General features: G+C 34.9%; 4 protein-coding genes and 1 long non-coding RNA gene across 5 annotated transcripts in view; 2 read left to right on the top strand and 3 right to left on the bottom strand.

The window, feature by feature from the left end:
• LOC131646876 (uncharacterized) overlaps nt 1-1,683 on the bottom strand; it is a 2,154-nt gene extending 471 nt beyond the window's left edge. The window contains exon 1 of the long non-coding RNA XR_009297659.1: nt 1,244-1,683. This is a non-coding gene — a long non-coding RNA (uncharacterized LOC131646876). The remainder of the gene's footprint in view (nt 1-1,243) is intronic.
• Nucleotides 1,684-5,262: 3,579 nt separating this feature from the next.
• Nucleotides 5,263-6,259, top strand: LOC131646875 (transcription factor HEC1-like). Its single transcript, XM_058916819.1, has one exon. The coding sequence runs from the start codon at nt 5,457-5,459 to the stop codon at nt 6,195-6,197; it is 741 nt and encodes a 246-aa protein (XP_058772802.1). The 5' UTR covers nt 5,263-5,456; the 3' UTR covers nt 6,198-6,259.
• An 11,751-nt stretch (nt 6,260-18,010) lies between these two features.
• On the bottom strand, nt 18,011-19,136 carry LOC131650090 (uncharacterized). Its single transcript, XM_058919828.1, has 3 exons — nt 19,132-19,136; nt 18,482-19,007; nt 18,011-18,256 (listed from the first exon to the last, which is right to left on the bottom strand). Exons 1-3 carry the CDS (start codon nt 19,134-19,136, stop codon nt 18,011-18,013), a joined length of 777 nt encoding a protein of 258 aa, XP_058775811.1.
• A 15,877-nt stretch (nt 19,137-35,013) lies between these two features.
• On the bottom strand, nt 35,014-36,550 carry LOC131650087 (uncharacterized). The gene is made up of 3 exons (XM_058919827.1): nt 36,481-36,550; nt 36,202-36,395; nt 35,014-35,304 (listed from the first exon to the last, which is right to left on the bottom strand). The coding sequence occupies exons 1-3, from the start codon at nt 36,548-36,550 to the stop codon at nt 35,014-35,016; spliced, it is 555 nt and encodes a 184-aa protein (XP_058775810.1).
• Nucleotides 36,551-37,146: 596 nt separating this feature from the next.
• LOC131646874 (triacylglycerol lipase OBL1-like) lies at nt 37,147-40,357 on the top strand. The gene is made up of 5 exons (XM_058916818.1): nt 37,147-37,559; nt 38,563-38,753; nt 38,862-38,895; nt 39,097-39,710; nt 39,798-40,357. Exons 1-5 carry the CDS (start codon nt 37,244-37,246, stop codon nt 40,050-40,052), a joined length of 1,410 nt encoding a protein of 469 aa, XP_058772801.1. The 5' UTR covers nt 37,147-37,243; the 3' UTR covers nt 40,053-40,357.
• Nucleotides 40,358-72,089: the final 31,732 nt, after the last annotated feature.

Here is a 72,089-nt window from a genome sequence, read left to right as displayed (position 1 = left end):
GAAACCACATCAATTCGATACAACCGGTTCCATAACAGTTCATACACTTACCATACAAGACATTACCGTACTACAAAATAAGCATATCATCAGTCTAGCATACAGTCACGAGTCAAATAAAATGTTCAGCACCAGAGCACAAAGCCATTCGGTCCATTCTAATTCTGAGTGCAGCATGACGATCAAGTTATCGCAGATTGTGTTTACACATTCACTTTACATGTAAACCAAAACTCAGCATATCATACATTTCAAACATCCCTGCCCATAACCATATCACAGCCACGTAACAAACTAAACCCCACCCAAAATCCCTACTTGACTAACCTTCTAACTACTAATTTCCTAACTGTCCAAACTCTTAAAACTCCTAACACTAACTGTTACAGTTAACTCCACTTGGCCACATTGTTAACTCACTTCAGTTTCAATTTGTTTTTAACTAAATACCCAAACCCCAAACAGTTTGTAACTAATCCTAACAACCTAGTACAACCTCCTAACCTCCACATAACTAACTTTCAAACCCTATAACAGAATCAGTTGCACCACTCATAACTACCCTAACAGTTACTAACTAACTCCTAACTAACAGCCATAACAGAAAAAACAGTTCTAACAGAATTCACTATCCCTAAACAACTGACCATAACTAACTATGCCAGCTCAGCAAACTTCCAAAACAGAAAAAACTAACTTCCAAACCTCTAACTAATTCAGTTTCCTCCATTCCTAGTCAGCATCTCCCAACCTCACTCCAAACCTATCTAACTGAAACCGAACCTATCTCCAAGCCAAAAACTCTCCCGAACCTACACTCTCTATAAACTATCTCCCTCCACAATTCAAACTTCACGCATTCCATTCCCCACCTTCATTCATCACACACGCTTCATTCACCACAACTCACTCTTCATCATTCATCTTCCTCATTCAACCTCCATCTCTCCCTCTCACTCCAATCCACTCTCCCTCAATCTTCAATCACTCCCTGTAACTCTTCTCACACCTCAATTCTCTCCTTCCCTCTACTATACGCTCACGTTCAGAGGCCACCGGAGCTTCTCATCGGAGCTCCGATCGGTCGAGCTTAGCCTCACGTAACTCTCAACACCCCACTCTTAATCTCACGCATCGTCAGAAACAACAACGACACGCAACAACTCAAGAAATTCAAAAAAAGAAGAAGTTTCGAGGAGAAGAAGCAAGACGAAGAAGAATTCAATGTGCAAGAAACAAATACCTGGATCGGTGACGTGACCGCGTTTATTTCGCCAAGCCTCCATTTCGGTCGTTTGCGACCTTCACCACAGGTAAGTGCTAAGAATCCATCACTTCTTCGTCTCTCGCGTACTTCTTGTTACTGTCGTATGTAGTAGACGTCACTGAGTTTTTCCCCTAAGGTCTCGTGGCCTATAGCTTCGTCTTCACCATTTAATTCAGCTTCGGAAGTTTTAGGGTTTCACTATTAGGCTAGATGTGAGGAAATAGAGATGAGATTCGAAGAAGCGAAGCTGAGGTTTGAGATGAGAGATTAGAGGCGGAGGGGAGAGGTAGTCGGATTTGTTACGGCGGCGCTGTGAATTTTGGATCGGAGAAGAGGGGAAGGATTGGCGCGGCGCCGGTGAGAGAGAAAGTTTGAGATGAGAGATGAGGGAGTTTAAGTCCAACTGAAGCTGATACGTCGCTTTACCCTAAGTCCCCAAACGCACCGTTTTGCTGTTTTTGTTAATTGTTCTTTTTTAATTCAAATTGTCAATAAAAAAAATCTGAATGATAAAACAATGTGGATCTAAAATCAATGGATCAAAGCAACCATCTGCTTGGGCCACACGAATTGCCAGCACACCCCCCCTTTTGGCCCACACGCTCTTTTGTTTGGCTGGCAAGTTGTGACAAAAACAAATCTGGTGGGCCATATCTCTATGGGCCCAGCGCCAGGCTGCTATTCCTGACTACACCACTTTCAATTTGCACCCCCTAACTCACATGATTTTTGAATTAGAATTAGGTCTTTCTCTCTAGTTTTTCCTATATCTTTTTAGGTAATAAAAAATGGACATACATAATAGTCACCATTAAAATTTGTTAGACTTTTAGATCATTTTTAGGAATTAATCTTGGTCCCTTTAATTGATATTTTTCATATTAAAAAAAAATCATATAATAAGTAGATTTTTGACATCAATCTTTTGAATTCAAGTTCTTTCACAAAAAGGCCATATAAAAATAATAGTACTTTTAATTCACTTTTGTGCTATATTTTGACTTGTTCTATTTCATGCTCTTATGCTATTTTCATATACTCCTTTTTTTTGCTTTATCTTCCATATGTCTTTTATTCCTAACCTTAGGTAGAAACCATGATAACATTAGGTAGAAATTCCCTTCATGCTTAGGATAGTTTCTTTTTCTTTTACAATATAAAACATCTTAACAAAATATTCAAAACAAAATCCCTTTAAAAAATACAAAGAAAACACTTAAAACATTAATAAAAAAGCGAAAATCATTAAAAAGGTAATGGAAGCTTGGATCTCCCTTGCTTTAGGGAATCATTCGAGTGCCTGGATTTCCCTTGCTTTAGGGTTCCATTCGGGCGTAAGTTCCCAAATTCTAAAAGACACAAACCAAAGAGTAACTCGAGTTTCCCTTGCTTTAGGGATTTCCTCGAAACACTCAAACTCTCTCTCTTTCTCTCCTTTCTTAAGGGCATTGTTATCTCCGCTCTATTGCATCCTAGGTCGATCCCTTATGCAAGAGCGCGAGCGTTAACGCCGCCCAACTAAAAAACACAAAAACAAACAGAAATCTTTAGCCGAACTACGGCGCTCTGATTCCTGAAAAGGATACGTAGGCATCAAGTCGCGGGGCTTGAACGAGCGCATTTGTAAATAATTCCTTCTTTTCCCCGTATTTCTTTCGCATTCATTCGCATATAGACATAGACATAGTACACACCCTTTAGATAGAAACAAACATAGGTGGATACCATCGAGTACGATGGGCGCGAGGGGTGCTAATACCTTCCCCTTGCGTAACCGACTCCCGTACCTTGATTCTCTGGTCGAAAGACCTTGTTCCTTCCTTTGTTAGGTTTCCTGGTATTCCTTTCCCTTATGGGATAAATATATTGGTGGCGACTCTGTTCATTTTTCGCGAGCGTGCGACAACTGTCATTCTCTATTTTTCTCCCACCACTTTTACAAGCTCATTTTAACTGCATATCTTCTCTACACACCTCTGATTCTTTGTTCACAACCTTCTCAGGTATGAATTTCCTTTTCTCTCCCCTTTATTATGTAGTAAGGATTATAAATAAATGTTTAAAATAGGGTTTAGGTTAGTGTAGAGCTTTAGATTTTGAGGGTTATAGTCATCCCCTTTAACGATCATGATGGCGGGGGTGATTTATTTTTGTTCTTCTATTTTCCCAAGAACAAAAAGACAATGAATGCCCCTTATTTCATGCCTAAACATGCCGAAGAAATCGGGTCTTACCATACTTTTGGTAAAAAAATCCTCTCTTCCTGACAGAAGTGGGGGTTTCTTCCTCAGAAGATGAGGAGGTGACTATTATAGAGACTTGTTCATCGTCAAAGAGGGTGACGATGCTAGTCTCTTATGATTCTCCCTCCTCTTATTTCTACTTCTACCTCCCTCTCATTAAGGATATGGAGGTTCTTTTCCCCCTTTTCCCCTCTTGCCTTGGAGTTTTTGGGGATTCTCAATGTTTCACCCTTCCATTTATTCCTTGACAATTAAGGTTTTATTAGAGCCTTTGAGATGGTTTGTGAAGAGCTGGAGATTTTTCCCAATCAAAGACTTTTCTTCTCATTTGACGCTACCAGACTTGTGAAAGGCGGCTATGTATGTTTAAACGGTCTATTAGGAAAGACCAATTTTCACCCTACTCCAACCACTACAAAAATTGGCAAGACAAATTTGTTTGCGTGGAGGGACGAGAGGGCTCTCTCGAGGTGTTAAGGGCTGATGACGCCCCCTCTTTCCCTTTACATGGATAAATGATCCTTTGGAAATCACAAGATATGACAAGAAATGTCTTACCCTTGAGGAGGCGACGATTGCTCACCTGTTACTTTTACATGTATTTTCGAATAACATGTGTGACCAGTGTGCATTATTTTGTATATCAGATGGCGAGGATATCTATAGAGGAGAAGATGAGAAAATGGGAAAAACTCCAGGTTGCTCGTCAAGAGACTGACAATCCCCATAGTCACCCAAAGGGCTTTATCATCAAATGAATAAAAAAGCCAAGCTGAGGGGCAAGTTCCTGATTCATCCGATGTGAAGGCCCAAAAGTTGGAAGAGGGCCCTTATCAAGCTATTAGTGTCGTCTTGCCTGAGCACATCGAACCCACAACATCTTACTTATTCACTTTTAAAGGGTGAAATTTTAACCATTCAATTAGAGTTCGAACCTGCAACATCTCACTTATTCACCTTTAAATAGTAAAATTCTAATCGCTAAACTACTTGATCCAAAAATAATTTTTTTAATATAATTTTTTTTTTCAAATTTAAAAGATAATATTGATTATCCCGTTAAATTAACTCAGCTGATAGTTGTGCAGAAACAGTAAATAATCAAAACTCCAGACACTAAACTACTTGTTAAAAATATAAATATAAAGGATGGTATTGATTCATTAAATTTTTATGACTATTATATTATTATAAATATTGGGAGGGAATTTACCCCTAACAATTTTGGCTTTTCTTGTAGTATAAATTTGATAATTTTCCTCTCAGAATAAATAATTTAAATTTGAGATGTAATTAATAGCACAATAGTTACAATCATGGTTTTAAATTATGGTCCGCAACCGCAATTGCACCCGCAATATTGCGGATGCAGTTGCCTCCGCAACCGCATCGAATTGCAATTGCCATGTGATTTTAAAAATACGTCTTCAATTATCAGACAATTTCAATATGTTTCTTCAAGTATTTTTATCTACAATATGTTAGAATTCTAAAACTTAATCTGAAAAAACTTATGATTAAGTGTTTTTTTATCATTGTGTTTCAAACACTTCCCTATAAAAGTTCACACCGCAACGGCCGCAATGCTCATCGCTTCAACTGCAATGACCACAGTTACAACACCCGCATCCGCAGCCGCAACCACAATTTAAAACCATGGTTAGAATAACTCCTTTACTAACTTTATTTAAGAAGCAGTTGAAGGAAGCTATATAAGAAGGCTTTCCAAGACCCTGGTAGAATTGCCTACGTTGTTGTTGCTGTAGGTTACAAAGATATTACAAACCTGCACACTCTGCACTCTCTCCATCTCTTTACTGCATAGTGCATACATTCTACTTTCACACCTCTTCCCATACCCTGCTACTTTCACTTTTCTCATCTCAGCCTCTATTTTTCTGTACTTTCTATCCTGCTTCCATTCCTCTTTGTCTCTACAAACATTCATGGACGAGAACATTCTGAAAACCTTGGAAAGTGACGAAAGCAGCATGGACATGATGACAATGATGATGCAAATGGAAAAGTTTCCAGAATTCCATGAGCCTTTTTATAGCAACAACAACAATCTCAATCTCAATCTCAATAACACCGAAAATGAATTCCCTTATGGAAACTCAAACGTAACTTATCCTCAACCACCATTCTCTTATTCTCAACAAGGACAACCAATGACACAATCTCTTCAACATAACGGAGTTCATATGCCATCAGGAAGAATCAACAACGCTTCGTTCTCGTCGTACTCCGATAAGAAGAACTCAATGGCGGCCATGAGAGAGATGATATTCCATATGGCAGTTATGCAACCGATTAATATAGACCCAGAAACAATCAAACCACCAAAGAGAAAGAACGTGAAGATATCGAAAGATCCACAAAGTGTAGCAGCGAGACACAGAAGAGAGAGAATTAGCGAGAGAATAAGAATCTTGCAGAGATTAGTCCCTGGTGGAACAAAAATGGACACAGCTTCAATGTTAGATGAAGCAATACATTATGTGAAGTTCTTGAAGAAACAAGTTCAAACTTTGGAACAAGTTGGAGCAAATAGACCTATGAATGTTGTTGGATTCCCAGGAATGATTTCTAATGGAAATTTGAACTACTCTTCTTTTCTTAGAGGTTGCTCAACTTCATCACCTTATCAAATGGTGGGTCCCACATCCAAACAAATGCTTAGGTGATTTTTCTTGATATATGTCCAATATATATTGAAATACTTATGCATATTATTGTTGGATATTGTTTTGAGAGGTTAATGATGGAATATTGTAAGCAAGATTATCATCTAATAATGAATATGTTTTTGTTGTCCAATCATTTTTGCTTAAAATTTTGTTTTGTTTCATTACTTGTGTCTAATGAGAAAGAATGTCAGATAAATGTTTGAATAATTAACAACAAGCAAATCTTTTGAATAATTTAGACTCATACACGTTCATTGTAAAATCTTTTGAATGTTTTTTGTTTTCTAAATGTCTAATTGTAAGGAGCACATATAATAGTACTACTAGATTGCATTACACGAGTGGTATTGAAGTGATAATTTTAAATGCATTCCTTTAATTATAAGATTTGAGTTTGTGTCTCAAAGTAACCAGCAAATTATATCTCTTTTAAGGCAATATGAATTGAAGTCAAGTCATGGGCTAGAAAATTGTGATTGCAAAATACATTGCAAGTTTTGTCTATTTTTTTTTTTGGGTTAATACCTATTTTGCCCCCTGCCATATAGGGCGCATTTGAAAAACCCCCCTGCAAAAAAAAAAGTTGCAAGAATTCCCCTAACATTTCAAAATTCTCTCATTTTTTACCTTCATCCCATCCAGTCAGCAAAAAAGCTGACGTGGCTTGTATTTTTTTTATTTTTTATTTTTTTTTAATGATGTGGATGCCCAGGTGGCTTTTTATTTTATTTTATGATTATTTATAATGCCACGTATGCAATTAATATTATATTAATTTTTTGTTCATATGTCAAAACATTTCAAATAATCAAAATTTGTTGGAAGTGGGAGTTGAACCCACTCCCTTCCATTTGAAAGCCTAGCACCTAACCACTAAGCCAAGTGGTTTATCTTGTTCAATAATTACTTTTAATGGTATTAATAGCATACTGCATTTGAATGGTATTAACTAATACTGCATTTGTTTTGTTCAATATTTATATTTTATAATTAATACTATTTTAGTTTATATTTTACTGTTAACATTATTAATTAATATTTTTTATATTAATTTAAATTTTATTTTATATTTTCTAATTAATATTAGTTTAATTAAATTTAATGTTTATACGTAATTTAATTTAATTAATGTTACTTTACTTTTAACGTTATATTTAACTTAATAAATTTAATTTAAAGATTTTATATAAATGTTTATATCTAATTTAATTTATTTTAGTGTTAACATTATTAATTTAATTTAATTTAATTTATTTAATATTATTTTACTATTAACTTTATTGTTTAAATTAATATAAATTGTTTAAATTAAATTAATTAACTTAAATATAATGTTAATAGTAAAATAATATTAAATAAATTAAATAAATTAAATAAATTAAATAAATTAAATTAAACATAAACGTTAAATTAAATTAAACTAATATTAATTAGAAAATATAAACTAAATTAAATTAATATAAACAAATATTAATTAATATTGTTAACAGTAAAATAAAATAAATTAAATTAGATATAAACATTTATTTAAAATCTTTAAATTAAATTTATTAAGTTAAATATAACGTTATTAGTAAGTTAAATTTATTAAATAGTATATTATTTTTTATTAAAGTATAGTATTAAAAAAAGTTATGTAAATTAATATGCAGTATATAATATATATATTAAAAAAGTTACATTAAATCGTATATAATAGTTGTATATAATTATTAATTAAATACAAATAAGTAGATGGATACTATAAGAATAATTAAATGCAAACATATAACAAGTTGGATCTCTTAGCTTAGTGGGCAGGCGCTGTACCTTGTAGTGGAAGGGAGTGGGTTCAACTCCCACCTACAACATATTTTTAACATGTATTCTTATATTAACCTTATATTAATCAAAAATAAAAATAATATAAAATACATGTGGCATTAAAATTAACAAAAAAATAAAATAAAAAGCCACATGGGCATCCACGTCATTAAAAAAAATAAAAAATAAAAAAAATACAAGCCACGTCAGCTTTTTTTGCTGACTGGATGGGATGAAGGTAAAAAATGAGAGAATTTTGAAATGTTAGGGTAATTCTTGCAACTTTTTTTTTTGCAGGGGGGTTTTTCAAATGCGCCCTATATGGCAGGGGGCAAAATAGGTATTAACCCTTTTTTTTTTTATTATGGAAAATTATATGAACCACTCAAAATATTCTGTACGTAGTGGTACTACGGTTCTTCAATGTCCCCCACTTAAAATAGATTTGCTAATTCAACCAAAATAAATAAATAACTAGATTTACTTATAATATTTAATTTGTATTTCAAATATAAAATTTCATATTAGATTGTTTTCCCATACTCTTGTAGCTGGTTTTTAGGAAGAAAATAAAGGCGTCGGTGGCTGAGGGGAGAAGAAGTAGGCTGCTCCCATAGCAAAGTCGAATAATTTTGTTGTTCATGTATCAAGGATCATATCTTACCAATGTTTCATTTATTTCTTACACTATGAGACCTAATATTATTTAATGCTTTTTTTCATGCTTTAATAAATTCTATTATATTAAAAAAAGAAGAAAAACAAGGTGAGATGAATATGGAGAAAGTTTCTAGAGAATTCAGGCCATGTGAAATAGGGTCCCAATATAGGCAATGAGATAGGTTTTTTTATTAATTATTTAGGGGGGAAAAGTAAACAACTAATAGGATTCTGACCATTGCATATGCGTTATATTATATCTTCTTCACTTTGTAACCTTTCTATATTTGGTACATTGTATTGTATCTTCCTCTCTGACCCTCTCTCTGACACATTGATCCTCCTGTCATATTCATATTTCTATGTATTTTTCCATTTCATTTGGATTTATTTTTCGTATATATATATATATATATATATATATATATATATATATATATATATATATATATATATATATATATATATATAAAATAGACACTAGTAAATTGTTTTTATAATAATCTAAAATCTCTTCAAAGGGTTTCACAAATAAACTATAAAAATGAATTTGATTCATATTTTTTTACCTTAGATTACTTATGTTTGTGATGATGACTTCAAGCTTTTGAGTGCTTCTTCTTTAAAGAAGTGTGTATATTTATAGATAAGACTTAGATTTATAAGATATTACCAAGTATTGAGTGATCACACTTTGAGACTAAAGAATGATCCACTATTTATATTGTAGCCAAATTGATGTATATGTTCTATATATTATCTTGTTATAATTGATGAGATGATCATTTATTCAAATAAGTGTTACATATCATGTCTTATTTGAATAACCGCCGATGATGTTTGAATGGTATGTATTGGTCGAATTCAGAAGAAAAATTGAATAGATGGTGTGAGATTTTAGAAAATTTTTCGATTACTATACACTATTAGATGAATATAATATAAAAAAAATCTAAACAACAGACTTTAAACTCCCTCCGTTTTATATAATGATTCTTACTTTTCAATGTAAAAGTGATTGTTATTTTTACAATTGTGTCCTTTAATTATTATTATGGCATCAAGTGGTGGCCGGATACGCGGGGGGTGGGGGGTGGAACCTGGAAAGTTTCATAACAACTCTCAAAGGCAAGATAAGGAAGAGGAAAATTTGTCTAATTTTGTTGGCTACTATTTGGGTGATTTGGAATGCAAGAAACAAACTATGCTTTGAGAACGAGAACTGTGTGTTGGCGGATATGGTCACAAATGTTCAAGTGATTTCGTGGATTTGGCAAGAGGTTGGTTCGAACAATGAAAGGCGTTTTCCCTTTTACAATTGGCTTCATGCCCCGCTGAATTTTATTAATTTGTAATCTCTTTGATGGTGTAATGGTTTAGAGTACTTCCTGTACTCATATCTAATAAAATTAACTTTGCCTATAAAAAAAAAAGCTTAATTTGATAAAAGGATAATATTTTATGACAATATCTTTACATTTCTTAATCTGCATGCAAAAACTTTGAACGAAACTCATTTTGAAACAGATGGAATAATATGCTAATTGATTTTGACATGTCTCACAAACAACATCTAATTATTATTTACATTAGATGTCTCTTATTAAATTAAGCTTCTTAAATTTTGATATTAGTCACAAACTTTAATGCTTTAATCGTCTTTGACATAATCATTCTTCTTCGATCATTTACACCATGCATTTCATCTCTTGTTTTTAAGGCTGAATCATTTGATTTTATAAATTTTATTTATCATTACACGCCTAAAAGGACCGGCATCTCTTTTATTTATAGCCTTGTAACATTTTTATTAAAGACCGTGTCATAATAATTGTCGCTTAATTGATTTATGCGTGTGAATCTATGTGTTTATAGATATGTAATAGTTTGTTAACTATGATGGTTTTGATGATAATAACTTTCGGTAGTTCGTAAATTCAGTGGTGTAACTTTTCAACTAATTTGATGATAATGATCAACTTGAAGTTATCGCAAGCCTTGTTAGTAAGAAGATTCAAGGTTTTAGTTGAAGTGCTAAAAGATTGGGGTATTTAGTATAAAATTTGAAGTTTTAGAGTTGTGAAAGAGGGGAAGTGTGAAATGTCACATGGTCTTGTGCTTACCGTATATCTGAGTGACCAAAGTATTGTAAAAGTATTAGAGTAACTCTTAAGTTACCAAGAAAACTCACACATTCACCTAAAAATGTTTTAAACCACTCTGAATTTGATAAAACATCTTAAATATCTTGAAAACTCACACACTCAATAACCGACTCAACTTGCAACTCGATGCATATGCATGTGGTAACAACTCAACAATTGATTTCTCGTTTGAACTGGGTCCTACAGCGAACCCCGAGACCCACATTGAGCTCCAAGTCCCAACACAGGGCTTAGGACAAGTCACAAAATCCCGCACCAAACTTGTGAACACATCTCTTTCATAACAACAACGACATAAGATGCATGTCATACAAGTCAATGAAACTCAACGACAACAACAACGTCTAAGGTCCCCATAAACAATATGCATTGACAACCACATAATAATCCCGCATCGAATTATTATTCAATAACCACCAACAATCAACAAAAATAACATAATTATATCATAATCATCATCATTTATCATGTTCACACTGTAGCATATACTTATCACAACTTATAATCGTTCAGCACAAAATATTCTCAGTGTAACTCAAGCATACAATAATTCTCCTCAATTAAGTTATTATCTTATACATGCAACAACACAACAATCATAATCAATATACACAAACATCACGACATTATCACAACTCACAAATTATACTCAACATAACTCCAAAACTCTTATCAATCACCAATTATTCAATTAAAATGGTTATAATTAGTAATTCACATTACCTCAGCATAAATAGAGTCTAACAGTTCTCAAACAATCCACAAAAGTCAAAAAAATCGAATTTGGCACATCAATACAAGCAAATAGACCCATTTATGCACGTTTCATGTGCATAAAAGGTCACCTGTCACGGGCATGGCGCTCGCCACCAGCATTACAACACTAAAACTCCACACTTATCACTACCATGATGACCAACTCTACATTTGAGCGTAGGGTCAGTGGCAGACTACTTGCCATGGTCATGCCACCCGCCATGAACTTGCAAAAGGCATTTTTTTTTTTTGCGTGGAGTTCATTCCGAACTCTGGTTTTTTGTTCAAGGTCCTCAAATTCTACTCCAAAAAATATCATACATGTTATATAACACCCATATCAGATTAATTCAGCAGTTTAACATATTAACACTAATGATTTCACGATTTCACGTTATCCCCATAACCTTCAAAACATCAACAATAGCGAAGACATATTAACACAAAACAGACATTATTACTAAACAAATGCACGAATTTCTTGGAGTAAGGACTCCTCAATTCCATATTGAAGGTTAAGGACTCCTCAATTTTACCCCACAAGCATTATATCCATTATTAAATCAATTCTTCCCCTTACCTAGTTATCCTAGCAACAGTGCAAATTCTGATTTTTGACTCTCTTCTTCCTCCCAAGTCCTAAGCCTCTTGCCCCTAACTCTCTAAGTTTGCTTCCACGTACTAATAACCAAAAAAATATATATATATATATATATATCCATAAACCTAAATTACCTCTTAATATTTATACTTAGGGTAATTTATAATTACAATTATGGTCCAACCTCTATCTATCTTACTCCTTCCTCCCTCTTATTCCCTTTATTACCACTTTGACCTCAAACCTTTTATTTTCTCATTATAATTAAATAAATTTAATAAAATGCTATTATTTTAATTAGTCAAACAATCTCTACTAATTCTACTAATTTCTATTTACTCTCCACACTCCCACCACAAGGTCACACACCCATATCACCCAAATTTTATTTAATTGCATCCACATAATAATTAAATAAAATGAAAATAATTATAAATAATTCAAATAAAAGATAATAATTTAAATTGGGATGTTACATCTATCACCCATTAAAATCTCCATGTTAGTGTTATTTGTAGTTTTTCATGATTAGTGTTGTTGTAAAATTTGATGTAATATTCACTATCAATCAATGTAATCTTGTTATTATAGTTATGATGTTGTATTCATGTTGTTGTTCATGATTTAATCATAATGTTGTTGTTGTTCTTAAAGTATTCATGTGGTATTCATATTGTTGTTGTTGTTCATGACGTGTAGTGATAACAGGATTGTATTTATATTGTTGTTGTTCATAAAGTGTTCATGATGTTATTGTATTTATGTATTTTGATGTTAAGAATGCATGTGTTATTCATGAAAATAGATCAACGTTGATGTTGAATGTTTATGTCTTGTGTTGTTGTTGAATAAGTGAGAGCTAGGAAGAGAGTTGGTGTTGGTTTGAGTAAATAAAAATGCATGAAAAAAACAATAACTCTACCCCCTATTTTCAAACGTGCCCCTTATTTTTGGAAGAAAAAAAATTAGGCTCTAAGGCCTATTAATTAATTTAAAAAAAAGAAAAAAGAAAGAAGGTAAATTTTGGTAAAACCTAGCCTCTAAGCCCCTTTAGTTTTTTTATTTTAAAAAAAGATAAAGCCTGCATCACCTTTTTTCAAACACATCCATTTTTATTTTTATTTTTAAAAACTGAAACTCTATAGTATCCCCTATTTTTGTAAAAAAAGTAGGCTCTAAAGCCCATAAAATTATTTTTAAAAAAATGTTAAAACGACTCCCTTTCTTTTATAAACAACACCCCCTCCCCTTTTTACTAACTATCCACTTTTTTTTTTTTTTTGTTACTTTTGATTTTTGTGTTTATTGTATTTATTTCTCGTTTTCTAAATTTTTTAATTATCATTTATTTTTTTTGCATTTTTTTAACATCAAGGAAGTATTATATCTAGAAGTTTTAATTTCCCTAAAAAATGACAAATAAAGTATTTTTTCTTGGAATAAAAATTAGAGTAATTGGATGTATATCGCTTTACTCTTGATAGTTCGGGTGCAAGATGCACGTTTTGTCCATTATAATCATCATTTTTTTTCTCTGAATACCTTTTAGTCACTCTAAGCTTCCTTCGTCTTTTCTTAATAAATTAATAATTTAAGTGTAAAGAATAAAAATTGGTAAATATATAAACATCTATTTTAGCCGTCAAGTTAACAAGGTTCGAGTTCTACAACTTTGACGTCTTGATTCTCTGTTTTTTTTATTAAAACCAAAATGGATGAAAAAGGGAATAACATGATATACATCCTTTTATCCTCAAATAATCGAACCCAAGATGCACGTATTGTTTAAGCTCGAATATTCTACTTCCTCCTAAACACAACGACACCAACAAGCCATATTTTTCCGCCGTAGCGCGAGCAAATACTTTTTACAATTAGCGCGATCAACTTTTTTACTTAAAATCAACCAACGCACAAATTTTTGCTACAAAAAATTACGTAGCTTTGAATTTTCCATCATGCCTGAGGATCCGTAAGAGAAAGATCCAACATCTTATCAAGTACCCTAATAAAAAAAATAATTTTCTTTCTTTACCTTACCTGGAAATAATCCTAATAATTAGAAGAAGTTGAAAACCTTAAGATATTACTTTTATTCGCAAAACTAATCAAAGGTAATCGTTGGTTAAAACGATGTCGTAGAGTGCTAATACCTTTCCCGTGTATAATCGACTCCCGAACCTGAATTTCGTTGCAATGACCATATTTTTGTTCTTTTAGGGTTTTATCAAAGTTATCCCTTAAAAAAAACTTTGATGGTGACTTCATTGTCATTCGAGTGTTTTCTCGTTCGGGTATTTTTTGCACAGTAACATCTTTTCAAGCAGCGGGAACTACAACGATCACTGGTAGGAGGAAGAGGTTTTCATGTATTTCATGTTTCTGTTGAAGTATATCTTAAAACCTTTGTTGATAAAGATAAAGAAAACATGTTTCGAGATTCCCTCAAAAATCATAAAACTGAAAAGTAATCTGGTTCGAGCGATTTACGGATATCGGATTCGGTCGGTTCGTTCATTGATCCATTCATTAATGTTAGAATATTTTATATTAATTTAGAGATCATATAAATTAGGCTTAAATGCAGTTTTGGTCCCTCTATTTTGTTTTTTTTTAACTTTTAGTCCCTCTATTTTATTTCTCAGCTTTCTGGTCCTCCTATTAAACTTTGACTGGGTTTTTTTATTCCCTCCTCATTTTGGTCTATCTGGCTGTTGAGAAAGTTGATATGGCGCAAAATATTGCCTGCCACGTCACTTATTGAAATTAAAAACCATGAAAAAAACTAATATCAATTTTTAATAAGTTAAATATTAAAAAAGTATTTTAAAGCAAATTAAAACGTGTAAAAGAACTGAGAAACCCTATCATGTTCAGCATCTCATCCCTTCACCTTTGTGTTCTTCGCCGTACTCTTCACCTTCAAATTTCCACGAAGAAGTTTTTTTGGAAATTTCCCAGTTCTTACATCCCAGTATTAGCGTCTCAAATCCAACCATATTTCTCAAACAATCATGTCCCGATTTTTCCAAGGAAGCAATCGCAGCAAATCTCCATTCATCCGTGACGAATGTAGATGTGGGTTGGAGGCACCATTGATGACATCATGGGCCTATGCTAATGCGGGACATCGTTTCTATGGGTGTGGAATGTATAAGGTATTTAAGCTCTATAACTCACTTTATTCTACGGTTTAACTTTATTTCTGTTTGATTCGGTGCTCTTTTTTTCCTGCGTTCTTTGTAGAATCAGGGGCACAAAATGTGTATCCATTTTGTTTGGTACGATGAAGAGATGTCTCCAAGAGCAAAAGAGTTGATTTCTTCATTGAATGAACATTTAATTATAGAGAATAATAAAGCCAATGAATTCAAGCTGAAAGAGAATGAATTGACGATGAAGATGAAGTTTGTGAAAATGCAGTTGTAATTTACAATTGGGTTGAGCATTGTGTTGTTAATGGGACTAGTTGCAACAAGTGTAATGAAGTAGGGATTATCATTGTGGTTTAGGTTTTGAAACAACCATGTTGTCATGTTATTGTTTAGTTGCTTAGGTTTTGGAAACAACCATGTTGTGTTGTTGTTGTTTAGTTGCTTAGGTTTGTGAAACAACACTGATAAAAATCATGTACTGATAAATTATGAATGAAGAAAATATTACAATGCACATCATATTAATCTATTTCTGGTTACAATGCATACTTTGCCATTACAATAATGTTTCTATCATGGGTAGTTTCCATTACAAATCAAATAAGTTTGTTTATGGTTTTAATGCATACTTTACTAGTACCTATATTTTTATTCTTAGTGTAGTTGGATGATAATATATGATTATAACTTTACTAGTACCATATTTTCCACTTGGAAATTAGTAGAAACATTTGCCATCAAATCTAGTGACTATAACTTTACTAGTAGAAACAAAGTTATAAAGTTAACTTTATCTCTCGCTAGTGACTATAACTTTACTAGTACCATAACTTTACTAGTAGACTATGCTAATGCCTTATACCATATCTTAGGATTATTTAAAGTGAAGCATAGTTTATCAATTACCACTGAGATAATAATAAACCGTGAAAAATCTGCAGTGCATACTTTACATTACAATGAATTATTTGCCATTACAGTACCGTTTCTGTCATGGGTAGTTGCAGCAATTCTTGCAGAGTTGTTAAATACATAACATTACCCCATATTGTTGGCATTAAATTAGTTTGTAACATAAAAATAACATCTTTTCTAACATCAAAATAACAGCTTTTCCATTATCAAAATTGCATATCAGTTTCCATTACAGCTTTTGCATATCAGCTTTTGCGTTACAACATTTCAAAATAAGATCAAAATAAACAGTCATACTACGATTGCCATACTATTTTCATAATATCAAAATAACATCAAAATAACTATGGTTGAGATGGTTGTGTGCGCTGAGGTGCTTGTGACGAGTTTCCAACTTCTGATGCATTTGTTGATGTACTCTTCTTCTTCGTCTTTCCACACTTTGCCTTCTTATTATTTCCACCTTTTGGGATGGCTCTGTCAGCAGCCCTCTTTCCCTTACAAGTTCTCATATTGTGACCCATTGCTCCACACTTATGGCAAGTAACAGTTGGCAGCTTTCTTGGAAGAACATGTGGGTTTCTAGGCTCATCATTGACCTTGTTTCGCAACTTTTTGGTCATCAAGAGGCCACACTTTTGGCCCATTGGTAGGGAAGATTATGTGTGAGTATGTCTCCGTGAAAGTAGTCTTCCTACACAAAGAATGACAAGAAACATATACATATTATACATTGAATGACAAGAAATAGTGTTGAATACACATATCATATACATGATATACAAACCTGTAATAGCCAGACACATATTCTTCTAGTTTTTTTATTGTTTTGCAATATGCAAGTTATGGCATGACAACATGGGATTCTAGTTAAATACCATTTCCTACACGCACATGTCTCTTGTTTTAGATTGATAACATATGTTTCGCTTCCATTTGTCACACAAAAAATGGCCAAATCATCATCACCATGCCATGTCGGTGTCCAATTTTTTGCAACCTTCTTGTTCTTTTCGAGCACCAATTGTATTCTAGGGAAAATATTACCATTATACTTCCTTAATGCATCCTCCTGGCTAGTGATCCTCTTAGTCAAATAATGCTTAATCCCTTCTAACATAGTGATGATTGGTTTATCTCTATATTCTAAAATTGCCCTATTAAATGCCTCACACATGTTATTTACCTGTAGGTCACATTTAGAATAAGTCTTAAAGTGTGACATGCTCCAGTGTTGTGCAGGGATATCCTTCATTTCCTTCCAAGCATATTTATTCAAGCTTTTCATCCTTAGCATTGCCCTCTCCTACACTGCAACTGTTGTAGCCCTTGCTGCACTCCACATAATCTCTTTGAATTCCAACCCAGGATATTTCTTCTTCCAATTCCCTTATAGATGCTTCACACAAAGGTGTTACTCCACATGAGCACTCACACTTTGCATTGCTGGTACTAGGCCCTGACATATAGTGATACCATAATGTTATTACTATATTTTGTAAAACTTATATAGTGATAGCAAAAGATTTCAGGATTGTGAGGTTACCTTTTGTTGGTCTGAAATGAAGGCATAAGCCATATGGTTTAGGCTTTCCAGGTCTTCCATTAGAATATTGATGAACCACTCCCAAGAGTCTTTTGTCTCGACCTCCACAACAGCATAAGTAACAGGATATATTTTGTTATTTCCATCTCTCCCTACAACAGCCATCAACTGTCCACCGTAGTCGCCTTTCAAAAAACAAGCATCCAAACCTATGAGTGGCCTGCAATATTTTGCAAATCCATCTTGCAAGCTTTTAAGCATACATAAATCCTCTCGAACACAGGACCTTCATTAGAATCAGCACATTGCAACACAACATTACTATTAAGGTTTGACTTTAGTAACTCTTGTGCATAACGTCTTAAATGGGTGAATTGGTCCATACCAGCACCTTGGATCAACTCCATAGCCCTTCTTTTGGCTCTATATTCCTTATCACGAGACAATTTCACTCCCTATCTATCAACAGCTTCAGCAATCAATCCCACAGGTTTCATGCTAGGGTTATGTCTCAAAATATGTGCAAATTTCTTGGCAAGCCATGTTGTCTTTGCCTTCCTATTATGTGCAGTTTGATAGCATGTATGTTCATTAATCAGACTTACAAGTTGCTAAAATTGGTTCCCTATCCTTTTGGTAATTCTCATGTAGAACTTGCAACCATCCATGCATTTTACTACCATCCTCTTTCCATCATTTTTCTTCAGAGCAACTTTTTTATTCATCTTCATTGCATACTCCTTTAAAGCACACCTAACCATATCTTTGTTGTTAAAAATCATACCTGGTTGAAACTTGAATACCTCTCCACTTTTATAAGTAGGAAACTTTTCATGTTCCTCATCATCTTCACTAACAGGAGGTGTAAGCAACACATCAGAGTCATCATCAACAATAGAATTGTTCACCTTATCAAATAATTTCTCAGAAGGTAGGACTGTGGTCCAATCACAATCAACAATATTATCATTATGCTCATACTCAGTGTCACTGAAACTGTCCAATTCATCTTCACTTCCAACATAATCAGTATCATCATCGGCAACTACTTGCAGTTCACCCCCTAGTTGCACTTCATCCTCATTAATTTCAACTTCTATTTCCTCTTCATCAGAATTTGGAGCAAACGCGTCATTAAATTGTACTTCTTCATCATAATCATGTACTAATTCATCCTCGTCTACAATTTCAAGATTATGAGAAGGCCTAGAAAATATATTAAGAAATCACAATCATAAGAAAACACACAAACATCTAAACTACAATAATATCATAAACCATAAAATTGGATAAATCGTGAAAACTGTGAAAACCATAAAAATTTACATACCTCATCTTCCAAAACCGTGAAAATCGTTGCTTTCGATAAGGATTAAACGCGTAGAGAATGAAGGTGGAGAACGTGGTAAACAATATTTACGAACACAAAAGGTGAAAATGGGACGAAAACGGGGAGAGAACAAAGGCGGAAATGCGACGACACGTGAAGAGCGTATACGAAGATGAAAGGGTGCTATGGTTAACACGATAGGGTTTCTGGGCTTTTCTATATGTTTTAATTTGTTTTAAAATACTTTATTTAATATTTAACTTATTAAAAAAATTGATGTAATTGTTTTTTAAGGTTTTTAATTTCTATAAGTGACATGGCAAGAGTTATTATGTTCCACATCAGCTTTCTCAATTGCCAGATAGGTCAAAATGAGGAGGGACAAAAAAAATCCAGCCAAAGTTTAATAGGGGGACCAAAAAACTGAAAAATAAACTAGGGGGACTAAAAGTTCAAAAAACACAAAATAGGAAGACTAAAACTGCATTTAAGCCTATAAATTAACATAAAAAATATTATAAGATATTTATAATATTCTAAAAGATATTATAAGATATATATTTATAATATTCTATAAGATATAAATTTATAATATTTGAGAGATAGTATAATATTATAATAATATCTCTTATGTTGTTATAGTATGACAATCTTAGAGTTTAGAAACCTTTGGAGGGAAAACTTAGAAAGACAAATGTTTTTGGAAAAAATTTGGAGTTATCTAAGTGGATTGGGAAATACTTGTAAACACCTTGGGTTTGAGTGATTCTTATATTGAGAGTTGGAGAGATTGGGAAACACTTGGGTAGAATAGGGTTTGTTCTTTGGGAACTACGAAGGCTATTTTCTTGAAACTCATTGTAATATCTTGTAACAACTTTCCGAGTATAGTGAATTAGAGAGCTGCTCTTTTCCCCAGAGTAGATCGTTTGATCGAACTGGATAAATAAACATTTGTCTTTTTCTCGCCTTAATATGTTATATTATTTCTGTACGAATTATTATTATTGTAGACCATTTATTTTGGTTGCTACTACTCTTTGTCTCACAAATTGATATTGAATTTTGTCGTAATTCACAACAAGATTCACAACAGTTTCTATTATAAAAAAAAGTTAGATAAATATAATAAATATTCCCTTATATGATTATTTAAGAACACAAACTTTGAACCCAAATATTTTTCTACTCTTGCAATTCATCATAGAAAATTTTTCCAGCTTCAATAAGTTTCAATGTTTTCATGACAAATGCTTTCATCATCAATTTTTCATATTTAGAATGTATATGGCATGAGCCTTCTGAATGGATATCTTTTAGGTTTCACGCATATCACTAATGACAATGTCTTGAGCATTTATTTAAGTACTGTGAAGATTTGTTTAAGGACTGTGAAAAAAACTTAATAAACACATTTATTTTTCCTCTCGATTATGACTCAAATCTGGGGTAAAATGTTTTTTTTTTTGAATAAAAAAATACAATAAAATTCGGGCTTCGGCCCTCTTGTTTATAAAAAAAATAATACAATTAATTTAGAACTTTTAACACCGGTTTGTAAAAGAACCGAAGTAATAGATGACATTTATTACCCAAGAAAATAGTGAATGGAAAAATATTGAAGTAACATGTATTGTTTTATTTTTTTAAATTTTTTATTATTCACCAATATTTTTGTGTGTTGCAATATGATTAAGAATAAATTTCTCAATGTTATTAACCAAAAAAATCAATATATAAAGTTTTTTTATTAACAACATTGAAAAGTTATTCCATTAAACATTGGCAAGAGGTGGAAACAACAACAACAACAAGAACAACAACAGCAACAACAACAATAAAAACAACATCATTACCTAAGATAGATTGCAAGAACAGAAAAATGATTTGTTAAAGATTGGTGTAAGAAGAACAACAACACATAACCAAAAAAAAATGTGAGTTTAAGACATCCGAAAGAATGATGTTTAAGAGTATGGAGCGGCTAAACATGTGAGTTAAGTTTAGGATAAAACTTAGTGAAGAAATATTTTTATAGTAAAATTTGAGTATCATACCTCTCAATTATTTGAGAAACCGAGATAATAAAATAAAATCTTAAATAGTAAGAAATAGTCCCTTTAAAAGAAAAAACAAAAACTGCAGTTGCTGAAAGTCGAAGCGTATATTCTGAATTAGTTTATTCTTCAATTTTGTTTTTAAACTGAGCAAATAAATGATATTTTTTTAGAAAAAAAAAAAACATAATACGTTTTAGAATTTTTTTTCTCAATTTTTTATTAGATAAAATTAAAGTTTTCTCATAAATATAATATTTATATTTACCTTCATCTTAAAGATTTAAGATAGAAATAAGGCCAAAAGAAGTGGAATGCGTCATTCCATATGATAAATGAAAGTTGTTATTTGTATTTTTCCAAATGAATAACAATGAGACAATTAAAAAGAGTTACATTTTATTCAGTTTGCGTGGGAGATTGATTAGATTCAAAATCTCTATACTTTTGTGTTAAGGACATCAAGAGTTTTGTAATCTAATCATCCATTCTAAATAACCCTCGAAATATTTGGTTGAGGTGAACACAAATTAATATTATTTAAGAAATCATTAAAATATTTAAGTTTTTTTTTTAAATAACATTTTTGTTTTAAATTTAAAAGAAAAATAAATATGACTCTAATTATTATTAGGTTTAATACATCCTTTTGTCCCTTAATTTAATTTAAAGTTTCATGTTAGTCCCATATTTAACAAACGTTACGTATTGGTCCCTTAACAACAATTTTGTTATCCAACTTAATCCACTCCGTTAAATGTTGGGAGAAAACGTTAACTTTAGCGTATGTGGCAGTTTATGTGGCATTTTATTATGTGATCTGGCTTTTACAATATCTCTCTGTCTCAAAGCTGAAGACTATCCCTCACCATTACGGAACCCTAAATTCCTTTTCTTTCTTTCCATCTCTCACCTAACCCTAAATTCCTTTCAACAGTAACTCTAAAATTCCTAAACACAATCTTCATTTCCATGATTTTCTCACCATCGATTTCAAATGTAAACTCCAAACTTACCAGCAATCTCGTGTTTGTTGTTGTGGAAGGATAGTTAGCGATGGGAAGAGAACCTGCAAAGCCTTAGAGATGGGAAAATCGACCAATAAAAATCGTTAGAGATGGGAAGAGAACCAGAAAAGCCACAACAGCAAGGACATGAACTATTGCAATCCCGATATTTTCTAGATCTCAAAAACTCCATCAATGGACTCGAAAACTCTGTCATCTTCACCTCTAACATGTATCCGTCATTGTTAAAATTAATGTGTTATAACCACCACTATTAGTAAGCATTATGAAAGAAGTGTAACCATCACATTATAATGATTGTCTTTATGTTAGAGTTGTATCATTAAGATTGAGAGAACCAAAGAGTCCTCATCTTAATTATCATCTTATTGTCTTCTATGTCATTTTTTATTCAAGCCTATATAGAGGCTTTGTAATGCTAAGAAATATATAGCAGTGGGTGGTGAATTCAATAAAATTAGCCGTTTTTTCAATGTTCTTCCACCAGTAGAAGTATAAAGTGACTAAAACCAGTTTTCCTCTGCAGAATCCTGCAACATTATAATTTATCTCATACCACCTCTAGAATACCACCAACAGAGTGGTATCAGATCTGCAGATCCTTGCAGCTGCAGCAAAAACAACAAAAGTTATGGCTTCCACAAACAACCCTTCCGCAACTTACAGCAATGTCAAAGTTCCTCTATTTGAAGGAGAGAAATATGATTTTTGGCCTGTTAAAATGGAGACTCTATTCACATCTTTGGATGTTCTAGAGTATGTCAAAAACGGGTATGAAGAACCGGCACCAACAGAGGCTGAAAAATCAAAAGAAAAGGCTAAAGAATCAAGCCAACGGCTTGATGAGTTGAAGAAGAAGAAGAAGATCACAGATGCTGGAGTTCTTGGGATGATTCAAAGAGGAGTCTCTCTATCCATCTTCCCAAGGATTATGAGAGCTAAAACATTGAAAGAAGCCTGGAGTATCCTACAACAAGAGTTCGAAGGAGACTCAAAGGTGCGAACGGTGAAGCTTCAATCTCTTAAGATAGATTATGAAAATGAAAGGATGAAGGAGAACGAGAGCCTGAATGAGTACTTCAAGAGACTCTCCGAGTTGGTGAATCAGATGAAGTCGCATGGTGATACGATAGAAGATCGCAGAATTGTTGACAAAATTCTAATCAGTTTGACAGCAAGATTTGACCCAATGGTGGGTGTGATAGAAGAAACCAAGGATCTATCAACCTTGATTGTTCAAGGGTTGATGTGGTCTTTGAGATCCTACGAGAAAAGGATGTTACGACATTCTGAAAAATCAATTGAGAGTGCCTTTCAATCTAAACTCAACATTCAGCCCAACAATGGTGAAAATAAGCCCCAAATACAAACTAGAGGTGAGTCTTCTAGAGGTGGCAGATTTGGAAGAGGCAGAGGCAGGGGTCGAAACTCACGTGGCAGATATGGAAGAGGCGCAAATGGCGAAAGATGGAATGAAGCATCAAACAAATGGTGTAAAATTTGTAACAGCGGCACTCAAGACGAGAAGGAATGCTGGAACAAAGGCAAACCACAAGGCCACAATTGCAAGAGATTCGGGCACCTTCAAACGGATTGTCGTCTTGCAAATCAGCAACATGCTTCGTACGCAGAAGGAGAATCTGATGAAGGAAATTTGCTTTTTGCTTGTCAAAAAGCATTGCATGAAGGAGGTAAAAATGTTTGGTATTTGGATAGCGGCTATAGCAACCATATGACCGGACATAAGGAAGCATTTATAAACATTGATTCTTCATTTGGCTCAAAAGTTAAATTGGGCAATGGAAACATGTCGAAGTGAAAGGGAAAGGAAGCATTGGAGTCACCACAAAGCAAGGAAGCAAAGTCATACATGACACGCTTTATGTGCCAGAATTAGACGAAAATTTGCTTAGCATTGGACAACTTCTGGAGCACGGCTATTCTCCAAACTCTGAGAATAGAGAGTGCAGAATTTTTGACTCAGAAAGAAGAAGTGTTGCCGTTGTGAAAATGACTAGCAACAGGAGCTTTCCACTATCTTTTAACTATGAGAAAAATGTAAGCATGATGGCCAGAGAAGAGAATGACTCATGTTTATGGCACATAAGACTTGGACATTTGAATTACGAAAGTCTCAAGTTACTCTATCAAAAGAAGATGGTGTATGGGCTGCCAAGAATCGAAGAAAAATCTGGTGTGTGTGAAGGATGTGCCCTTGGCAAACACCATCGGTAACCATTTCCAAAGGAAGGTGCATGGAGAGCCAAACAAGTGTTGGAACTTGTACACACAGATGTGTGTGGCCCTATGAATACTTTGTCTCATGGCAAAAACAGGTACTTTATCTTGTTTATTGACGACTTTACCCGCATGACTTGGGTATATTTCATGAGACAGAAATTTGAAGCGTTTGTAATCTTTAAGAAATTTAAAGCATTAGTTGAAAAACAAAGTGGCAGATTTATAAAGATGCTGAGAAGTGATCGAGGAAAGGAGTACACCTCAAATGAATTTCACAAATTTTGTGAAGATGAAGGTGTTGAAAGATAGCTCACTATTGGATATACACCTCAACAAAATGGTGTATCTGAAAGAAAGAAAGAACCAAACTGTGATGGAGATGACGAAATCTATGCTACTTGAGAAAGGCTTGCCTAAAACCTTTTGGCCCGAGGCCGTTAACACTGCTGTGTATTTGATGAACAGGTGTCCAACAAAGGCCGTATGGAAAAAGACTCCATTTGAAGCTTGGAGTGGAAGAACACCGTCGGTGAACCATCTTAAATTTTTTTGGATGTGTTTGCTATGCTCAAATTCCTAAACAAAAGTGGACAAAGCTGGAAGAAACACGTGAAAGATGTGTCTTTATTGGCTATAGTTCCATGTCAAAGGGCTATAGACTTTACAACTTGAAGACAAACAAGGTGATCATTAGCCGGGATGTTGTATTTGATGAGAACGCTTCTTGAAATTGGGAAGAAGACAAAATGAAGGAGAAAACAGTCCTTGCAATCATATTACAACAACAAAATTCAGCAGTTGAGAATGAGCAACCAGCCCCATGTACACCAAGTTCCTCACCCTCTCCAAGTTCACCAAGTTCAAGTTCATCATCTCCCAGCTCAACTCCAATAAAATTGAGGGATTTGAGTGATATTTATGCAAGATATAACTATTGTGTTGTGGAACCAGAAAATTTTGATGAAGCAATCAAAGAAGATGTTTGGAGGAATGCGATGCAAGAAGAAATAAATGCCATTGAGAAAAACAAAACATGGCAGCTAGTTGAAAAGCCAAATGATATAGAAGCTATTGGAGTAAAGTGGGTGTACAAATTGAAGCATAATCCATATGGGTCAATTCAAAGAGCCAAGGCTAGATAGGTAGTGAAAGGCTATGCACAACAGCCTGGAATTGACTATAGTGAAACTTTTGCCCCAGTTGTAAGATTGGATATTGTACGAACAGTTATTGCATTAGCAGCCTGGAACCAACTTGATGTGAAGTCAGCTTTCCTGAATGGAGAATTAAAAGAAGAGGTATATGTGCAGCAAACTCAAGGCTTTGTGACTAAAGGCCAAGAAGAAAAATTTTACAAGTTGAAGAAAGCTCTCTATGGGTTAAAACAAGCCCCTAGAGCATGGTATAGTGAAATTGACAGCTACTTCATTCAACAAGGATTTCAAAGAAGTCAGAGTGAGCATACCTTGTATGTGAAGCATCAAGGTAAAGATGATATCCTTCTTGTTGCCCTTTATGTTGATGATCTGGTGTATACGGGTAACAACAAGAAAATGGTTGAAAATTTTAAAATAGAAATGATGAAAAAATATGAGATGAGTGATCTTGGCTTGCTGCATCATTTTCTTGGTATTGAAGTTTACCAAGATGAATATGGAGTTTTTTATTTGTCAAAGGAGATATCATGAAAATATTTTGAAAAAGTTTGGCATGAATGGCTGCAAACCCGTTGATATTCCTTTAGTGGTGAATGAAAAATTAAAAAAGGAAGATGGTGGAAGATTAGTAGATGCAAGCAAGTATAGAAGTTTGGTTGGAAGTTTGTTTTATCTAACAGCTACACGACCCGATTTAATGTTTGCTGCTAGTTTACTCTCAAGGTTCATGAGTAAACCAAGTCATTTACACCTTGGAGCAGCAAAAAGAGTTCTAAGGTATGTCATGGGAACCAAAGAGTCCTCCTTTTCTTCCTTTCCATCTCTCACCTAACTCTAAATTCCTTTCAACAGTAACTCTAAAATTCCTAAACACCATCTTCATTTCCATGATTTTCTCACCATCGATTTCAAAGGTAAACTCCAAACTTACCAGCAATCTCGTGTTTGTTGTTGTGGAAGGATAGTTAGCGATGGGAAGAGAACCTGCAAAGCCTTAGAGATGGGAAAATCGACCAATAAAAATCGTTAGAGATGGGAAGAGAACCAGAAAAGCCACAACAGCAAGGACATGAACTATTGCAATCCCGATATTTTCTAGATCTCGAAAACTCCGTCAATGGACTCGAAAACTCTGTCATCTTCGCCTCTAACATGTATCCGTCATTGTTAAAATTAATGTGTTATAACCACCACTATTAGTAAGCATTATGAAAGAAGTGTAACCATCACATTATAATGATTGTCTTAATGTTAGAGTTGTATCATTAAGATTGAGAGAACCAAAGAGTCCTCATCTTAATTATCATCTTATTGTCTTCTATGTCAGTTTTGATTCAAGCCTATATAGAGGCTTTGTAATGCTAAGAAATATATAGCAGTGGGTGGTGAATTCAATAAAATTAGCAGTTTTTTCGATGTTCTTCCACCAGTAGAAGTATAGTGCAAAAAGTGACTAAAACCAGTTTTCCTCTGCAGAATCCTGCAACATTATAATTTATCTCATACCACCTCTAGAATACCACCAACAGTCATCATCCACACACTAACTCAGATGTTAGTTATGATTTGGTTTAACCGATTTTTTTATTTGTTGTTCATGTTAAGATTCATAGATCTGTGAAGTTACACTCAAATCTGGTGCATTTCCACTTGATTTCGGTTCATTTTACTCCATATTTTCACTTGGTTTTATGATGTTACTGTTTATCTTTTGTTCATCTGTTTTTTATTTCTTACAGAGTTTTTTTTATGATGTTACTGATTTATCTGATTTTCTAATTATTTTGTGAAAATTGAAATGTTTTTCTTTAGATTGTATGTGTTTGAATTCAATGTGAAGTTTTTATGTGTTTGGATCAGTATTCAATTTTGTGGTTTAACTGTATTGATATGGTAGACGTGTTTTTATGTGAAAATTTAAATGTTTTTCTTTAGATTATATGTGTTTAGATCAGTATTGATTATGACTTCATTGATAGATTTTTTTTCTCATGTCAATTAACATGTTTTAGCATGTTTCAATTCATAATGGAACATATTTCATTAAGTAAGATATTAAATTTGAAATTGATAGTGTTAAATTATTGGAGTTATTGATTTGAAATTGGTAGATCTAGATACTCATGTATAGTGTATACAAATTTTAGTTGTGGTTAACAAAGACCCTAAAAAATCAAAATATTCTGATCTATTGGTAAATAATTACTGTGGAAAAAAAAGGGGTAAGAAGCCTAACATTAGCATTCCATTAATGGTGAATATAGAAGTAATAGTAATAGCTTACAGACACCCTCTATAAAATACTCCTTTTTAAAAATCTATTTTATAAATTAATTTTTAAAAACTGTATTGAAGAAATGAAATCAAATAAACATGTTTGTTAATATTATTTTGAAAAAAAATGGAAATAAAAATATTTGATAAATTTGATTTTAAAATATATTTTGAAAATTAAAAAAGAGGAAACTTGTTTTATATATTTTTTATTCATTTTTATAATAATTTTATTTTTATATTTGTGTGTTTTTTCTTATCTATAATATTTGAAAACAAGACTCTGGAAAAGATTAGATTTTTGTTTTCAAGAAATAAATCTGAAACGGCTTAATTACTATATATATATTAAGCAGCGAAAGATCAAATGCAAAGCATCATTATAAAATAATTAAAAATTGGTGATATCAATATAGGTTAACTCTAGGAACAAAATTAATCGATTTGTTTATTTTTATTAGAATATTAAAAAGGCTAAAGCTTGAAAACACCAATTGGAGATGGGTCATACAGAATAATTAATTCCTCTATTCAATCGCAACACTTAGAGCCAATTCCTAGCTAAAAGAAATTTAGAGTCGTTTGTTATAAATAAATATAAGAGGAAGAATTTTAATATAAAGTTTCATACAAATATAACTTAAACGTGAATAATTAAAAAATTAAACTACATGCAAACATACCTTAAACATGAATAATTTAAGAAAATAATAAACAAACACAATCCTCCTTTACCGTTGAGTTCAATGATTTTCATCACATAGGACCAAACCCAAATGAAAGAAACACTTCTAAAAAGACAGTAAACATGTTTATATTTAATTTAAAGTGGGGTCGATGAAAACTAGTTGCAATTGGAAATATTAAAATATATTTCCATTTTCCCATGTGGAGAGTGAGGGAACACGAGGTTTAATAAAATAATTTAGAGTAATATGGAATATTAGGTTAAATAATAAGTGGTTACATTTGTTACAAACCGGTCATGGTTCAATAAAATCGGTTTAATATGTGCACATCACAGGAGCATTCAGATATTATATAATAGGGTGGCTAAATATAAAAGAAAGTATGAATTAAATTAAATTGAAAAACTAGCAGTTTGAACTGGCGGTCAAAACTGATAAAAATCTAAAAAGCTGCTATTTTCAAAAACGGACGGTTTAAATGTTTACTTTTTTTTCTCAGACAAAATGACGTCGTATTGATAATTTTTTAAAAAAATTAAAATATAAATAGATTTTATGTAAAACTTATTTTGAACAATTTTTTCTCATTAAAATTAAATTAATTAGACATTTTTTAGTACGTTATTTTGTATTTGATATGAGGTCGTGTGTGATCACTATGTTTAAAATTTAAATTTAAAGAATAAATTTATAAATTATGATATTTTGAAATTTCTAAGATCTCGTGATTTTTTTAGAGATCAAATCATTTGGTTCGATCGATTTAATAACTATATAATTTTGTTATAGAGACTGCTTTATTTAACCGAGTTATCTAATTTAATTAGATTTAATCATGTAATTCAATCAATGACCTGGTAGTTCAACTAATGAATCAATGATACAATACCTTTGTCAATTCGATGACCAGATTAATTTTTATAATACTAATGATGATGAGGTTTAAGAAAGAGAAAAAAATGCGAAGTTGTGAGAGAGTATAGCTAAAAAATAAAAAATAGTTTAGTTATAATTTTATTTTTAATCAAAATATATTATATATATATATAAATAAAATATAAATAAATATTTAAAAATGTGTGTGGCTATAGCCACACCATGTCTCAACATGTGTCCGCCATGGACACCTATAAACGGTCATAGTTTGGGTATATTCTGGATTATTCCTTTGATTAAGAAAGGTCGAATAAAGATGTGTCGATTTCAAAGGGTCGGCCAAAAAAATATGAAACTGTTACATGTACTTATTGAATATGTTGCAAAAAGATTAAATAGGCGGTTACATTTATTATGGCCATTAAGCCTATTAAATCATGACTATTAAAGTTGGAGAAGGTTTGGCATTATAAAAAGGTCCTTGAGACCAAGGAAAAGGTGGAGAGAAGAAGTATGAATAACACAAAAAGGAATGGAAACAGGGAGATCAGAGAGTAGCCCAACAATGGCTACCACTGCTTGTATCTCTTAAGAAACATCTCAAATACCCTCTAAATACAATACGGTTGTGGTTTCTCCTGGTTAACTTCAGAGAGACTATCCAAAAGTATTTTTCAAGAACATTTGGCATCCACTATGGGGCCCAGTAAAACTAACATGGGCCTTAAGTTCTTACCAGAGTCAGAACCTACAAGGCAAAAGCCACACACTAGAAAGAAAATTGTTAGTGTATATAATTTTTCCCTGAGAGACCATGTAAGGTTATCATCAAAATCCTAAGGCCATATGTAGAACTAATCTTGTTCTTACAGGAGTTAAATTGGATGTGCTCTTCTCCCTGTCGTACCCATGCTTTGTCACTCTCCAAAAAGAGAAAAATGGGTTTCGAACCCTTATATGCCTAAGGACTTAAGCTACAGTCTGTACACACATGACGGACCTCTCGTCGGCGTCCCAACCATACACCATATGCCTAATAATTGAGCAAAACCCTCAACAACCATCATCAAATATGCTTGCTTCTCCTATGTGCAATTGGGTTCTTAGAACAGTTTATAGTGGAGACGTTATCAACCATGAGCATTACAACGTCACCCTCTTTGCTGCCAACTCCTTCAACAGATTCATTAACCACACGACTTGGCACACACACAACAAAGCGCCAATGTACTTGGCCTCACAAGAAGAGAGTGCTACTACCGATTCCTACTTCAAACATCAATATATTGGTGTTTCAACGAACATAAATATGTATCCAAATGTAGAATTTCTATCATCTTTATCTCTGCACCAATTTGGAATCGGTAAAGCCGAGCAAATTTCATTTTCTTCCCGTGTCCATGCAGGAAAAAGAATTCTGCAGCCAATTGGCCCTTTGATGTGTCTTAGGATCCTCCTGGCTACTACCAAGTAAGACACATTAGGTCTCTCCATGAATCTACTCATAATTTCGATACTAAACGCCAAATCCAGTCGCGTATTGCACAAGTAACACAAGGATCCAATCAGTCTCCTAAACTGAGTTTGATTAACCTCTTACTCATCCTAATTATTCAATAATTACAGCCTTGGTTCAGCCGGAGTAATGGCAACATCACAATGCTCCATTTCAAACTTCTTCAAAATCTCAGGCACATATACCTTCTTTGGTGCATGAGCTGCTCCTTCTTGGAATTTTCATAAGGTCACTCTTTAACTTAGAAGTTCACTATTCATTGTTGCCCGCATTCAACAAATCGTCTATATATAGACAAAGGATTATCACCCCCTTCATTTGTATCCTTTTTCACATACACACCATGTAACACCCTTCTAATACCCCGCATAAATATTTAACAATAATCAGAGTAAAACATGAAAAGGACATTACAACTTCCATATAATTAAACAATACTCATGTCATGCCATAAAAGAGAACGTTAAACCAAAATTATTTAGATTATCGTGTTAACACAACGGAAATATCTTTAACATCTGAATAATGAAACAACCAAAGTCATAGACTTAAAACACCACCATAAATAAAACACCCAATAAAAATAGTTTAACAAGTAACTCTAAATAACGTCCCCAGTGTTACACGACCAGAGCATGACACGGATCCAACTGACTCTAACGAATTACTTGACGAGCTAATCCTCACCAAGTACAAAAGCTACTCCTCAATCTGAAAAATAACAACAGTAAGGGTGAGTCTCATTCACATTTAACCAATGTTATAAGATATAGATAATAAAATATCAATCACAAGTCATTCACCCAATTACAGTTACGATTAGATTCACAACACCATAAGTATTCACAACCAATACGCAATCACACGTATTATAACATTGGACAATCCTCCATTCATGTTATAATAATACAAGTAGCCTAATGCAATGCAACTATATGCATGTGGTACCAAATCTGGGATAACCCATCTCACCGATCCACCATCGTCAAGGATACGGCGACACCCACTCACTAATTCCATACAATGGGAATTAGCTACCACTGATCCACCATCGTCAAGGATCAGCCACATAATGATTATGAAATACATGTATCAATCATAACATGCTCATCATCAACATTAACAACCAAATGTCATAATCATCAACCAACACAATAATCAATAGCCACACACAGTTATGCTATTTCTCAACCATAATAAAATACATATTTTACATCAACAATATATGTATAACAAACACCAATTACAACCACAACATCATAACAGGTAAAACATTCATTAATGTACCTGTATGCATAAACCACCACAACCAAATAAAATTGAGTGTTTTAAAATAATTTCGAATCACGACCCAAAACACTATTTTATTATGTCAATTATTTAATTAGCTTCACTATGCTCGAAACGGCACCAAAATCCGGTTTACGGTTTAAAAGTTAGGAGTTTTTAAAGTTAAATAGAATTTAGAAAAAGTACGTGGAACCCGGTTCCTCCCTATGTGGGAACCGGTTCCTGAAATCCTTCAGAAACACCTCTCTGGCTTTTAGTACCAGGAACCGGGTTGCACCTACATGGGAACCGGTTCCTGCTGAACAGAAATCCTTCGCTTCTGATCTTTACTACGGGAACCCGGTTCCTCCCAATTGGGAACCGATTCCTGACGCTGTTGTAGCAGAAAAACCCCATTTTTCCAACACCGTAGAAAACCGAATCCACACCAATTCGCCCCCAAATGTATTATAACACCAAACAGCAACCACAAACACAAATTAACATATTTATAACACATTTCAACCATCCAATTAACACCATACATGATCAATACAACATTATTAACCAATTCTCCCAAAAACCTAACATTTCTACAACCTAAGCATAACTCAATTGACATAAACAACATGTTCAATTCCATCCTACTACCTATAATCCCATGATAGAAGATAAATGGAAGAGTCCCCCCTTACCTGAAGGTTGATTCTTCGCTCTTCCCCTTTTCGCACTTCTCTGCTTCTCTTCTCTTTCACGTTCAAACTTCTCTTCTCTTGGTTCTATTCCTCTTTTCTCACAATCCCTTTATTTTGTGAAAAAATAAAATAAAATAAAACCATTCTAATTAGTAATAGGGCCTACCAGCACACCCCTTCTTTACTAATCACAGCTCAAGCCCATTTGCTTATTTTCTCAATAATTCTCAATAATTCCAAATAATTTCCCATAATTCAATTAAATTAATTTAAATTAAATAATTAAAATATGGAGTGTTACACACCATCTTAGAATACACACTTTGTAAAGTCAATCTCCTTTAAGAAACCATGTATCCTCTTGTTCTAAGTTCTTGGAGCTTGTTTTAAACCATACGATGCTTTATTTAATTTGTAGAACTTTGACTCTTGGTTTTTCACAACAAAACTAGGGAGTTGTTCTACATATACTTCCTCTTCAAGCTGTCTGTTCAAAAATGCAGATTTGACATCCATTTGGTAGATAGACCAATTGTTGTTATTTGCAATACCAATAACTTTCCTAATAATTTCAATTCTAGCTACCGGTGCAAATACCTCTTCAAAGTATGTGTCTTCTCTTCGCAAGAATCCCTTTGTAACTAATCGAGACTTATGAATGATTATTTCAGCCTTCGGATATCCCTTCACTTTGTACACCCATATTACACCAATTGGATTATTTCCTTCTAGTAGATCAACTAACTCCCAAGTTTTGTTCTTCTCAATCGATTCTAGCTCCTCCTTCATAACACACATCCATTTTGGATCACCTAGGGCCTCCTCTGTTTTAACGAGTTCATATTCAGCCATAAGTGCAAAATGGACAAAATCACCATCATTGATCTTGTTATCTTGGAACTGCTCACAATCTTGGAGTCTTGGAGGCAAACCTTTTTTTTTACTTATTCATCTTCTTACATTCTCTTCAATTCGAGCTTCAACAAGGCTTTCTTCTGCACTATCAAATGTTGCAAGAATTGTTTTCTCATTGCTATAATCGGTTACAGCTTTCTGGTAACCAGTTACAGGTTGTTAACTGCTTGATTTCATTGAAAATGACGTCTCAGCTAATTATTGTTCTTATATTCGCTGCATCATACAACTTGTGACCACCAGTAGAGTGATGCCCTATAGGTATCATCAATTCTCCCTTATCATCCAGCTTCTTTCTAACTTGTATGCTACCAAATCAAAAACTTAAATGATTCAGATTCGGTTTAAATTTAGACCATGCTTCCTCCAGTGTTATCTTCTCAACCTTCTTTGTTGGACACATATTCATCTAATATGCAATTGTGGACACCATTTCTCCCTATAATTATTTCGGCAAGTTCTTTCCTTTTAACATGCTTTCACCTTGTTCATAATTGATTGATTCTTCATTTAGGCAACACCATTTTCTATGATGTATAGGGTGGTACTAACTCATGTACTATGCCCTCTGGATCACAAAACCTCCCAAAGTCATTTGAGACAAATTCGCCTCCACCATCCGTTATGAGAACTTTGAGATTGTGACCACTTTTCCTTTCAACCATGGAATTGAACTTCTTAAACACTTCAAATACGTCATCATTTCTCCGGATTAGGTATGTCTATAGCTTTCTACTATTATCATTGATGAATGGACAAAATATCTATTTCCACCTATCAAATCAACTTGCATCGGTCTACACACATCTGAATATACCACCTCAAGGTGATGCTTGGTTCTACAACCTGCATCCTTGTTGAATTTTCTCTTATGTTGCTTCGCTTGCATACATTATTCACAAATTCCAGCCAGTATGTTGATCAATGGCAGCCCCGTCGCCATTTTGTTCTTTCGCAAAACATTGAGATCTCGAAAATTCAAATTCCCAAGCCTATAGTGCCATATCCACTCTTCTTGACTAGTTATTGTAGAATTACATGTATGCTCTATAAACTTCAACTCAACCTTGAAACTTCTATTGGCTGCCATAGAAGCTTATAGGGCAAAAACCTTGTTTTCATCTATAATGTGTAGTGCCTTATTCTCCTTATGAATCTTGTAATTCTACTCAAGTAATTGGTCAATACTTGGAAAGTCACACTTGATTATGGGAATATGCAACACATCCTTTATCAAAGAATGTCTACCATCCCTTCTTCCGATCGATACATCACTGATCCCTTCCGCCGCTAGAGTGGTATCAATCGCGAACTTCACTTTGTTCTTAATGGCACAATTGAGTGTAACAAACCAACCTTTTCTCCATATTATATGTGTTGAACTTCTAGAGTCTAAATACCATTGATCGTTGAACTGCACTATTTCTTTTAAAGTCACCATTGCATTTTCTTCTACCTGTAACCAGTTACAACATTCACGTAATTAGTTACAACATGGTTTTGTAGTGTTTTTTAAACTATTGTTTCTGCTATCCTACAACCTGCTGATGCATTCCCCATATGTGATCATGACCAAGAGTGTGTTCCCATCGTCAAACTCTTGCCTTGCAACTCTATCTTCATCTTCTTGAGGTTCTTTCTTGTTGGAATTGCACCCTCTTGCAAAATGGCAAAGCTTTTGAAAATTAAAGCATTGCACGCTGCTCTTGTCAACCATTCTTCTTCCACCTTTACCTCTTAGATTGTCTCCTTTAGAGTTGTTTGATCCAGTAGCCTTACTACCACTATTTTCACCCTTTTGGAATGTTGAATTCTTGATATTTTAGGACTCTCTTCTACCAAAATTCTAAAAGTTCCCTTTCCCTTTATTCATGGGCCACTTTCCTTTCGCCTTTTTGTCTCTCCCATTGGAACGGACTTGGAAAGCGATCTCTTCCTTTGTCTTATTAAAGCACCACACACTGCTCTTGTCAACCATTCTTCTTCCACCTCTACCTCTTAGATTACCTCTTATAGAGTTGTTTGACCCAACAACTTTACTACCATTATTTTCACCCTTTTGGAATGTTAAATTCTTGGAATTTTAGGACTCTTTTCCACCAAAATTTTGAATGCTCCCTTTGCCTTTGATGATGGGCCACTTTTCCCATGCCTTCTTATCTCTCTCATTTAAACGGGCTTGTAAAGTGATCTCCTCTTTTTCCTTATCAACATTCCTTTTCTCTATATTCATCGTCGCAAGATCCTTTGATTCCTCAATCTCTACGACTATGTTATCGAATCTTGTCGTCAAAGAAAACAAGATTTTCGCGACAACATACTGCTACGTGATTGTTTCTCCACATGTTTTTACCTGGTTCACCAACCGAGTAATTCTCGTTGTAAAATCGTTGATGGTCTTCTTGTCCTCAATTTGAAACAAATCAGGTTGAAGTTTGTGAGTTTGTAACCTCACAAACTTCGCCTTGTCAGCCTCTACGTATGCCTTTTCCAAGTTTTCCCACACTTGCTTCGGTGATTCAGAATTACCAACTTTCTCGAAATTATCTATATCAATGCATTGATGGATTAAAAATATCACCTTGAAATCTTTCTTCTTCCATATGCGATGCTCGTTGTGCATTTGTTGCACCTTCAACAAGATGGTTCACTTTGTTCTTGATCACTTCAAGAATCTCTTGGTAGTCAAACAACACCTTCATTTGCTTACACCATTTCTCGTAATTCTTTTCATCAAGGATATGAAAGTTTGTATGGATTATTTTATTCGAAATAAAATTCATATTGTACACTAGGTGTTTGGTGGATTGAAACAGGCTCTTGATGTTAAATGTTAAAGCTAGAAACCACAAGGTCGGTGAAAATTGAGTATTTTGAGTGTGGAGAGAGAGAGAGAGATATTAATTGATTGTTAAAATATGCATTGAACATTTTCATTACCTTGATACTTTAAAAATATTTTTCCATAAATACAATTGATGCAAACAACTAACTGAAAAAACAACAGAATGACTAAAATATTTGCTTGTAACCTGGGTACAACTTTTTGATACCCGATTACATGTATTCTAAAATTAATTCTTAATACACTGATACCCCATCACCAAAACACAGTAATCCGTTACAAAATTTGAATTATGTGATATTCAGACCAGGTTTAACAACGTTAAATTTATGAAATTCATTTAAATTTCAATCTATTAAAAACGTGTATTGTGAGTTGTTATAAAATTCATATTTTATTTTCAAAAGAACAAAAGAAAAGACAATATAAAAATTCAAGAGACTGCTGAATATTGTACTATAACTGAACATGGGCTAAAAGCATTATCATTCATCCTTTCCTCTTCACACTTGTGCTATTATTGGCCCTTGTTAATTACCTAGCTATAGCCATGGCAGCAACTTGTGATAAGGGATTTGCAGATAGTTATATGATATTAAATCCAGAAGATGCTCATTTCTTTGATATAATTCATGTTTTATTTTCCAGTAATATAGGTCATAGAAAATTTGTGGACAGTAATGCTGAGGGAGATGTAGAGGGAAGTTTCAGAGGTAGATGGCTCATATTTATCTCTATTGTCGTACAGAAGTTCTTGCTGTACATTGCTAAACCACTTGCTAAGTTAGGAACTTGTGTTGAGATGTTGGTAAATCTCATTTCTCTTAATGGAGGCATCACCATGATCATAATTAACTTTCTTTCAGGTGAGTTCTTCTCTGATTTATAGTTAATTTAATTAATTATGTTAATCAATTAGACCATATTAAAAAAATTTCTAAGTTTCACCCATAGTTTATTTAAAAAATATTTATATCGAGTAAATTTCTTTTTACATATCTATTTTGTAAAAAGAGTTAGATTAAATTTTATATATATATATATATATATATATATATATATATATATATATATATATATATAATATTAGAGTTTATTATTATTTATTTTTAGAGTTAAAAGATAGTGCACTGACAGTGTAAAATAATTTTACACTATCATCCAATAGAAAATCATAAAGGTGCCATGTCATTAAGTTTTTTTAAATAAAAAAATGGTTTAATTAGATACATGGGTGGTGATTGGTTGACAGTGTAAAAATATTTTACACTGTCAGTGCATCACCCCTTTTCTCTTATTTTTATATTAATGCGGCAAACCTAATAGTAATTCCGTTGATGATTTTAGACTTTTGGGTCTCCGGCTTTGTTTTTTGTGTGATTTGTATTGGTTTTTTTCCTTTGTTTTAATTTGTTTATGTTGATTAGATTGATTTATTTTCTTGTTTTCTTTTGATCTTTGATGTAATAGGTTGAAATAATTTATATATATAATATATTATCTTCACTAGTTTTATAGTTGTACACAATCTTTACTAGTTTATCTCTATCTTTTGAACTATTAATTAGGACCAACATGTTCTTTTAATATTATCAATCACTTTTTTAAGTTTGGCATCTTTCCATTGTTAAAATATTCCTTTTAAATCAAATGCTCCAAGAGGAATAATTAAGAAATCAAATGACATTTTTTAAAAATATTTTTAAGTTTGTGATTTGAAAAAAAATAACAAATGTTAGTGTTACATAGAATCCTCAACAACACTCTTATGATTAATTTTTAATTGATTCACATGAGTTACCAAATTAATTTATTGGTTTTAAAAAAAAAAAATCTTTTTTCCAATCTGATAATTATAAACAAAAACAGGTCATTTGGAAATTCCAGATCCTAAATCACACAGATACTTGTCTTGTATTGGAAATTTGGATTCAAGAATTAAAACTGATATTCTCAAACATGAAGACAGCAAATATTATGTTTCTCTTGCTATGATGGCTTCAAAAGCAAGCTATGAGAATGAAGCTTACCTTAAATCTACTATCACTTATGACTGGAAAGTAAGAAAATTGTTATCATATTTATTTTTGTTGAGTTTTCTTTGATCCTTGTTATCTTCCCACTTAATTTAATTTCTTTTGACAACCCTAATTTTGTTCTCCTTGCAGATGAAATTTGTGGGATTTTTCGATTGCTGGAATGGTAAGAACTAACAAAACAACTATATCTATATTTTAGTCTTGAATATAAAAAGTATTAAAAAATTAATTTCACCCCATTAATGATATAGTTATTAATAATTTCAAACTTATTAATTAATTCTATTAAAGAATAGTTAAATGCCTAGCTAGTTGATTACTTATTTGTACTTAATTGATTAATATATTGACTTGCACATGGCAGAATACCAAGGAAAGGCCACAACTCAAGTCTTAATAGTGTTGGACAAATCTAAGGACCGTGACACATATGTAGTAGCTTTTAGAGGAACAGAACCCTTTGATGCAGATGCATGGTGCACAGATCTTGACATATCTTGGTATGGTATCCCTGGTGTTGGAAAAGTGCATGGTGGATTCATGAAAGCTTTAGGGTTACAAAAGAATTTAGGTTGGCCTAAAGAGATTGAAAGAGATGAAAATCTTGCTCCACTAGCTTATTATGTTGTTAGAGACATACTAAGAAAATGTTTGATTCGAAACCCTAATGCGAAGTTCATAGTTACGGGTCATAGTTTGGGTGGAGCATTAGCAATACTATTTCCAACAATTATGTTCTTGCATGATGAGAAGTTGTTGATGGAGAGGTTGGAAGGGATTTACACATTTGGACAACCAAGAGTTGGAGATGAGAGATATACACATTATATGATAGAGAAAATGAAGGAAAATAGTGTGAGGTATTGTAGGTTTGTTTATTGCAATGATATTGTTCCAAGGTTGCCATATGATGACAAGGATATGTTGTTCAAGCATTTTGGGATTTGTCTTTTCTTTAATAGAAGATATGAACTCAAGGTAAATTTGTTTCTAGTTTTAATTTGCTTTATTCATTGTTCAATTATTAAAAAAATTGAAAAATTATTCATGCTAATTTTAATGCAGATTCTTGATGAAGAACCAAACAAGAACTATTTCTCACCTTGGTGTGTGATACCCATGGTGTTCAATGCCATATTAGAACTTATAAGGAGCTTTACTATTGGATACCAAAATGGACCTCATTATAAGGAAGGATGGTTTCTCTTCTTTTTTAGGATGGTTGGTTTACTCATTCCTGGATTGCCTGCTCATGGTCCACAAGATTACATTAATTCTACTCTTCTTGGATCAATTGAAAGACATTTTAAAGAAGATTGATGTATGTGTGTGTATGGTTAATAAGCTTGGGCATGTTGATTTGATGCATCAATTTGAATTAATGATATGTCAATGGAAAGTTGTTTATTTTAGAGTCATGTAAGCACCAAAAGTACTATAGAGCGTGGGTTTATTCTCTTACTTACACTATGTTTATCTACCATTGAAATCAATTCAGGAACTATGTTTATGTACCAATAAAAAATATGTACCAATAAAAAAAGTCACCTTATTCTTATTCAATGTTTTAAGGTCCACTAACTATTTCATATGGAGTATATGTGTTTTATATAAACTACTTTTAAAATCGATTCTTAAATAATGTATGAAGTTTCTAACTAAGAGAAGCCAAACATTGTCTCCTCTATATTTTAGATAAAGTTTCTAAGTTTAATAGATTTGTGTTTAAATCGTGAATGTAATCGTTTTTTTTATAATATTTCAATCACTCTCAAATATCCTAAAATTAACACGAAGAAATACTCAGGATAATTCAGTCTACTTCGAGTTTGTACAAGACAAATGAATACTCGAATGTAAGAAAGATGAAATATGGATTTTTGTAGTGAAGAGGGTGTAATTTTTTCATATGTTTTTATGAATTCGGAATGATCAATTTATAGGCCATAGAGTGTTGTTTCACAAGGTTGCGACTCTTGGTGAAACACACCATTTTAGCAACACTTTTACCAAGTGGTGCAACCTTTCTCCTATTGCAACACTTCATAAGTGTTACCGATTTCTGATTGTTTCTACAATACTTCACAAAGCATTGACTATTTCTGAAATCAAAAAATAAACTTTAAGCAACACCCACGAACCTGGTCCTGACGATATCCTCTAGAGGGGGTATGGAGGTGACAAGGAAAATAAGACTTAGGACCACCACACTTGTCCATGTGAGCATTTGTCCTCTTTAGCTCTTTTATTGAGTTAATGAATATAACTATTTATTAAGGCTTTTAAAGTGAGTGATACTTTCTATGTGCACTACTACATAAAAGTCATTTCACAACGGTTGGAAGTGGGATACCACAACGTCTAACCAATCGTTGTGAGGTAAGGGGTGGTTATATGTTTGATGCTTTCCACCACAATCGAACGATCGTGATTATAAATTAAGTAACACGCTTCCTATCACAACGTTTATCTAAAACAACTGTTGTGGTATATATTTAGGTCATGTGTTTGAAACCCAACACCAACAATTTATCATGAAAATAATTAACATTTATCCACGATTACAAAAGAAAATTGTTGTGGTATGTATACCTGAGTTTATTATAAAATAAGAAGATTGCTTTTTTTCCCTACACCTCACTAAACAAATACAACCATTCAAATTGATAAAATACACAATAATCTGAAAATGAAATTATTCTTGAAAAACAGCTTAAACAAATCACTATTTTTTGAATTGCATGCACCTCATAACTCATATCTCGCTCTTTAACATATAGAATATGGTTCAATGGCCTAAGTCTTTCATAGCATTGATTTCTTCTCTTCTAGTTTATTTTGTATAGCATCAATCTGTTGACTAATTCAGACTTATCATCGTAACAATCATGATGATAGTGACGATGATGAGTCAAAAAGTGATATTATTCGAAATAAACTAGAAGAAAAGGAAGCGATACTACGAAGGACTTAGGTCATTGAACCAAATTATATACGTTAAAGAGCGAGAGATGAATTATGAGATGCATGCAACTAGAAAAACATTGATTGATCTAAGTTGATTTTCAAATATAACTTAATTTTCAGATTATAATTTTCTAATCAATTTAAATGAATGCATTTTCAGTGAAGGTTTAGTGAAATAAATAATCTACATACGACATAATAAACTCAATTGTATATTCTGTAAATCTGCATAAGAAATTAATGATGCAAGATTCACAAAAATAAAACATTGCTAAGTCACAAGAAACTTTTTTCTTGTGACTTAGCAATGCTTTGTTCTTGTTGTGAGAAACATTTATCAATAACAACATAGAAAAATTTATTATTGTGAGATATTGGATCGAACTCTAGTATTGTCGAAGGGTAGCTTCTTGGTTCGACAGTTCGACAGAGTTAAGCATGAAGTCGAAGGATTGTTCACATGCTGGTGTCGAAGTGTGCATGCTGTAGTCGAAGATGGGTCTAGCATGCAGATGTCGAAGATGCTAGAGGTGTTAGCATGTTAAATTAGGTTTTAGTGTTTAAACCCTAATTTGTTAAGTTAGCTTGTTTATTAAGTTGGCTTGTGTAATGGGCCTTGCTGAAAAAGCCCATTAGTTAGTATGTTAGATTTTATTATAAATAGCATACTAGTCTCTCATCATTGCTAAGCTGCAAATCCTAATTTAGGGTGAGAGAGGTTATTTGTTATTCTTGTAAACTTGTAATCTTGTTTTAAGAGAAAGTAAAAGAATAACGGTTATAACCAATTATTGTGTTCTTCTTCTCCCCTATAATTCCCTATTATACTTTGTTATTGGTATCGTTTTTCACAACAAATTGGTGCGGTGAGCGTGGAGAAGATGCCTTCAACAAAGTATGAGATTGAAAAGTTCACCGGAGTGAATGATTTCGGTCTGTGGCGCTTGAAGATGAAAGCCCTACTGGTTCAGCAGGGTTGTTTGGAAGCGTTGAAGGGAGAGGCAGCCATGAATGCTGCATTAACGGCAGCGGAGAAGACAACTATGATCGAGAAAGCACACAGCGCAATTCTGTTGAGCCTTGGTGATAAGGTTCTCCGACAGGTATCAAAGGAGACGACGGCATCAGGGTTATGGGTGAAACTTGAAAGTTTGTATATGACCAAATCGCTGGTAAATCGACTCTACCTGAAGCAAGCTTTGTATTCATTCAAGATGATTGAAGACAAAGTATTGGCTGAGCAGTTGGATATGTTCAACAAGCTGATTCTTGATCTTGAAAATATTGATGTGAAGATCGATGATGAAGATCAAGCGCTGTTACTATTGTGTTCTTTGCCTCGATCACATGCTCACTTCAAAGAAACTCTCTTGTATGGAAGGGAGTCCCTGACGTTTGAAGAAGTTCAATCAGCCTTGTACTCTAAGGACTTGAATGAACGAAAGGAGCATAAACCTTCGACTGTTGGCGAAGGTTTGGCCGTTAAAGGAAAACTCTTACGAAAGGATGGTAAGTTCGACAAGAAGAAAGGCAAAAGCCAGTCGAAGACTTATAGTGGCGAAGCATCTAGCATTCGATGCTACCATTGTAAGAAGGAGGGTCACACAAGAAAGGTGTGCCCTGAACGCTTGAAATATCATGGAGGTAAGGATAATGGCAACGCTGCCATTGTTCAAGATGATTTCGAATCATCTGATGTTCTTGTGGTTTCAAGCAGTGACTCTAAGAAGGAGTGGATTATGGATTCAGGTTGCACTTGGCACATGACTCCAAACAAAGACTTGTTCGAGGAATTATGTGATCAAGATGGTGGATCAGTATTGCTGGGAAACAACAAGGCTTGCAAGATTGCAGGTGTTGGATCTGTGAGATTCAAGCTCCATGATGAGTCAATAAGGTTGTTGACTGAAGTCAGGTATGTTCCTGATTTGAAGAGAAATCTACTTTCTCTTGGTGAATTCGACAAGAAAGGATATGTTTTCCAAGGAGAGAAAAGTATCCTAAGAGTCATGAAGGGTTCGAAGGAAGTCTTGAGAGGCGTGAAGAAACAAGGCTTGTATACCCTTGAGGCTGAAGTTGTAAGTGGTTCGACAAATGTTGCATCCACGAAACCTTTGTCGAAAACAGAAATCTGGCACATGAGATTGGGCCATGTCAGTGAAAGGGGTCTGGTCGAATTAGGGAAACAAAATCTGCTTGGTGGAGACAAAGTCGAAAAGCTGAAGTTTTGTGAACCCTGTGTACTTGGAAAATCTTGCAGAGTGAAGTTCAACAAAGGCAAACAAATAACACATGGATCCCTTGATTACATCCATGCTGATCTTTGGGGGCCTGCAAGGTGTCCATCACATTCAGGAGCAAGGTATTTTCTATCCATAGTAGATGATTATTCCAGAAAATTATGGGTATTCATCCAGAAGACTAAGGATGAAACTTTTGAGAATTTCAAAAGTTGGAAGACTCTGGTTGAAAATCAGACTGGCAGAAAGGTCAAGAGGTTGAGAACCGACAATGGCCTTGAATTTTGCAATGAGGCATTCGACAGTTTTTGTGCTGCCTCTGGTATTGCAAGGCATAGAACTACTGCAGGTACTCCACAGCAAAATGGTTTGGATGAAAGGTTTAATCGAACTATTTTGGAGAGAGTCAGATGCATGTTGACTAGTGCGGGGTTAACAAAGGTGTTCTGGGCTGAGGCTGTTTCGACAGCAACATATCTGATAAACAGATGTCCTTCGACAGCGTTAGATATGAAGACACCTGAAGAAGTTTGGTCGGGACATCCACCAGATCTCGACAAACTGAGAGTATTTGGCTGCGTAGCCTATGCTCACATTAGGCAAGACAAGGTCGAACCTAGAGCTCTGAAATGCATGTTCATGGGATACCCTGAAGGAGTCAAAGCTTATAGGCTATGGTGCCTAGAGCCAGGTCACAGGAGGTGTATCACCAGTCGAGATGTAGTTTTCAATGAAGTTGAAATGGCTTTTAAGAAAACTGATGATGTTGGTCGAAGTACAGAAACATCTGACGACGAGCTGGAACAGGTAGAGATTCCTGTTGAGGTGGAGCATGTTGATGCTGAATTGCATATCCCAGATGAAGTCGAAGAAGAAGCAGAAGATGCTGAAGTTGAGGAAACTGACGATGACTACCTATTGTCGAGAGATAGGTCGAGAAGAGTCATCAAGCCACCTCAGAGACTTGGATATGCAGATCTTATAGCTTATGCCTTAATCTCTGCAAGTGAGGTTCTAGACGAAGAACCTAGAGACTATAAGGAAGTTATGAGGAGTCGAAATAAGACTGAATGGCTGAAGGCCATGGATGATGAGATGAAATCTCTTCATGATAATCATACTTGGGAACTGATCAAGAAACCTGTTGGGGCAAGGTTAGTCAGCTGTAAATGGATTTTCAAAGTTAAGGAAGGAATTGAAGGAGTGACGTCGAAAAGATACAAGGCAAGGTTAGTTGCAAGGGGTTTCACTCAGAAAGAAGGTGTCGACTTCAATGATGTGTTTTCTCCTGTTGTGAAGCATAGGTCCATTCGAATGTTGCTTGCCATGGTGGCACAGTTCGATCTTGAACTGGAACAGATGGATGTGAAGACTGCGTTCTTGTATGGTGATCTAGATGAAACGATCCTGATGAGGCAACCTGAAGGGTATGTCGAAAAGGGGAAGGAAGATTATGTGTGCAAGTTAAAGAGATCTTTGTATGGTCTGAAACAATCTCCTCGACAGTGGAATAGGAGATTCGACAAGTTCATGGCACGCATAAGTTTCATTAGAAGTCAGTTCGACCACTGCGTTTACTTCAGATTTCGACCTGGTAATTCATTTGTTATTTTGTTGCTTTATGTGGATGATATTCTCATAGCAAGCAACAGTGTCGAAGATGTGATGAGGGTGAAGGCTGAACTCAATAAGGAGTTCGATATGAAGGATCTGGGAGCTGCTTCCAGGATTCTTGGAATTGACATTCGAAGAGATAGAAAGAAGTCGAAGTTATGCCTATCTCAAGAGGCATATCTACGGAAGATTCTTGAAAAGTTTGGTATGTCGAATTCGAAGCCAGTTGTGACTCCAACAAACCCTCAATTCAAGCTGAGTATTGATCAGTGTCCCAGTACTGATGTCGAAAGAGCCTATATGAATAGCATCCCATATGCTAATATAGCCGGTTCTTTGATGTATGCTATGGTCTGTACTAGACCCGACATAGCATACGCAGTAAGTCTTGTAAGCAGGTACATGGCGAATCCTGGAAAGGCTCACTGGCAAGCATTGAAGTGGATTATAAGGTACATAAATGGGTCTCTGAATAGAGTCATAATTTATGGTGGAACCTTGGGTGAAGATAGTAAAGCAATAATAGAAGGATATGTCGACTCTGATTATGCAGGTTGTATGGATTCCAGAAAATCTATTTCTGGATATGTTTTCACTATGTTTGGCACTGCAATTAGTTGGAAAGCAACACTTCAGAAGGTTGTTGCTCTATCAACCACTGAAGCGGAGTATATTGCCCTAACTGAAGCTGTGAAAGAAGCATTGTGGCTTGAAGGTTTTGCGAATGAGCTGAAACTTCAAGGTCGAGGTATCACTGTTAAATGTGATAGTCAAAGTGCAATACACCTGTCGAAAAATTCAGCCTATCATGAGCGAACTAAGCACATTGATGTGAGGCTGCATTTCGTCAGAGGAGTAATCGAGCGTGGAGAAGTCCAAGTGCTGAAGGTTTCGACTGAAGACAATGCTGCTGATATGATCACCAAGACATTGCCGAGTTGCAAGTTTTTCCACTGTATCCAGTTGATAAAGCTGCATGAAGAAAGCTAGTTTGTTCCCTTGATGTTGTAGAGTTAGATCCAAGGTGGAGATTTGTGAGATATTGGATCGAACTCTAGTATTGTCGAAGGGTAGCTTCTTGGTTCGACAGTTCGACAGAGTTAAGCATGAAGTCGAAGGATTGTTCACATGCTGGTGTCGAAGTGTGCATGCTGTAGTCGAAGATGGGTCTAGCATGCAGATGTCGAAGATGCTAGAGGTGTTAGCATGTTAAATTAGGTTTTAGTGTTTAAACCCTAATTTGTTAAGTTAGCTTGTTTATTAAGTTGGCTTGTGTAATGGGCCTTGCTGAAAAAGCCCATTAGTTAGTATGTTAGGTTTTATTATAAATAGCATACTAGTCTCTCATCATTGCTAAGCTGCAAATCCTAATTTAGGGTGAGAGAGGTTATTTGTTATTCTTGTAAACTTGTAATCTTGTTTTAAGAGAAAGTAAAAGAATAACGGTTATAACCAATTATTGTGTTCTTCTTCTCCCCTATAATTCCCTATTATACTTTGTTATTGGTATCGTTTTTCACAACAATTATCAAAGCAACAACAAAGTACCTTTTATGAACAAAACAATAACAACTTACAACAACATAAAATGTTTCCCATTTATTGAAAAGATTCATGAAATTAATATTGAAGTTGGTCTACTTTATGTTGCTATAAAAAAATACAAGTCGGGTGAAGTTTACACAATAGCTTCACACTTCTTGTATTGTTTCTCCATAGCAACATAAATCATATGTGAACGGTAACTAAAGTATGTGTTTTCTTAAGTTAATTTATTTCATTCACTTTTTCTAAAAGTCAAAAAACTTCATGACAATTGTAAAGAGATTTCGAAGCACAAACTACAATCATATTTGGACCAGATTTTGAAACATAAACATCCTTCCATTAACATCATACATATATGGAACATCACCCAAATGAAAAAACAAAATTATCATGCCAAATGAAAAAAAACTTTTTAAGAAGAACTAGTGTCATACATGGAACAGATATGAAAAATGGAAGAACTTGATTACCTTTTAGTTTGAAGAATTTTATGAGGACGAGTTTACTGCATGTGGAAGAGAAAGATGTTATGGTTTTATTTTGAGATAAATGGAAGAAAGCTTATGAAGAAGAAGAAGAAAAGGAAGAAGAAAGATAAAGCGTATGAACTTGATTACCTTTAAGTTTGAAGAAGCTTATGAGGATGAGTTTGTTGCATGTGAAAGAGAGAGAGATGTTAGAGTTCTGTTTTGAGAGTGACAACTATCCTATGCTGAAGCTTAATAACTTCGCTTATATATATGTAAAACTTATCACCACAACTGTCAACATAAACCGTGATAATAAGCGAAGAACTATTCACAACAGTTTCTAGTATTAATTGTGGTGATAATTATTTTTTTAATATATTTATAAGAGTATAATGACAACCCCTTTTTCTAACGAAAAGAAGAACAAATTATTGGTGTTGGGAATCGAAGCAAGTGAACTTTAATATACCACAACGGTTGTGTTATAAGATCGTGATTAAATATATTTTAATAAATATTTAAAAATCCAGACACACGAAAATCAGTTATTACCACGGATTAACATGAAGTTTGTTGTAATATTGTGTTACGAAATGTCTATTTAGTAGTAGTGGTGGGACTATTTCTCATGCATTGATTATTCATTTTCTCACTTACATATTTTCTTGTCATTTTGAAACACACGCATAAAAGTTATTATTGTTATTAATTACAACACTATGGCCTCATATTCAACACTATCTTATTGATGTTTCAATTTTTCAAACCACTATTCATGCTCACCACATAATTTGACAAGCATACATCTAGATGTTTCATAGATCAATTCAATACATCTAGTTGCAAGCACATCAAGATTGAAACTATTTCTTAGGTATATGCATGAAGTGAGGTGAAGTCTTAACTCTTTAGGCAAAACATTTTAACTTCTTCATTTCTATTTTGCTATACCCCGCCACCTCGCACCAAATCAACTATTAAGTGTTTTATTTAGTGCAAGTGTCAATTTTGTGCTACATAAGAGTGATTTTAACTATAATATTTTTGTCCTACGATAACATGAGTAAAACGGTTGTGAAACCTAAAAATCGTAAGCCTTAAGATACGATAAATGTTTTTAGGTTGTGGCAAACAGAGGCATTGGCTTAGCTTTTCGAACTGATGTTTCTACAAGAAGGCGACACTTTAAATAATTGTTGTTTTAGATATTTTTAGAGAAAGGCTATCAGAGTTCTCAACATTAATAACTTCTCTTTATTCCCATCTTGATTTTATTGTTATTGGTATATTTTGGATAATAGATTTCTAGGGACTTATCATAATGGTTTGCTCATTTTAAAATCATTATGATAGACCCACATCTATATTACCTCACATCAACGATTTCGAAACTACAAATAGTTTCTCACGTTATACACACACACATAAGTGATCCAAGACTCCAAATCAAATATAAGATTTACCATCAAGTGATCCAAGCAAAATCGAATTCAAAAATATTTACATAGTTGGTATCCATGGCATCAGAGGTATACCCCCAAATTTTGGCTTCCTAGCTTGAGGAATGTGAAATGGAAAATTGTAATATTACTACAACAAGCACGCCACAAGCACTTAACTCCTTGTTTTTTCTCTGTTGTTGGTGCTTGTCTCTACAATCATTTTAACTGGCCAATTCATATAATTTTGTCCAAAAACTCCATGTATCTCACCATGTGGTCCATACTCATTCTAAACCAAAAACAACATATTGTGAAAACATGATTAGGAGCATAACTGCAACAATCATAAAAATTTTAAAAACTCGTAGAATAATATTATTGGACACAACTCACAAAATAGTTTCATGGATCTTGTACAGTTAATTCATTTAATCACTAATCCACTTTCAGTAGGGTGATGCAGTCTTAAGCGAGATTTGAGTCGGCACAATGACATGGAAATAGAAAGTGTGAAGAATGGGATTCTATTAGCAGCTACATAAAAAAAACTTGGCTTAAATGCACTTTTAGTCCCCCTATATTGACATTTTTAACTTTTTAGTCCCCAAACTAAAAAAGCCAATTATTAGGTCCCCATTTTTAAATAACATGAATTTTTGAAGGTCCCTTATCACTTAATAACATTTTTAATGACATGGCAGTCTCATTTATGATGTGGCACTGCATAGTAGTTTGACCAAGTTTGAAAAATTCTTTGCCACATCATTAATTTTCATTTTTAATTAAAACAAAGTAAATAAAAAATAATTAAAATTATATATTAAAATTAAAAACAAACCCAAATGTTCTGATATTCCTTCATCTTCTTCCCCAATTCACAGCCAAACCCAGAAACCCAAAAATACTACATTTTTTTAAAATTAAAGCTATTAAATTAAATCAAAACATTCAAAAGTTCAACAAAAACAAAATCAAAACACTAGAAATCCAATACTCAAGCTTCAGCCTTCTGGTAAACATAGGTAAGCCCACACTTACCACAGTAATGACGATCAAAATGATTCGCCATGAAAGTCCCGACACGACACTCCGCATTCGGACACTCCTTCCTCAGCCTCTGCACCTTTTTGGAATCATCCACCTTGTAAAACTGCAGAACCGCAAGCTTCACCTTCCTGTGCTTGTGCTTGATCTTCTTTGGCTTGGTGTAGGTCTTCTTCTTACGCTTCTTGGCGCCACCACGAAGACGGAGGACGAGATGGAGATGTAATCCTCCTGGATGTTGTAGTCGGCGAGAGTGCGGCCGTCTTCCAACTACTTGAAGGATAGAAAAACACTTAGAAAGGGGGGGTTTGAATAAGTGTAGTCTTAAAAACTTGAACGATAAAAAAAAATTGCACAGTTATTTTTATCCTGGTTCGTTGTTAACTAAACTACTCCAGTCCACCCCCACGGAGTGATTTACCTCACCTGAGGATTTAATCCACTAATCGCAACAGATTACAATGGTTTTCCACTTAGCCCACGACTAAGTCTTCTAGAGTATCCTGATCACAACCTGATCACTCCAGGAACAAATGCTTAGACACAAGCTAAGACTTTCTTAGAGTATCCTGACCACCACGTGATCGCTCTAATTACAACTGCTTAGACACAAGCTAAGACTTCCTAGAGTATCCTGATCACACTTGATCACTCTAGTTACTTACAAATTAATGTAATCAATTCTAAGAGTATTACAAATGCTTCTGAAAAGCTATAATCAAACAGTGATATTTCTCTTAACGTTTAAGCTTAATCTCACTAATATATTACAGCAACAATGTAGTGAGCTTTGATGAAGATGAAGTTTGAGAGCTTTGATTTGAACAGCGTTTCAGCAAGTTAATTATCAGCAGATTCGGTGACCTTGCTTCTCATCAGAACTTCATATTTATAGGCACTTGAGAAGATGACCGTTGGGAGCATTTAATGCTTTGCGTATTCCGTACAGCATTGCATTTAATGTTTCACGCTTTTGTCAACTACCTCGAGCCTTGTTCATGCTGTGTCTACTGACGTTGCCTTTAATAGCTTCCAACGTTCCTTTTGTCAGTCAGCGTAGCCTGCCACCTGTACTTTCTTCTGATCTAATGTTTGTGTATACAACGTTTGAATATCATCAGAGTCAAACAGCTTGGTGCATAGCATCTTCTTGTCATCTGACCTTGAAGTGCTTCTGAGCGTGATACCATGAGAACTTCAGTGCTTCTGCTTCTGATCTCAAGTTCTTCTGATGCTTCCATAGACCCATGTTCTGATTCTGCTTCGACCATCTTTTGATGTCTTGCCAGACCATGTTCTGATGTTGCATGCTGAACCTTCTAAGTCAAAGCTTCTGAGCGCTGATTTGTGCATACTCTTTATATATTTCCTGAAAAGGAAATTGCAATGTATTAGAGTACCACATTATCTCACACAAAATTCATATCCTTGTTATCATCAAAACTAAGAATATTGATCAGAACAAATCTTGTTCTAACAATCTCCCCCTTTTTGATGATGACAAAAACATATATAAATGATATGAATTTGCGATCAGAAAGAGAAGACGGCTAAAGACAATTTACACAGCTATAGCATAAGCATGTGAATATGTCTCCCCCTGAGATTAACAATCTCCCCCTGAGATGAATAATCTCCCCCTGAAATTAATACTAGAAGAATTTTATAAATAAAAGACTTCCCTGATTATTTCGGTAGAGACGTTCACATGTGCTTGATCTTCAGAACATTCATGACTTCTGATTTCTGCTTCCATAGGACAGCTTCAGAACATTGAATTTCTTTAGATCCTCAGAACATTCACAGCTTCTGACTTCTGCTTCCATCGGACAGCTTCAGAACATTGAATTTCTTTAGATCTTCAGAACATTCCCAGCTTCTGACTTCTGCTTCCATCGGACAGCTTCAGAACTTGAGTTTCTTTAGATCTTCAGAACATCCACAGCTTATGATTCTTGCTTCCATTGGGACAGCTTCAGAGCTTGAATTTCTTCTTACATCACTTCATGCTAGATTGTATCAGAACATTGTTGAATGTACCAGAGCATCATCAGAGCATCTCTACATCCTGAAATGTTACAGAACAAAACTAAACGACAAAAGTCAGCATGAATGAGTTAAAACATAGAATATGTTTCAGAACACATAATATGTATCAGAGCCATATAGAATGTGTCAGAACAAATAGACATAATGTTTCAGATCATATTCTATCATCAGAATATCTGAACATTCTTCCTTCTTGCTTCTGATTCTGATTCTGAAGCTTCATAGCACTCAGCTTGCTTCAAGAATCCAAGAACTTGATTCATCTTGTTGCTTCTTATATTGATCTTGAATCTTCAATTCCTGCAACAACAACTTAAAGCATAGAACTTTGCAAGTTCTGTTAGTAAAGCAACTGATTAAATCAAATCATTTATCACATATTTCTCCCCCTTTTTGTCATATCATCAAAAACATAAAAGATTCAGATAAAAACAAAAAGAAACACACGGAAGAAAAGGATGATTTTCATTGAAGTTCAAACAGACAAGTACAGAAGTACACGAAGAGAAGGAAGACCAGATGCACAAAAACAGATGCAGCAAAAACAAAAACAAAACAACTAAGACTCAATCTAAGATGACCCTAGCTTTGATAAGATCTTGGTCAGCATCTCTTGAACCCCATTGTTGTGCTCATTCTGCTTCTCTATGAAAGCTCTAAACTCAGCATTGACTAAGCATTGCTCATCCTGGTTCTTCTGAAGAACTGCCAGAGTCTTTGCAAGACGGGAAGGTTCAACAGAAGAAGCTTCACAGCGTCTATCCACTGAGATGGCATTGGGATCTGTAGCTTCCATTGAGAGATCATTTGCAGGGATTTCCTTAACAGGAACTGATTCAGCAACGTGATCTTCTACATCTGCTTCTTGCATAGAGGCATCTTCATATTCTGCATCCGGAATCTCAGAATCTCCATTCTCAAGTGCCTGAAGAATGGCAGCTAGATTCCTAGGGGCAGAAGGACCTTCAACTTCTGGTGGGTCAACAACTTCTGGAATGACCAAGCTTGGGTCTTTCTTAGAAGGGTTTTCCCTCAAAAAGTCAAAGAGGGTCTTGAAATCCCCGAGCAGAACTGGATATTGAGGTCTCCATACCACAATCTCCCTGCAAGGGTTAGCTTCCAATGCAGCAGCCAGTCTTGCTACTTCCAATTCATCCACAAAGGGTTTTTCTTCAGCAGCAACACAGTTTCTGAGAGGATGGTAGTATATACCATTATCATCCTCCAGAAGGTATCCAGGGTAACCAGGGGCAGCAGCCACTAATCTCTTCTGTACTCCCATTGCTTCTACTTGAAAATCCTTACGAAAGCTTCTCCAGAGACTTCGTGTAGAAACGTCATCCAGACCATTTAGGAATGCATCCTTTAGAAGGTCTAGACTGCTAATCACCTCATGTCTGAATAATTCCAAGTAGGTATAGGGTTCAGGTTCAGGCGGATTGAAGGTAAATTTGTAGTCAGGGTAGAGAAGGCAGTAGGGTTTGGATTTTCTGGTAGGTAAGGGATGGGATAAAGAAGATGAATGTGTGATGGATGAGGAAGAAGGGACATTTGAAGGAATGATTGATGTGGATGGAGTAACAGAGAGTATAGGTTCAGAAGAGGATGGATTATTTATGAACGGGATTGGTGAGAGAGATTTATCAGAAGGAGTTGGGGGAAGAATACTCAGAGGTGTGGGGTCAAGAAAGGGAGTGGAAGAAGATGATGGAGAAGGATTTGGTATAGTGAAGTTTACTTTTGGGTTAGAAGAAGGTGAAATGATAGAAGGTTTAGGGATAGAGGGAGGTGGAGTAAAAACCTGCCTAGAGACGTGTTCAGAAGAGGCATGTGAAGATCTGGTTCTGTGAAAGGAGTCTCTGATCCTTTTCTCCCTTCGTCCTTCAGGGTCCACCTTGTCAGGATCATAGGTGACCCTCAACTTCTTGGCTTTCATAACCTCATCTTCTCGGGCCTTTCTTTTTTGCCTAGCCTTTTGTTCCTTCTGATCCTTCTTCAGAAGATCAGCTTTGGACGGAAGTACTCTGCCACGGATCCAAGCAGGATCAATATCTGATTGCTTCCTAACACAATCTTCCAGGTAAAGCTTGACGACCTGATGCAGTTCTTTATGAAACAAGGAGACGAATCCTTCAACAGCAACTCTTCTTGACAGAATGTCAGGAAAACTTGTGCACACAAAAGGTACATTCTTAATAAGTTCCAGTCTGAACAAATCAACACCATTGAAGATGGGACCTTGAGCTACTCCAAGAAAATGAGATGCATTGAGTTTTCTGATGGAGTCCAGCACTTTGCTTTCAATCAGAATGTCTGAAATCATTCTTCCGAACGGAATAGTCGTTCTTGGAATATGAGGGTACTTCGCCCTTTCATCTTCTCTTGACTCAAAGATAGAAGTCTTCAGATTCTCAAACAGAATATGAGAGATGTTGATCTCAGTCTTTTTGCCAATGCAGAAAAGAGTATACTTGTGATCCGGACTGATGTAGGAGGAGGAGAGCATCCTCTTTCTATGGTGAAGGGAACCCAGAATAATCTCAGCCCATGCTTTATAAAATGGCCTTAAGGTGCCCGTGTTATGAGAATTAATTCCAAAAGCCAGAGAGATTTGTTTTTCAACTTTAGACCAGTCAACTGTTGCATGTTGAAGACCAGACCAACCTTCTTCATCATTCAGATTGTACAGCTTCCTGATGAGCTTTTCAGTGATAACCACTTCATGCCCTAGCACGAATGAAATGATGGCAGTTGGAGTAACCGTTGCATGTACCCAGAAATCCTTCACAAGTTCAGGATAAATTGGACCAACCAATCTATCAAGATATTTAGACCATCCTTGCTCAAAGATTCTTGCATCACACTTAAAGCCATTTGCTTTTAGGTTGTTGATGTCCACAGCAGATTCACATAGAACTTCCAGTTCTTCCGTGGGTATTAAGCATGTTTTCAATGGAGCATACTCATATTTGCGTAGAAGGATCTGTGTAGAAGTGAGTCTTTCTTTTGAATTTGATGAACAAGAAGATGAGTTCATGATGATTATGCTTTGAGATCAAATCAAAAACTAGGATTTGAAAAACAGATGCAACGAAAGGAATGCACAAAAAAGAGAGATAAAAAAAATGAAGGTGAAGCGGGTGATTTAAATGATTTAAAAAAAACGAAATCATCATGCATTTAATGAGAAATGACATTAGGAGAGAGAACACGGTAAATGAAATGATTTAACACAGTTACCTAGATCGGCGTCTTTTCAACTGCACGCTTTTTACTAACCGTACAGACACGCGTTCACCATCCGAAAATAGATGACAGCTGTAATTTTCCTGAATAGACTTTACGCCTTCTGATTCTGATCACTGCTTCTGATTGTCATTCTTAAGAAATGATCTGGTTCTGATAGGATCATCTTTCTTTCCAAGGATCACATCTTCTGAATGAGCTGAGGCAAGTCTAGGTGATCTTCTGACTGTTGGTTCTTCAGAAATCCTGAGATTCTCTAAAGATGCAGCAACTTGATCTTCTGATCCATTGCTTCTGAGACTGCCAGCTTCTGCAGCTTTGCTTCTTGGTTCTACTGCTTCTGATATATCAATATCAAAATCTGCAAAATTCTCAAACTGCTTTGGTTTTTCAAGACCAAGCTTATCATCAAACCTGATATTGATTGATTCTTCTACAATCAATGTTTCAGTATTGTATACTTTGTAGCCTTTAGAGCATTCAGAATATCCAAGAAGGAAACACTTTTGTGCTTTAGAATCAAACTTACCAAGATGATCTTTAGTATTCAGAATAAAACATACACATCCAAAAGGATGAAAATATGAAATGTTGGGCTTTCTGTTCTTCCACAATTCATAAGGAGTCTTATTTAGAATAGGTCTTATAGAGATTCTATTCTGAATATAACATGCAGTGTTTATTGCTTCTGCCTAGAAATGCTTAGCCATATTGGTTTCATTGATCATGGTTCTGGCCATTTCTTGTAGAGTCCTATTCTTTCGCTCTACAACTCCATTTTGCTGTGGATTTCTAGGACAAGAGAAATCATGGGCAATACCATTTTCTTTGAAGAACTCCTCAAAGAATCTGTTCTCAAATTCGCCACCATGATCACTTCTGACCTTTATGATTTTGCACTCTTTCTCAGATTGGATCTGAGTGCAGAATTCAAAGAACACTGAATGAGACTCATCCTTGTGTTTTAAGAACTTTACCCATGTCCAGCGGCTATAATCATCAACGATGACTAATCCATATTTCTTTCCTCTGATAGATGCTGTTTTGACTAGGCCAAACAGATCAATGTGCAAGAGTTCTAACGGCCTTGAGGAAGAAACAACATTCTTAGACTTGAATGCATGTCTGGAGAACTTGCCCTTCTGACATGCTTCACAAAGAGCATCTGAGTTGTATTTCAGATTAGGGAGTCCTATGAAAAGATTTAGTTTGTTAATCTGAGAAATCTTTCTCAAACTAGCATGTCCTAATCTTCTGTGCCAGACCCATTGCTCCTCAGAAACAGACATAAGACAAGTCACCTTTTGCTTCTCAAGATCAGAAAGATCAATCTTATAAATGTTGTTCTTTCTCTTGCCTGTAAATAGGATTGAGCCATCCTTCTGACTTACAGCCTTGCAAGACTTTTGATTGAAGATTATATCATAACCATTGTCACTTAATTGACTTATGGACAATAAGTTATGCGTTAATCCTTCTACAAGAAGTACATTAGTTATGGAAGGAGAGTTACCAAGACTTATGGTTCCAGAGCCAATGATTTTGCCCTTCTGATCTCCTCCAAACTTGACTTCTCCACCTGGTTTAAGCACCAAGTCTTGGAATGTAGACCTTATTCCCGTCATGTGTCGCGAGCACCCAGAGTCCAGGTACCATGACATTTTGCTTTTTGTCCTCTTTGCCGCCAAGGATATCTGCAACAGAAATTATCTTCTCCTTAGGTACCCACAATTTCTTGGGTCCTTTCTTGTTAGTTCTCCTCAAGTTCTGATTGAACTTGGGTTTAGCAAAATATTTAACAGGAGGAACAACATGATATTCTTTAGGTTTGTCAGCATGATATTTCTTAGGATGTGTCACATGCTTCTTGGTGTGAACAGTGTTAAACTTCTGTGCATGTGAAGTGAGCCTAATATCATGTGCATGGCCATATTTGAACTGATCATACAATGGCTTGTATGTGATCTTCAGATCATCAATAGGTTCAAATTTATGTGAGGTATCACCCTCATAGCCAAAACCAAACCTTCTGTTTCCAGAAACACCATATATCATAGAAGCAAGATGACTTCTGCCAATACTTCTAGATAAGAACTTTCTGAAGCTCGAGTCATATTCTTTCAGAATATGATTCATGCTAGGAATGGATTTTTCTGTTTCAGAAGGAGATCCACTATCTTTTGATAGATTTAAAACTTTTTCCTTCAGTTCAGAATTTTCCACTTCCAGCTTCTTAGTTTCAAATTCAAACTGCTTCTTCAGCTTTTTGTATTTGATACTAAGATGAGCCTTGAGTTCCAGAAGTTCTGTTAAACTGGAAACTAACTCTTCTCTAGATAGTTCAGAAAATACCTCTTCAGAATCTGATTCTGATGTAGATTCTGATCCATCATCTTCTGTAGCCATCAGCGCGAAGTTGGCTTGTTCTCCTTCAGAGTCTGATTCTGATTCTGATTCAGAATCATCCCATGTTGCCATAAGACCTTTCTTCTTATGAAACTTCTTCTTGGGATTCTCCTTCTGAAGTTTTGGACACTCGTTCTTGTAATGTCCAGGCTCATTGCACTCATAGCAGACAGCCTTCTTCTTGTCAGATCTTCTGTCTCCAGAAGATTCTCCTCGTTCAGATTCTGATTCTTCAGGATCTTCTTCTCTAGCCTGAAAAGCGTTAGTGCATTTTTTAACATTAGATTTTAATGCAATAGACTTACCTTTCTTTTGAGGCTCATTTGCGTCCAGCTCTATTTCATGGCTTCTCAAGGCACTGATAAGCTCTTCCAACGAAACTTCATTCAGATTCTTGGCAATCTTGAATGCAGTCGCCATTGGACCCCATCTTCTGGGTAAGCTTCTGATAATCTTTTTTACATGATCAGCCTTGGTGTAGCCTTTATCCAGAACTCTTAATCCAGCAGTTAGCGTTTGAAATCTTGAGAACATTTTCTCAATGTTTTCATCATCCTCCATCTTGAAGGCTTCATATCTCTGGATTAGAGCAAGAGCTTTAGTCTCCTTGACTTGAGCATTTCCCTCATGGGTCATTTTCAATGACTCGTATATATCATAGGCAGTTTCCCTGTTAGATATCTTCTCATACTCAGCATGAGAGATAGCATTCAGCAAAACAGTCCTACATTTATGATGATTCTTGAAAAGTTTCTTCTGATCATCATCCATTTCTTGCCTTGTAAGCCTTACGCCACTAGCTTTCACTGGATGTTTGTAACCATCCATCAGAAGATCCCATAGTTCACCATCTAGACCAAGAAAGTAACTTTCCAGTTTATCTTTCCAGTATTCAAAGTTTTCACCATCAAATACTGGTGGTCTAGTATAACCATTGTTACCATTGTATTGCTCAGCAGAGCCAGATGTAGATGCAGATGGATTTGTTGGAATTTCACCAGGCATCTTTTACTGAAGCGTTTTTCTCTTCCTGAATCTTTTCTAAACACGGTTAAGTGCTTGCACCTTAGAACCGGCGCTCTGATGCCAATTGAAGGATAGAAAAACACTTAGAAAGGGGGGGTTTGAATAAGTGTAGTCTTAAAAACTTGAACGATAAAAACAAATTGCACAGTTATTTTTATCCTGGTTCGTTGTTAACTAAACTACTCCAGTCCACCCCCACGGAGTGATTTACCTCACCTGAGGATTTAATCCACTAATCGCAACAGATTACAATGGTTTTCCACTTAGCCCAAGACTAAGTCTTCTAGAGTATCCTGATCACAACCTGATCACTCCAGGAACAAATGCTTAGACACAAGCTAAGACTTTCTTAGAGTATCCTGACCACCACGTGATCACTCTAATTACAACTGCTTAGACACAAGCTAAGACTTCCTAGAGTATCCTGATCACACTTGATCACTCTAGTTACTTACAAATTAATGTAATCAATTCTAAGAGTATTACAAATGCTTCTGAAAAGCTATAATCACAACAGTGATATTTCTCTTAACGTTTAAGCTTAATCTCACTAATATATTACAGCAGCAATGTAGTGAGCTTTGATGAAGATGAAGTTTGAGAGCTTTGATTTGAACAGCGTTTCAGCAAGTTAATTAACAGCAGATTCGGTGACCTTGCTTCTCATCAGAACTTCATATTTATAGGCACTTGAGAAGATGACCGTTGGGAGCATTTAATGCTTTGCGTATTCCGTACAGCATTGCATTTTATGTTTCACGCTTTTGTCAACTACCTCGAGCCTTGTTCACGTTGTGTCTACTGACGTTGCCTTTAATAGCTTCCAACGTTCCTTTTGTCAGTCAGCGTAGCCTGCCACCTGTACTTTCTTCTGATCTGATGTTTGTGTATACAACGTTTGAATATCATCAGAGTCAAACAGCTTGGTGCATAGCATCTTCTTGTCTTCTGACCTTGAAGTGCTTCTGAGCGTGATACCATGAGAACTTCAGTGTTTCTGCTTCTGATCTCAAGTTCTTCTGATGCTTCCATAGACCCATGTTCTGATTCTGCTTCGACCATCTTCTGATGTCTTGCCAGACCATGTTCTGATGTTGCATGCTGAACCTTCTAAGTCAAAGCTTCTGAGCGCTGATTTGTGCATACTCTTTATATATTTCCTGAAAAGGAAATTGCAATGTATTAAAGTACCACATTATCTCACACAAAATTCATATCCTTGTTATCATCAAAACTAAGAATATTGATCAGAACAAATCTTGTTCTAACACTACTTGCCGACGAAGATGAGACGCTGCTGGTCCGGGGGAATTCCTTCCTTGTCCTGGATCTTGGCTTTGACGTTATCGATGGTGTCGGAAGACTCAACCTCGAGGGTTATCGTCTTCCCCGTTAGGGTTTTCACGAAGATCTGCACCTTGGTGGAAACTGTGAAGCTCTCTCAACTAAGTCACAACACAAATTCCCAAAAGATACAGAATCATAAAAAAGACAAATTTAAAAACCAGAAAACAAACCATACAATAGAATGGGAAAGAAAAACAAGAATGATATGAACCTCTAAATTAAGAACAATAGCCATCCCCTTGTTTCAAACTGTTTACTAAATACTAGTATTTGAGAATGAAGGTAAAATTTCATGACTTTTAAATGTATTTTTTGGAAATTTGTGATGTGATGAATATAATATTTTTGGGTTTTTGGGTTTGGCTGTGAATTGGGGAAGAAGATGAAGGAATATTAGAACATCTAGGTTTGTTTTTAATTTTAATTTTAATATACAATTTTAATTATTTTTTATTTACTTTGTTTTAATTAAAAATAAAAATTAATGATGTGGCAAAGAATTTTTCAAACTTGGTCAAACTATGCAGTGCCACGTCATAAATGAGACTGCCATGTCATTAAAAATGTTGTTAAGTGATAAGGGACCTTCAAAAATTTATGTTATTTAAAAATGGGGGACCTAATAATTGGCTTTTTTAGTTTGAGGACTAAAAAGTTAAAAATGTTAATATAGGGGGACTAAAAGCGCATTTAAGCCAAAAAACTTTAAAAAAATTATTAAATCAAAATACAACATATCACAATATGAAACCTTAAATTATTATAAATAAGGATTTTGTGACTAACTTATCTGAAGGTTCAAAGCAACCTGATTGAGACACGGTAAAATGAAGCTTTAAAACATAGTGAAAACATAAATATTTATTTTGATTGAAACAACATATTGAATCGAGAGAGGATGTAATCAACAAAGTCCATAAGAAATCCAAAGCAATCAACATCCGAATTGAATTAGGCCATTCTTCAAAGAGGAGACTGAACTTAGGTAATTCTTCTTAATCGAGAGAGACTGGTTCATTCTTCAGAATCAAAGAAACTGAACTAAGAGAGCATAGTTCTAGTAATCAATGGAGTGGGTGCAATTTTGAGGGGATGAGACTTACAAAAAAATAAGTCATACTTTAGAATAGGTGTAAGGTTTTGAAAGGAAACTATGGTTATAGGTTTTGAATAGGTGTTATCTATTACACTCTATGATAATGGTTTATTTATTTTTCAAAAATTAGCTGTTGTCGTAAATTCAAAATGTTGCAGTGTTTGGGCTCATGGAAATTGCACCCTATCAAATCAAATATGTCCTGTTTGTTCTCTTTCCATATTTTATATTTTGGTTTTATTTTCAATTTTTGTTTCCTTCCTTCTTTAAAAGTTTGTATGAATTTCTTTAAATTTTTCAAAATTAAATTTTCAGATCCACAACATTATGGAAAAAAATAATGGGTAATATTTCTAATATTACTAAGGAAAACTTTTTGGAACATAAAAGTCAGTGTCATTTATGACATGATTCAAATTTAGTAGAAGTATTATGTTATTTAATTAGGGATGGATGTAACACCCTTCTAAACCCACATATATTTTTCACGTTTAGTATAAATTAAGTCAACTAAAATTACCAACAAGGATGTCACCTTCATAAAAACTTCACAATATAAAACATCCTGCTCCGTAACACGAGTTCTCAAAATTTCATAAAACAATACTTCTTTAACATCACAAGAATAATACAACTTCTCGCAGCAGAGTTCATAGTTCAAAAATATTTTTATTAAAATACTTCGCAAAACTACTTCATGCTCCATTATTCACGAATCATAACCAAAAAAGACAAATTCCATGAAAGGTGATTTGTCATAACAAGATAAATAAAAGAACATAATAGTTCTAAAACAAACGATCTCAACTTCGGTGTTACGTATTAGAGCAAGATCCTCTTTATTAAAAAAATAATGCACTAAAGACTCCACGAAGTTATCCTCTAAGCTTCACCGAACTATTCCCGATTACCCGTGCGTTACCCGCGTGGAGGCAACATTCAAACAGAAAGGGTGAGTGTTTCATAATTATTATAAAAGACATAAGGAATAAATATAGTAGTTCTACAACAAGTATCAACGATCATATATATATATATATATATATATATATATATATATATATATATATATATATATATATATATATATATATATATATATATATATATATATATATATATATATACATGCGTATCCTCATACCCCACATAATTACTCCCACTTGTACATCATCATCTACTCATAGCATCATCATATAATTCAAATCACACTCATCGTCTAAATTGTTATTTACACTGCAAATAGTCAAAACATCACACAATCAAACACTATGCAATGTCAAAAAGAATGCAATTAACCCAACAATATTATTACTAATTAAACTCTATTTAATTATAAACTTACATACCACTTAATCCAATGTACTACTCTCTCAACAAAAAACACATACCTCCAACCCACAACAGAAATCATCAAAATATCCAAATTTACAATTATTCACCACAGTTCATTGAAATTGTACCATTTCTAAATTTGGGGTGTTACAGTCAACACGATTCGTGTACGGGCAGTGATGGTTCAAAAGTCTCAATTGATGGAAAACCGACTTACAATGCAACCCAAGTCTGCCCATTTGTTTCATCAATTTCGACAGATTTTAGGTTAATTGATTGCAAATTCTTTAGTTCGAATTATGAGGGTTTGAAAGCAAAGAAGATGCTTAGTAATTTTATCTATGCTTCATATCTAATAAAACCCACCATAAGAATCAAAAAGTGAAAAAACATATATCTATAAACAATACACTTCAGCAACCACTACTACGTCGCAATCCATTATAGTGTTTAAAGAAGTTTATTTTGAAGGAGAAAGATGTGATGAGATGCTGTGAAGACAAAGAGGATAGTTTTACGATGAAGATTGAAGAACTTTGTTTGAAGTGAACAAAAGAAAATGTTTCTTATACAATTTTCCTTATAATAATAAAAATTAAACAAAAGTATGTAGCATAGATATAGATAACATCATGATTTCGACTGTAGGTTTTGACTATTGGGTATTAGGACTGACGAGTTGTCATTATATAGTCACAACTATACAAGAATTAAATTATTAAATGATATTAATAGTTTTATGCTTAGTAACTCAGGCGGATGTGGTCATTGATGGATGACTTATTCAAAACCGACCCACCATTTAAAACAACATGAAAAAATTTTTTCGTACCCCTACAATTAGCTTTGTACCCGTACATTTTAAAAAAATATCAAATTTATCCTTTAATGTTTTTAACCATTTTACCAATTCACTTTTTACTATTCACTAAAAAAAATCAGAAAATTACAAACCAGAATACTTCCACAAAGACTTCCAATTAACAAAAATGTGTTTCGGAAGACTTTAACAAAGTGTTATGGAATGACTCAAACCAAACAGAAACACTTTATTAATGTTTTCCGCAACGCATTTTATTTTAACCGGAACACTTCTTTCAACTATTATAGAATGCTTTATATTTTTTTGGTTTTTTTTCCTTTTTTTCCAGGTATTGAAATTCTGTTCCAAATTTTTGTCAAAAAAACAAGACATTTATAGACACTACTGGTGCCTTCACAACTACTCAAAGATTCGTTACACGAGAAAAGGTTATAAGATGAATTAAAGAGACTGGAATCAGCAATAAAGTAAATGTTATTAATACCCGTTCAAACACCGAAGCAGGCAAGAGAGGAAGAAGCAACTAAGTGATATTTAATTGCGATACAGGGACATCGAAACAAACACTGAAACATTCAACTAAACAATATTGTAACTTACCCTCCCATTAACATCCATGCTTCAGTATTCATGGTATGAGATCTTAATTACCACTCAGTTATCAATTTCAGGAATTTTTTAATTCAACCAAGCTGTTAATGCCTCAAGGTTCCAGCATCCGTCCGGAATAGGAAACTTCACGGGATCTTTCTTTCCAATGAAGTACATTATTGCGTCAACCAAAAATTTATAAAGAGGCATTTTGAAAATCTAATATTTTTTCAACAACATATGGCCCATATTTACAGTGTTGGGGATTCAATATGGGCCACATAAAATTGTCGGTGCAATCACACCCATTCAAAAGTGTCGATGCAATCACTCCCTTTCAAAAATGTCGGTTCAATCACATCCATTCAAATTTAAATCCAAATAGATAAGTTTAACATAAAATAAAATACAATGTATCAAGTGTCGGTTCAATCACATCCATATCAAATGTATCAAAATAAAATCTCCAGTGTATCAAAATAAAACATAAAATACAACAACAATCAATGCGAACGAGAGATACATAAAGCCTTAAATAAATCAACATACACTGGGTCATCCTCATTAGAATTATCCTGTCGGAGAAAACTGTGGACCAATATGGAAATAGGAGCCCAACTCGGATCAGCTGGTTCTACCTCAAAAACAGGAACTGGAACCTATCTGCGTGCATCACTTGGGGGCAGCACCAACTGAGGGTGTTATACATACGGTAATACCACTATAAATATTCGTCAATAGTCTTGAATGGGAATCTACCTGATGGTGTGTGTCTAATCACCTCATGGACGCTACGGTCGTAAGCAATCCACTCCACAGCAATATCATCATCATTCATCGTATTAGCAGGAGGTGGGGGTGGAATATACTACATGAGTCCAAACTGACATAGACATCTGTTAGGCAAGTATGGAACATGTGTGTCACCCTAAACTAGAAACCCCCTGTACAGAGATGCCTTGCTGAAGGGGCGGTGCTGTTTGTGATCCTCGAATGGGCGCCGTATGACATCTGTAGGTGTCAGCGCGTCCAAGACGGGTCTCAGCTCATCCACCTTCAGGGCTCCTTGCTTGTACAACCATCCATCGCCCTAGGAAGTCTGTGATTCTCAGATGGATTTCATTATCTCCTCTCTTTCCAACTATGGGAAAGTACTCGTGAATCCAATATTGTTACAAAATAAAGTGTATGAATTAATATAATAATATCTAAATGATATAAATTAAAATACATAAATTAAAGAATATAAATAAAAGTATATGAATTAACATACTATAAATTAAAGGACATAAATACATGTACAAGAGTAGGATATATATATCAAACTGCTTGCAACTAAACATAGATGCATCTCCAAGATATTTGTATAGAGTAACCAATACAGCAGTTGCCTAACTGTAAGAACTAAGTCTCTCTGGGTCTCTAAATAGCAACAAATATCGTGCCTTGACAAGAATAAAAGTCTTGTCAGCAAATATGGTACAATCCTCAAACATCAACGTCTTTTAGCAAGGTTGTGTTACAGCTGACAACTTTGTGTGCCTTTAGCACCCATCCCATAATGGTTCATCAGCGTCTCTTAGCAAGGTATACAATTTCAAAGCTGACTGATTGGGATCCTCTTTCAAATCATTGAAAGATAAAAATATGGTGTCAGAATTGTTAAATTAACTAAGTTTATAGAGTAATTCGAGAGAATGAGACATAATAAAGAGAGAAAAATGTTTCCACAAAGGATTTAAATTTAAGAGAAATAGAGTAGTTACTGCTTTAGTGGAACAGGATCCTATGTTGATGTTATCCTATTTGGATCTTGTGTTGTTTGAAAGTAATTAGTTGGATATGTTCTTCTAAAGGTGGGAAAAATGTTTATGTTTCCTCTATTGAAGGATCCTATCCTAATACTCCAAGAGTATCCAATTGGATTCACGTTTGGATAACTATAGACAAATGTAGTAGGGTTAATAGGTATTTACACCCCTGTAATGTTAGCGAATTCTGCTTTTCCCCCCTCCGTTGTCAAAGGCAGGTTTTGACAACGGTTTTTTCAAAAAAATCGTTGTCAAAACCTGCCTTTGGCAACGGAGGGGGGAAAAGAAAAATTCGCTAACATTACAGGTGTGTAAATGCCTATTAACCCAATGTAGTATTTATTAAAGAATTTTTATGGTCTAAAATACATTTCGAAAGTTCCTCAAAACATGCATTCAAATTCAATCAATGCATAGGAAAGTAATACAGAACATTAGAGAGGAAAATAGAAGTTAAGATTAGCAATTAAATCCAATACGAAGAACATCAGAGAGGAAAGTAATAGAATAGAGGAAAATGTGTGAAATCATATAATCAATTTGTTGTCAACATTACGAACATATTCATTACTTGTTAATAATAATAAATTCACACCCAAACATGACATAATTTGGAAAACAAGTATGCTATAACTGTTGAATGATTAGAATAAGTCAAATGCAGTGTAATTGGTTTTGAAGTGTTTTTGGAGAATAGCTTATTTGAGAAGCTATTTTGGAAAAGCTGCAGGAAAAACCAGGAAAAATATTTCTGTTTTTAGGCTGTTTTTGTTTAGCTCTTGTTTGTTACTTTGTTTAGTGTTAGTAGGCACTATATATACATTTTGTAACATGTTGAATGAATTAATGCCATATGATTTTTTACCCTCTCAATTAATCTCTATTCTCTCTAAACTTGATCTTCCCCAATCCTACAATTTCACCAAAATTATCCATCACCTCCATTGATTCACATACAAGGTTTTGTGCTTGTTCTAACATTTGGCATCAAGAGCACTGGTTATTGATCCCAATCCGCTGCAACACCAACAATGGCTACCGTTTCCAATGATCGAATTCCCACCAATCTCCCAATTCTTGATTCGAAGAACTACGACAAATGGGCGAAACAAATGAAGGTTCTGTTTGGTTACCAAGAGGTTCTTGAGATCGTCATCAATGGAGTTACACCGTTAGGGGCAGATGCCAACGATGCTAGCAGGGCTACACACAAGGAAGAAAAGAAGAAGGATTACAAAGCCCTATTCTTGATTCACTCTTGTGTTGATAACGATAATTTCGAGAAGGTTGGTGATTGTGAATCCGCGAAGCAAGCATGGAAAATCTTGGAGAAAGCATATGCCGGTGCCGTCAAAGCGAAGGTGGTAAGGTTACAAACTTACAAACGTCAATTCGAGTTAACGCAAATGGAGGACAAAGAAACGATCAACGATTATATCACGCGCATTACCCGGTTAGTCAACCAAATCAAGTCATGTGGCGAAACGATCCTTGAGCAGAATGTTGTATCGAAAGTGTTGCGTTCGTTAACATCACGTTTCGATAACATTGTTGTGGCTATTGAGGAGTCAAAAGATCTAACAACTTTGAGCAAAGATGAGTTGCAAAGTTCGTTAGAGGCGCATGAACAAAGGATGGATGAGAGAAGTGCCGACAAAGCCAAAGCGGAGATCGCTTTGCAAGCGCGTCTACATGAGAAGAACAAGAGATCGAAAGGGAAGTGGACTTCTAAAAATAAGAAGAATTTTGGTGGAAAAGATCCACAAAATTCAAAGGGTGAAGGAAGCTCCAAAGATGGTAATCAAAGCGCCCACAAACCGTTTGACAAAAGTTCTGTGAAGTGTTATAATTGTCAAAAGCTTGGGCATTTTGCGAAAGAATGTCGCTCAAAACGCAAGGAAAAGGATGCGGATGAGGCGAAGGTTGCTAGGGAAGAGGTAGATTATGAAGATACCCTTCTTGTGATGATTACGGAAGAGAATTATGGCATTGTTGATGTTCCGGGCAGCAGCTACTGTGATGATAGTGTGTGGGACAGCAACTGTACTGTTTTGGAAAGTGGCGAAAAAATGTGTTCGGATCGAAATGCATTAGTTACCGTGCGTGAGGGAGTCCAAAGTAAAGATGAATGGTAGTTGGATTCCGGTTGTTCAACACATATGACGGGTCGAAAGGATTGGTTTGTGCAAATCAATCAAGCGACAAAGAGTAAAGTCAAGTTTGCCGACGACACTACTTTAAACGCCGAAGGGGTAGGAGATGTTTTGATCGGAAGGAAGAATGGAGGACAATCGAGGATCAAAGATGTCTTGTACATACCGGGAATTAAGTGCAATCTTTTAAGCATTGGCCAATTGCTTGAAAGAGGGTACTTAATTCGATTGGAGAATAAGATGTTACGCGTTTTAGATTCAAATGGTGTGTTGATTCTAAAAGCACCGATGGCTGCCAACAGAACTTTTAAGGTTGAGTTAAAGGTTATGGAGCATCGTTGTTTAGCTACCGCGGAAAGTAGAGAGGAGTGGCTATGGCATTACCGTCTTGGTCACCTTAATTTTAGGGATCTTAAGATGTTGCAACAAAGTGGAATGGTAACGGGGCTGCCACATATTAGTGTTCCGACAGAATTGTGTGAGGAATGTGTCACATCTAAGCAACACAAAAAGGTGTTTAGCAAGGATGCAGGTCGGAGAGCCAAAGACTTACTTGAGGTGGTGTATTCCGATGTTTGTGGACCAATGCAAGTAGAGACATATGGCGGCAATCGATATTTTGTTACGTTTATTGACGATTTTAGTAGGAAGCTTTGGACTTATCTTATCAAGAGAAAGGATGAGGTATTTGGAGTGTTCAAGAGTTTCAAATCCATGGTGGAGCGTCAAAGCGGCCGGAAGCACAAAATTCTCAAAACGGATGGTGGAGGTGAATATACCTCTAGTGAATTTGGGAAGTTTTGTGATCTTGAGGGTATTGTGCGTGAGGTGGTGCCTCCATATACGCCTCAACAAAACGGGGCTGCCGAGAGGAAAAATCGTACAATAATGAACATGGTGCGTAGCATGCTTTGTGGGAAGAAGTTACCTAAAGAATTGTGGGGTGAGGCCGTATCTACAGCCACCTACTTGTTGAATAGGTGTCCTACTAAGAAGCTGGAGAAAATCACACCGGAAGAGGTTTGGAGTGGTTTCAAACCGAGTGTGGTTCATTTGCGTGTTTTTGGATCGATTGCATATCGTCATGTACCAAATCAACTTAGAAAGAAGTTGGATGATAAAGGTGAGAAATTGATATTTGTTGGATATCACTCTACTGGTGGTTACAAGCTGTTTGATGAGAAGAATCGGAAGATCGTGATAAGTCGGGACGTGATTTTTGATGAAATCAAAAGTGCAGAAACAGCAGCAGAAAATCAGCAGCAGCAGTTTTTTGAAATCTCTGATCCGGAGTTGTCTGATGCCGCTGTACCAGCACCTACAGCAGCTGAAAACAATGTTGTGAATGAGGGTAGACCAACAAGGCATAGAGGTATGCCTCAAAGACTCCGAGATTGTGAACTGTTCCGAGATAGTGAGATCAACAATGATGGTGATCTTATTCATTTCGCTTTAATGGCCGAATCCGAACCGGTAAATACGGAGGAGGCATTAAGCGATCCAAAATGGATGTGTGCAATGAAGGAAGAGTTGAAATCGATTGAGAAGAACAATACTTGGGTGTTGGTTGATTTACCGAAAGGTAAAAAGGCGATTGGTGTGAAATGGGTTTACAAAGTAAAAGCAAATCCGAAAGGCGAGATAATCAAGCATAAGGCTCGATTGGTAGCAAAGGGATTTTTGCAAAAGGAAGGCATAGACTTTGATGAGGTATTCGCACCGGTTGCAAGGCATGAAACCATCCGGTTAGTTGTCGCGATTGCAAATAACAACAACTGGCCGTTATATCAAATGGACGTCAAATCGGCGTTTTTGAATGGTCCATTGGATGAGGAAGTGTATGTTGGACAGCCACCTGGTTTTGTGATACAAAATCAAGAGGAAAGGGTCTACAAATTAAGGAAGGCACTCTATGGTTTGAAACAAGCTCCAAGAGCTTGGAACAAACGCATAGATGTTTTTCTTATCAACATTGGTTTCAAGAAGTGCGTATCCGAACACGGTGTGTATGTGAAGTCGGATAAAAGAAAAGGAGTAATCATACTTTGTCTTTATGTGGACGATTTGTTGATTACAGGCAGTTGTGAAAAGTACATTTCAAAGTTCAAAGAAGAGCTTATGGGGGAGTTTGAAATGAGTGATCTTGGCTCTATGAAATACTTCTTAGGCATAGAGTTCCAAAAGACAAAGTTGGGACTGCTCATGCATCAAAGAAGGTATGCAATGGAGATTTTGAAGAGGTGTGATATGGAGCATTGTAATGCTGCCACAACACCAGCCGAGGCACGCTTACAGCTGTCCAAGAGTGAAGAAGAGCAAGATGTGGATCCTACTCAATACCGGAGATTGATAGGATCATTGCGTTATTTGTGCAATACACGGCCAGATTTAGCGTTTAGTGTCGGTATTGCAAGTAGGTTCATGGAGAGGCCAAAGGTATCACACTTGGCTGCAGTTAAGAGAATCCTTAGATATGTGAAAGGTACTCTTGGCTGTGGAATTTTATTTCCTGCATTAGAAAAGGGCAGAAGTTGCGAGTTACTCGGATACACCGACTCCAATTGGTGTGGAGATAAGGACGATCGAAAATCTGCGGCTGGTTATGTCTTTATGTTCGGCGGAGCACCAATCTCTTGGTGTTCTAAAAAAGAGCCGGTGGTTGCACTCTCTTCTTGTGAGGCGGAGTATATCGCAGCGTCGTTGTGTGCATGCCAAGCTGTGTGGCTTGTGAACCTGCTGCGTGAGCTGGACAGCAGTACGAGAGGAGCTGTTCTGTTGTTGGTGGACAACGTTTCGGCCATCAACCTTGCTAAGAATCCCATAGCACATGGGAGGAGTAAGCATATTGAGATGAGGTTCCATTACTTGAGAGATTTAGTAAGTTCTGGACAGTTACGTTTGAGCTACTGCAGAAGTGAAGAACAGGTCGCGGACTTGTTGACAAAAGCGGTTACGAATGATGTTTTCAAGCGACTCGTGATGAGGTTGGGCATGAAGAACATTGAGCATTTGACTTAAGGTGGTGTGTTGAATGATTAGAATAAGTCAAATGCAGTGTAATTGGTTTTGAAGTGTTTTTGGAGAATAGCTTATTTGAGAAGCTATTTTGGAAAAGCTGCAGGAAAAACCAGGAAAAATATTTCTGTTTTTAGGTTGTTTTTGTTTAGCTCTTGTTTGTTACTTTGTTTAGTGTTAGTAGGCACTATATATACATTTTGTAACATGTTGAATGAATTAATGCCATATGATTTTTTACCCTCTCAATTAATCTCTATTCTCTCTAAACTTGATCTTCCCCAATCCTACAATTTCACCAAAATTATCCATCACCTCCATTGATTCACATACAAGGTTTTGTGCTTGTTCTAACAATAACAGGGGGAATTATGAAATGGTGTAATCAATTTGTTAACTGTTGTATGAACAGAATCATTGCTAAAATATAATTGTTAATTCACCAACATCACAAATTCAGATCAATAAACCAATACAATAGTTACTGATTGAAACAAGAACATAATAACTTTAACATAAATGGGTTAAATAATGCAACCTATATACAATTAGTTCAATAAATCGATCGAACCTAACTACATTTTTGAAACAAAACCCATAGGAAACATAAACAATGGGAAAATTAGTGTTAAAATAGAACCAACTTTAACCTAACATTCAAATTCAAATTAGAAGTTAAGACTAGTAATCAAATCCAATACAATGAATAAATCAAAAGTTACTTTTAGATTTATGATACCTGATACTAGAAAATTGCAAGAGGAAAAAATCAAAGATCGATGAAAGTCGAAAGAAAAATAGAATGAAGATCGGAAGCGGTATAGATCAGAGACATGTTAATGGACGAGAGACACATCAGAGATCAACGAGAGGAGGGACTGTGCATATCGATGACGAGATCAAGAGAGATAGGGTTTCCGAATTTCGTTTTGAATTTTCTATGAAAGCGATTCTCAAATTGAGTTTGTGTTGTGAGTAGAGTGATACATGGTTCGGATGAGAGAGAAAGAATCATGTAAAAATTAGGAGAGAGATATCGAGTGTTTGTAAAAAAAAATTGTAATGTTTTATATTGATATGATAATAATAATAATAATGGTCAATTTGTTAAAAATTTTAAAAATATCATTCGTT

This window comes from Vicia villosa, linkage group LG2, assembly GCF_029867415.1.
Source record: "Vicia villosa cultivar HV-30 ecotype Madison, WI linkage group LG2, Vvil1.0, whole genome shotgun sequence".
Taxonomy (NCBI): Eukaryota; Viridiplantae; Streptophyta; class Magnoliopsida; order Fabales; family Fabaceae; genus Vicia; species Vicia villosa.
This window is presented reverse-complemented; position numbering and strand designations above follow the sequence as displayed.

Excerpts from the sequence above, each read along its gene's own strand:
- LOC131646875 (XM_058916819.1), top strand. The coding sequence starts at position 5,457 with ATGGACGAGAACATTCTGAAAACCTTGGAAAGTGACGAAAGCAGCATG.
- LOC131650090 (XM_058919828.1), bottom strand. Across the intron at positions 18,257-18,481 it reads AAAATGATGGAAAGAGGATG|GGAGTGAAATTGTCTCGTGA; the intron begins GTAGTAAAATGC and ends GTTGATAGATAG.
- LOC131650087 (XM_058919827.1), bottom strand. The coding sequence starts at position 36,550 with ATGAAGGTGTTGTTTGACTACCAAGAGATTCTTGAAGTGATCAAGAAC. Across the intron at positions 36,396-36,480 it reads AGTGAACCATCTTGTTGAAG|ATAATTTCGAGAAAGTTGGT; the intron begins GTGCAACAAATG and ends GCATTGATATAG. Across the intron at positions 35,305-36,201 it reads TTACTCGGTTGGTGAACCAG|GTAGAAGAAAATGCAATGGT; the intron begins GTAAAAACATGT and ends AACTGGTTACAG.
- LOC131646874 (XM_058916818.1), top strand. The coding sequence starts at position 37,244 with ATGGCAGCAACTTGTGATAAGGGATTTGCAGATAGTTATATGATATTA. Across the intron at positions 38,754-38,861 it reads CTATCACTTATGACTGGAAA|ATGAAATTTGTGGGATTTTT; the intron begins GTAAGAAAATTG and ends TTCTCCTTGCAG. Across the intron at positions 39,711-39,797 it reads ATAGAAGATATGAACTCAAG|ATTCTTGATGAAGAACCAAA; the intron begins GTAAATTTGTTT and ends ATTTTAATGCAG.